General features: G+C 35.5%; 6 protein-coding genes across 14 annotated transcripts; all 6 read right to left on the reverse strand.

The window, feature by feature from the left end:
• Window positions 1-20463: 20463 nt before the first annotated feature.
• LOC132644653 (protein PELPK1-like) lies at window positions 20464-21489 on the reverse strand. Its single transcript, XM_060361251.1, has one exon. It carries the CDS (start codon window positions 21487-21489, stop codon window positions 20464-20466), a length of 1026 nt encoding a protein of 341 aa, XP_060217234.1.
• A 2740-nt stretch (window positions 21490-24229) lies between these two features.
• Window positions 24230-25060, reverse strand: LOC132644654 (protein PELPK1-like). The gene has a single exon (XM_060361253.1). It carries the CDS (start codon window positions 25058-25060, stop codon window positions 24230-24232), a length of 831 nt encoding a protein of 276 aa, XP_060217236.1.
• Window positions 25061-27820: 2760 nt separating this feature from the next.
• On the reverse strand, window positions 27821-28816 carry LOC132644655 (protein PELPK1-like). Its single transcript, XM_060361254.1, has one exon. The coding sequence runs from the start codon at window positions 28814-28816 to the stop codon at window positions 27821-27823; it is 996 nt and encodes a 331-aa protein (XP_060217237.1).
• Window positions 28817-45388: 16572 nt separating this feature from the next.
• Window positions 45389-46579, reverse strand: LOC132598828 (protein PELPK1-like). Its single transcript, XM_060311938.1, has one exon. The coding sequence runs from the start codon at window positions 46517-46519 to the stop codon at window positions 45644-45646; it is 876 nt and encodes a 291-aa protein (XP_060167921.1). The 5' UTR covers window positions 46520-46579; the 3' UTR covers window positions 45389-45643.
• A 3843-nt stretch (window positions 46580-50422) lies between these two features.
• On the reverse strand, window positions 50423-51702 carry LOC132598831 (protein PELPK1-like). The gene has a single exon (XM_060311942.1). The coding sequence runs from the start codon at window positions 51624-51626 to the stop codon at window positions 50703-50705; it is 924 nt and encodes a 307-aa protein (XP_060167925.1). The 5' UTR covers window positions 51627-51702; the 3' UTR covers window positions 50423-50702.
• A 560-nt stretch (window positions 51703-52262) lies between these two features.
• On the reverse strand, window positions 52263-60863 carry LOC132598829 (uncharacterized). Of its 9 annotated transcripts, none has more exons than XR_009566687.1 (6): window positions 57908-60862; window positions 57075-57116; window positions 55405-55459; window positions 54544-54630; window positions 53745-53870; window positions 52263-52750 (listed from the first exon to the last, which is right to left on the reverse strand). XR_009566687.1 is itself a non-coding variant. In XM_060311939.1 (3 exons), the coding sequence occupies exon 1, from the start codon at window positions 60726-60728 to the stop codon at window positions 57912-57914; it is 2817 nt and encodes a 938-aa protein (XP_060167922.1). In that variant the 5' UTR covers window positions 60729-60862; the 3' UTR covers window positions 55466-55737; window positions 57075-57116; window positions 57908-57911. The 9 variants fall into 9 exon arrangements, 3 of the variants coding, with proteins under 3 accessions (XP_060167922.1, XP_060167923.1, XP_060167924.1); XR_009566683.1 differs by having other exon boundaries at window positions 54544-54765; XR_009566688.1 differs by lacking the exon at window positions 57075-57116 and having other exon boundaries at window positions 57908-60863.
• Between the last annotated feature and the right edge of the window lie 11226 nt (window positions 60864-72089).

The following is a 72089-nucleotide window of genomic DNA, read 5'->3' on the forward strand; positions in this document are numbered from 1 at the left end:
GCAAATGCTTCCAGCATTTGACTTGAATTATCTGAGGATCATACTGATGATAATTCACAACATATTTCTTAACTGCTTATTCTCTCCCCCTTATTTTAGTGACATATGTCCCCATTTTCTTTGGAAAAATCCATCTATGTGCATCATGGTATATCCATTAATCATGTACCGCACATCAAATGCTAAAAGATGGAAATATCTAGTTCCTGACCCTGAACCAAATATGAGGGGAGAATTTATCAAAATTTATTGATCTGAAGCATACAAGTGTTGTTGTATGCAATATATCATATCTCAGACCAACATCTGAAACTCTGTTCTCATAAGCAATGGTTTAGCTGTATTATAGAGGCATCCAATGCCAAACCAACTTAGATATAAACCGGCATTATCAAGATGATTGTCTTGATTACATATTCTGAAAATTGTGCTTCCAACTCAATTATTTTGAGCAAGCAACTTTGTAAATGTCAAACTGCCAGTTGACAATAAACATACATGTGACTGTCTTAAATAGATGCATCTATTTAAGACATCACATTGCAGGTGAAGGGGCCCACATTCACCTTTTATATTTTTTAGAATTTTGGGGATTCAGTCCCAACATTAGCTGGTGTAATCAACTTATAACGCGTATACATATTGTTTATACCTTGTTTTATAACACCTGGTGTAATCAACTTATCATATTGTTTTATACCTTGTTTTATAACACCTTTTATAAACTGCTTGTACATATTGTCCGCTTTGGCGCACCTCACGGCTTTAAAACGCGTATACGAAGGGAGGAGGGCCACCAGGCACCATAGCTCTACTTGTATAAACTGTCCGCTTTGGAGACTTCAGGCTCCGCACGGTTTTCAAACGCGTATACAAGTAAAGGCTTCAGGCCCAGCTTATAAGCACGCACACAATCCCGTGTGCGAGCGATGTGGGAACTTCAAGTTCACAACACACCCCCTCATCGCGAGCATCGTGCTGATAACGTGTTATAAACTGCTTGTACATATTGTCCGCTTTGGCGCACCTCACGGCTTTAAAACGCGTATACGAAGGGAGGAGGGCCACCAGGCACCATAGCTCTACTTGTATAAACTGTCCGCTTTGGAGACTTCAGACTTCAGGCTCCGCACGATTATACCACATACACCCTGATTGTTTTAAACCATATAATGATCTTTGTAATCTGATTGAATACATTTCCCGAGACTTTAAACCAAATGCTTCAGGCATTTTACATCCTTCAGGAATTTTCATATAAATTTCATCAAGTAAGCCACATAGGCCGTGACAGCATCCATCAGTATAAATAATGTGACATCTTCTGTTGTTTGGACTGCTGGCCCAAAAAACATTACGTTTACCAAGATGGATCATTTTACTTGGTAATTATTCTACGTCAACATGCTTTAAGAGACGTAGAAATCAAATCCTCACAACCTTATACAATATTGCGCGCTATATTGTATATTGTCGACAAGATATCATGTTGTATCGGTTCGCAATTCGACATAACTTACTGAGATCTCATCACTTCATTATTTTCAGGTACCTGAACCTCCTATAAGGTTTATGAAGTGTTATGTCGTAGCTCTTCAAGAGCACATTGCCTCCTTATTATGATCATTTGCTCCTCCCTTTTTCAAGGATTATTATATTTGGAACCGATTGTTCTACCATGCTCCATGCACGCTGTAGACTTTGTCCTTCAGGGACATTAAGATCATTTTGCAGATGAAATATGAAATAGTTGGGTCAGCAAATGCTTCCAGCATTTGACTTGAATTATCTGAGGATCATACTGATGATAATTCACAACATATTTCTTAGCTGCTTATTCTCTCCCCCTTATTTTAGTGACATATGTCCCCATTTTCTTTGGAAAAATCCATCTATGTGCATCATGGTATATCCATTAATCATGTACCGCACATCAAATGCTAAAAGATGGAAATATCTAGTTCCTGACCCTGAACCAAATATGAGGGGAGAATTTATCAAAATTTATTGATCTGAAGCATACAAGTGTTGTTGTATGCAATATATCATATCTCAGACCAACATCTGAAACTCTGTTCTCATAAGCAATGGTTTAGCTGTATTATAGAGGCATCCAATGCCAAACCAACTTAGATATAAACCGGCATTATCAAGATGATTGTCTTGATTACATATTCTGAAAATTGTGCTTCCAACTCAATTATTTTGAGCAAGCAACTTTGTAAATGTCAAACTGCCAGTTGACAATAAACATACATGTGACTGTCTTAAATAGATGCATCTATTTAAGACATCACATTGCAGGTGAAGGGGCCCACATTCACCTTTTATATTTTTTAGAATTTTGGGGATTCAGTCCCAACATTAGCTGGTGTAATCAACTTATCATGAGAACAAGCAACACAAACAAATTCTTGAAGAATCTTCTAGTTCTTCAATATGTTTTTTAATACTCAATTAGCACATCAGATTTAAATCAGGACGATCAAAATGGTCTTGTCAACTGATAAAATTATCTGTACCCGTAAACTTCAAGTTACTATGACGAGTACTATTTCTTTTAATAAACTTCTGGTTTACTATTGCATGAAATTTTATGTCAAAACTTCTGGTTTATTGTGACATGCGATCTCATCATGCTCGGGTAACGCTTTACACACATGACCCTACCCGTAATAAGTTGGAGATATTCAATCTTCCAATCATCTGTAGTCTCAATATGATGACCATTTTTCTCGCTAGTAAACTTCAGGTTTACTATAATTTATTTTTCGATCGAAATAATTATGATTTGAGATGAATGGTACTATCATATATAAGCTCTTCGAGAGACATCAATTTGTTCACCATAATCATATATTATTTGGACACTGCTAGTGTCATGATACTTGTAAATAAATAATTAGCTCTTCTGGAGCCTTTGATCATTAATTTCTATTACCAAATATTTCTTAAATACTTCTGGTACCATTAAAGCAAATTTCGACACTACTGGTGTCACGAAATAAACATTGAATTCTAAACTTCAATATTTCAAACATCTCCTTCAGGGAGATTCATGATTAACTGAGTATTTTGTATCTAAGCTCAAACACATAATAATCAAATCCTTCATAAAGAAATATATTAATTGTTATTTCCTTCAAGGAAATCAATAACAACTAACCATAATGTATTAATGTGGTTATAGGAGAAAGCATTCTACTCTACTTCCTTTTGCCTTAGAAATATGTTTCGACGTACGACAGGTACATGTAGCAATGTCTGAATTTCATACCACCAGAATATAACATCTACATTCCTTGTATTTTATCCCTCCAGGAGATAAGTTGTGGTATTTGTTCATTCACTTCGGGGAATGAAACCTGATTATTTAAATGTGCTTGAAATACGACGCTCATCAATAGCTCGTTATTTTGCTCAAACACAAGAAAACATTGCTTCAGAGTATTTCTCAGATATTTTGGTAATTCTTTCTGCTTCGGGAGTAAAGTTTCACAGTTTTACTGCTTCGGGAGTAAAGTTTCAAGTTTACCACTTCGGGAATAAAGTTTCAAGTTTTACCACTTCGGGAATAAAACATATAATATTCAGAATATTTCTTCTCAATTATTCTACCTCTTCTGGAGATGGATCATGATATTTTCATAATCAAATGCATGTTTATATTTATAGGCTTTACTACATATTATCACATTCACTTCAGGGAATGGATCTATATTTATAACATTTATCAAAAGTTTTAATTCTTCAGGAATAAAACATAATTATCTGAACGCGCCTTAAGCATATCAAATCGTGATAGCTTATAGCCTCTTTTATGATATTGCTACTTCAGGAGCAAATCGAGGCATACATATAATGTGGAGAATTTTTCTCTAACACATCTTCAATCATAAACACAATAAGCCCGTAAAAATATTACCACTTCTGGTGTTCACGGATATAAACTCATTTAATCAATTCATATTTGCGAACTAACCTTCCAGTAGAATATTGGCATAAGGCCTTCAGCAACTTTGGTTTCAAGATATTTTGGCAAAAAGAGGCCGAAGTGCTATATTCCATAGTAATATTTAAAAAAAGAAAGGCCATGTTTCTTACTACGTTGATGGTGAGCTTCTCCCAAAAATCAGTTTAAAATTTTCATAGTTGTTAAAGTCAACAACAATCAACCATCAAAACAAAGATAGAAAAATACTTGGAACATGTTACCTGAACTGTTTAGACTAAATAAGTACTGCAAGTCCTTTACTTTATCTCCAGGAGGCAACGACTTGTACTCGGTGTAATTCCAAGAATTGCACCTTCGAGACTTTCAAAGTATTTGCTCAAGATGGCTGAGGCTCGTGCTGATAACGTGTTATAAAATAAAACTATGAAGTAAATACACAGAAGAAATATGTAGAGAGAATATGTAGAGAGATATCAGATTATCTTACTTCTGCTCTTTCAACATTGCATTTGTGCATCCTATTTATAAGAGCAACATACAAAGGAGATTTTTTGGGATATTTGGGATATTTGGGATATTTTGGGATATTTCCAAATTAATGGATATCCACTAGTTGGATATTTATAACACTCCCCCTTGGATGTCCATTAATAGATGATGTACCTCGTTAAAACCTTATAAAAAAAAACCTGTGGGAAAAAGTCCTAATGAAGGAAAAAGAGTGCACATATCTAGAACTACGCTTTGAGAGCTGTCTCATTAAAAACCTTACCAAGAAAACCCAATGGGACAAAACTTGGTTAAGGAAAAAAGAGTACAACGCGTATTTCACTCCCCCTGACGAAGACCAAGATTCAGATGTCGGAGTCTTCGCATTCCAATCTTGAATATCATCTTCTCAAGAGTTGAAGTTGGCAAAGATTTAGTGAACAAATCTGCAGGATTGTCACTTGAACGGATTTGTTGCACATCAATATCACCATTCTTCTGGAGATCATGTGTGAAAAATAACTTTGGTGAAATGTGCTTTGTTCTATCTCCTTTTATGAAACCTCCTTTTAATTGAGCTATGCATGCAGCATTATCTTCATATAATACTGTGGGTATTTTTGTATCACACTTCAAGCCACATCTTTCTCTGATGAAATGTATCACTGATCTCAACCACATACATTCTCTACTTGCTTCATGAATAGATGTGTGGTACATGAAGGATTTGATTATTATGGGCCACCAGTATACGCGTTTGAAAACCGTGAGGGGCCAGAAGTTCCCAAAGCGGACAGTTTATACAAGTGAGCTATGGTGCCTGGTGGCCCTCCTCCTTCGTATACACGTTATCAGCACGAGCCTTAGCCATCTTGAGCAAATACTTTGAAAGTCTCGAAGGTGCAATTCTTGGAATTACACTGAGTACAAGTCGTTGCCTCACTGGAGATAAAGTAAAGGACTTGCAGTACTTATTTAGTCTAAACAGTTCAGGTAACATGTTCCAAGTATTTTTCTATCTTTGTTTTGATGGTTGATTGTTGTTGACTTTAACAACTACGAAAATTTTAAACTGATTTTTGGGAGAAGCTCACCATCAGCGTAGTAAGAACTAAGAAACATGGCCTTTCTTTTTTTAAATATTACTATGGAATATAGCACTTCGGCCTCTTTTTGACAAAATATCTTGAAACCAAAGTTGCTGAAGGCCTTATGCCAATATTCTACTGGAAGGTTAGTCCGCAAATATGAAATGATTAAATGAGTTTATATCAGTGAACACCAGAAGTGGTAATATTTTTACGGGCTTATTGTGTTTATGATTGAAGATGTGTTAGAGAAAAATTCTTCACATTATATGTATGCCTCGATTTGCTCCTGAAGTAGCAATATCTTAAAAGAGGCTATAAGCTATCACGATTTGATATGCTTAAGACACGTTCAGATAATTATGTTTTATTCCTGAAGAATGAAAACTTTTGATAAATGTTGCAAATATAGATCCATTCCCTGAAGTGAATGTGATAATATATAGTAAAGCCTATAAATATAAACGTGCATTTGATTGTGAAAATATTATGATCCATCTCCAGAAGAGGTAGAATAATTGAGAAGAAATATTCTGAATATTATATGTTTTTCTCCCGAAGTACTAAACTCATAATTTTGCTCCACGAGTAGCAAACTTTGAATTCTACTCCAGAAGTAGTAAGCCTATGTATTTACTCCTGAAGTAGTAAGGTTTTTAATTCTACTCCTAAAATAGTACAACTCTGGAATCTACTCCCGAAGTAGTAGAATTCAGAAATTTACTCCTGAATTAGTCAACCTTTAAACTTTACTCCCGAAGTGGTAAAACTTGAAACTTTACTCCCGAAGTAGTAAAACTCTGAAACTTTACTCCTTAAGCAGAAAGCATTACCAAAATATCTGAGAAATACTCTGAAGCAATGTCTTCTCGTGTTTGAGCAAAATAACGAGCTATTGATGAGCGTCGTATTTCAAGCACATTTAAATAATCAGGTTTCATTCCCCGAAGTGAATGAACAAATACCACAACTTATCTCCTGGAGGGATAAAATACAAGGAATGTAGATGTTATATTTTTGTGGTATGAAATTCAGACATTGCTACACGTACCTGTCGTACGTTGAAACATATTAAAGTATCATTTTAAGGAAAAGGGAGCAGAGTAGAATGGTTCTGCTATAACCACATTAATACATTATGGTTAGTTGTTATTGATTTCCTCGAAGGAAATAACAATTAATGTATTTTCCCCTGAAGGAATTAATAACTATGTGGTTGCCTCTTTGATACAAAATGTTCAGATGTTAATGATGAATCTCCCTGAAGGAGATGTTTAAAATATTGAAGTTTAGAATTCAATATTTATTTCGTGACACCAGTAGTGTCGAAATTTACTTTCATGGTACCAAAAGTATTTGAGAAATATTTGGTAATAGAAATTAATGATCAAAAGTTCCAGAAGAGCTAATTATTTATTTCCAAGTATCATGACACTAGCAGTGTCCAAATAATATCTGATCATGATAAATAAATTGAAGTCTCTTGAAGATGTTATATATGATAATACCATTCATCGTAGATCGTAATTGGTACGATCGGAACACTATAGTAGACCTGAAGTTTACTAACAATAAAAATGGTTATCATATTGAGACTACAAATGATCGGAATAGTAAATATCTTCAAGTTACTACGGGTAAGAAATACACATGTGAAATTTTACCCGAGCATGATGAGATCACATACCACGATAAACCAGAAGTTTATTGATATATAATTTCATGCAATAGTAAACCAGAAGTTTATTAAAAGAAATAGCACTAGTGATAGTAAACTTGAAGTTTACGGGTACAGATAATTTTATCAGTTGACAAGACCATTTTGATCGTCCTGATTTAAATCTGATGTGCTAATTGAGTATTAAAAACATATTGAAGAACTAGAAGATTCTTCAAGAATTTGTTTGTGTTGCTTGTTCTCATAATAAGTTGATTAAACCAGCTAATGTTGGGACTGAATCCCCAAAATTCTGAAAAAAATATATAAGGTGAATGTGGGCCCCTTCACCTGTAATGTGATGTCTTAAATAGATGCATCTATGAGACAGTCACATGTATGTTTATTGTCAACTGGCAGTTTGACATTTACGAAGTTGCTCGCTCAAAATGATTGAGTTGGAAGCACAATTTTCAGAATATGTAATCAAGACAATCATCTTGATAATGCTGGTTTATATCTAAGTTGGTTTGGCATTAGATGCCTCCATAATACAGCTAAACCATTGCTTATGAGAACAAAGTTTCAGATGTTGGTCTGAGATATGATATATTGCATACAATATCACTTGTATGCTTCAGATCAATAAATTTTGATATATTCTCCCCTCATATTTGGTTCAGGGTCAGGAACTAGATATTTCCATCTTTTAGCATTTGATATGCGGTACATGATTAATGGATATACCATGATGCACACAGACGGATTTTCCCAAAGAAAATGGGGACATATGTCACTAAAATAAGGGGGAGAGAATAAGCAGCTAAGAAATATGTTGTGAATTATCATCAGTATGATCCTCAGATAATTCAAGTCAAATGCTGGAATCATTTGCTGACCCAACTATTTCATATTTCATCTGCAAAATGCTCCTAATGTCCCGGAAGGACAATTCTACAGATGCATGAAGCACGGTAGACGAATCGGTTCCAAATATAATAATATTTGAAAAAGAAAGGAGCAAATGATCATAATAAGGAGGCAGTGTGCTCTTGAAGAGCTACGACATAACACTTCATAAACCTTATGAGAGGTTCAGGTACCTGAAAATGATGAAGTGATGAGATCTCAGTAAGTTATGTCGAATTGCGAACCGATACAAAATGATATCTTGTCGACGATATCTTTGATACAATATGGCGCGCAATATTGTATAAGATTGTGAGGATCTAAGTACTACGTCTCTTAAAGCATGTTGATGTAGAAATAATTACCAAGTAAAATGATGCATCTTGGTAAACGTAATGTTTATTGGACCAGAGTCCAAACATCAGAAAATGTCACATTATTTATACTGATGGATGCTGTCACAGCCTATGTGGCTTACTTGATGAAATTTATATGAAAATTCCTGAAGGATATAAAATGCCTGAAGCATTTGGTTTAAAGTCTCGGGAAATGTATTCAATCAGATTACAAAGATCATTATATGGTTTAAAACAATCAGGGCGTATGTGGTATAATCGCCTAAGTAAGTACTTGATAAATGAAGGATATATAAATGATGCCATTTGTCCATGTGTTTTTATTAAGAAAACAAAATCAGGGTTCATTATACTTGCTGTTTATGTTGATGACATAAACCTCATTGGAACTCCAGAAGAGCTCCAAAAGGCGATTGAATATTTGAAGAAAGAATTTGAGATGAAAAATCTCGGAAAGACAAAACTCTGTCTTGGTCTGCAAATTGAACATTTCGCAAAAGGGATCTTTATCCATCAATCTGCCTATACTGAGAAAGTTTTAAATCGGTTTTACATGGACAATTTGCATCCTTTAAGTACTCCTATGGTTGTTCGCTCACTTGAAGTGAGCAAAGATCCGTTCCGACCTCAGGAAGAAAACGAAGAGCTACTTGGTCCTGAAGTACCATATCTTAGTGCAATAGGTGCACTTATGTATCTTGCTAATGCTACAAGACCTGACATAGCATTTTCTGATAATTTGCTAGCAAGATATAGCTCTTCTCCTACACGGAGGCATTGGAACGGGATTAAGCATATATTGCGATATCTGAAGGGAACTAGCGATATGGGTCTGTTTTATACTAACAAAGGTAGTACAGATCTTGTTGGTTATGCAGATGCAGGTTATTTATCTGATCCACATAAAGCTCGATCTCAAACGGGCTATCTGTTTACATGCGGAGGTACTGCTATATCATGGCGATCGACCAAGCAATCCATTGTTGCTACTTCTTCAAATCATGCTGAGATAATCGCTATTCATGAAGCAAGTAGAGAATGTGTGTGGTTGAGATCAGTGATACATTTCATCAGAGAAAGATGTGGCTTGAAGTGTGATACAAAAATACCCACAGTATTATATGAAGATAATGCTGCATGCATAGCTCAATTAAAAGGAGGTTTCATAAAAGGAGATAGAACAAAGCACATTTCACCAAAGTTATTTTTCACACATGATCTCCAGAAGAATGGTGATATTGATGTGCAACAAATCCGTTCAAGTGACAATCCTGCAGATTTGTTCACTAAATCTTTGCCAACTTCAACCCTTGAGAAGATGATATTCAAGATTGGAATGTGAAGACTCCGACATCTGAATCTTGGTCTTCGTCAGGGGGAGTGAAATACGCGTTGTACTCTTTTTTCCTTAACCAAGTTTTGTCCCATTGGGTTTTCTTGGTAAGGTTTTTAATGAGGCAGCTCTCAAAGCGTATTTCTAGATATGTGCACTCTTTTTCCTTCATTAGGACTTTTTCCCACAGGTTTTTTTTTTAATAAGGTTTTAACGAGGTACATCATCTATTAATGGACATCCAAGGGGGAGTGTTATAAATATCCCAAATAGTGGATATCCATTAAGTTATAAATATCCCAAAATATCCCAAAATATCTCAAAATATCCCATGTCCTGTTGCTCCTATAAATAGGATGCACAGATGCAATGTTGAAAGAGAAGAAGTAAGATAATCTGATATCTCTCTACATATTCTCTCTACATATTTCTTCTGTGTATTTACTTCATAGTTTTATTTTATAACACGTTATCAGCACGAAAATGGGGCATTTTGAGCACAGGTCCAAAAACCTCACGTTTAGCAAGTGAATTCAATTCTGATTGAATTGCTTCTTGCCATTTTGGCCAATCATATCTTCGTCGACATTCTCCGACAGATTGAGGTTCCTGATCCTCACTGCCCTTTATAATATTTAGTGCAACATTATATGCAAAAACACTATTCACCACAATTTTCGAACGATATAGTTCTTCACTCACTGAAGTCTCGGGTTTGCTGATTTCTTTAGTGGCTGAACAACATAATGAATTACTGATGAAAAATCATGAAAGCCGACCCACTGGTACTGCCCCATTCCCTGAAGTGAATGAGGCAAATTTTCGCCATTCTAGGCGTGGAAGAGGTCGTGGCCCCAGTCGTGGTCATGGTCGTGGTCGAGGAAGGAATTTTAATCATGATTCTCGTTATGCACCATATAATACCCTTCACCACCAGCAGTGTAAAAGGAAGGATGAAAAGCATGATGTTGTGCAAAAGAAAAATTCAGAAAATAATTGCTTTCGATGTGGAGGAAAAGGGCACTGGGCACGTACCTGTCGTACGCCAAAGCACCTTGTTGATCTATATCAAGCCTCCCTCAAAAGGGCAGAAAATGATGCCGAAGCAAATTTTATTTCTGAAGATAATGTTGAGCCTATGCATTTAGATGTGGCAGATTTCTTTGAAATCCCTGAAGAAAAAATAGATCATCTGATCGGTGATGGATCTGTATTAACTTAGATATTTCATACATGTCATTTGTATTAGCTAATGTGGTTATGTTTCCATATATAAGTAATAAAGTGTGTGTAATACTTTGTCTAATCAAAATATCTACTTCGATGTTTACTTTGCCTATTTTTTCGTTTTGAAGAATATATGGAAAATCCTCAAATATTATTTGGATCAATGACAAATCATGAAGATATTTGTGTGATTGATAGTGGAACAACGCATGCTATATTCAAAGATGAGAAATACTTTTCTCAATTGCGTAGAAAAAGGGGAAATATTAATACAATTTCTGGCAATTCGAAATTAATTGAAGGCTCCGGAAGAGCTACTATATTTCTACCTAAGGGGACGAAACTTGTTATAGAAGATGCACTATTCTCTTCTAGATCCCCAAGAAACTTGTTGAGTTTCAAAGATATCCGCCGTAATGGGTATCACGTTGAGACATTAAATGAAACAAATGATGAATATCTTATCATTACAAAGAATGTCTCCGGCCAGAAATGTGTTTTGGAGAAATTACCAACTTTGTCTTCTGGCCTGTACTATGCAGAAATTAGTACAATGGAAGCACACTCAATCGTAAACCAGAAGTTTAACGATTCAGGAACTTTTGTGCTTTGGCATGACCGAATGGGTCATCCTGGATCAATAATGATGAGACGAATTATTGAAAATTCAAAAGGGCATCCACTTAAGAACCTGAAGATTCTTGAAAGTAGTGAGTTTTCATGTGTCGCTTGTCATCAGGGCAAATTGATAACCAGGCCATCACCAATGAAAGTTGACATTGAATCCCCTGCTTTTCTAGATCGTATACATGGGGATATATGTGGACCTATTCACCCATCTTGTGGGTCATTCAGATATTTTATGGTTATAATAGATGCGTCTTCGAGATGGTCTCATGTGTGCCTCATATCGTCTCGCAACCTGGCGTTTGCGAAATTATTGGCACAAATAATACGCTTAAGGGCACACTTCCCAGATTATCCTATAAAGGCTATACGTCTTGATAATGCTGGAGAATTTACATCCCAAGCTTTTGATGATTATTGTTTATCAGTTGGGATAAAGGTTGAACATCCTGTAGCACATGTTCATACCCAAAATGGCCTTGCTGAGTCATTTATTAAGCGTGTGCAATTGATAGCAAGACCATTACTTATGAAAACACGGTTGCCTACAACCGTCTGGGGTCATGCTATTTTACATGCAGCATCTCTTGTTCGTCTTAGACCGACTCATTATAATAAATACTCCCCGTCACAATTAGTGTTTGGTCATGAACCAAATATTGCTCATCTCCGAATCTTTGGCTGTGCTGTATATGTGCCTGTAGCACCACCACAACGCACTGCGCCAAAGCGGACAATATCTACAAGCTGTTTATAACACGTTATCAGCACGATGCTCGCGATGAGGGGGTGTGTTGTGAACTTGAAGTTCCCACATCGCTCGCACACGAGATTGTGTGCGTGCTTATAAGCAGGGCCTGAAGCCTTTACTTATATACGCGTTTTAAAGCCGTGAGGTGCGCCAAAGCGGACAATATGTATAAGCTGTTTATAACAATGTGAGATTAGTTCAGCATATTTCTTGAACTTCATCTCTCGGTATTGCTGCTGCAGGAGCATACTCGAGGCAGGAAAAGTGGAGAATGTTTTCTCCAGCATATCATCATCAGTAATATTTTCACCACATAATTTCAATTGAGAAATAATTTTAAACATTGCAGAATTATATGCCTTAACAGATTTAAAGTCTTGGAACCTTAAATGGAGCCAATCAAAACGTGCTTGTGGAAGTATGACCATCTTCAGGTGATCATATCTATCTTTCAGATCATTCCACAGCGTAAGAGGATCTTTAACCGTGAGATATTCCATTTTCAAATTCTCATCAAGATGACGGCGGAGGAATATCATTGCCTTAGCACGATTTTGGTTTGATGCCTCATTTTTATCTTTGATGGTGTCTTCCAGACCCATCGCATTAAGGTGAATCTCGGCATCAAGAATCCAAGACATATATCTATTACCGGATATATCTAAGGCTACAAATTCACATTTAGTAAGATTTGCCATTAGTAAAGGAAAACGAAGAAATCCATACCTTCGAGGTTTTGAAGTATTTGCTCGAGATAACAGAGTCTCGTGCTGATAACGTGTTATAAACTGCTTGTACATATTGTCCGCTTTGGCGCACCTCACGGCTTTAAAACGCGTATACAAGTAAAGGCTTCAGGCCCAGCTTATAAGCACGCGCACAATCCCGTGTGCGAGCGATGTGGGAACTTCAAGTTCACAACAGTGTTTATATCTTGCTAGCAAATTAACAGAAAATGCTATGTCAGGTCTTGTAGCATTAGCAAGATACATAAGTGCACCTATTGCACTAATGAATTACTGATTTGAAAAGAATAACTAATGAATTACTGATTTGATTATTATCTGCCTATACTGAATTGAAATTATGTGGACAGATGCATCTATTTAAGACAGTCACATGTATGTTTATTGTCAACTGGCAGTTTGACATTTACAAAGTTGCTTGCTCAAAATAATTGAGTTGGAAGCACAATTTTCAGAATATGTAATCAAGACAATCATCTTGATAATGCCGGTTTATATCTAAGTTGGTTTGGCATTGGATGCCTCTATAATACAGCTAAACCATTGCTTATGAGAACAGAGTTTCAGATGTTGGTCTGAGATATGATATATTGCATACAACAACACTTGTATGCTTCAGATCAATAAATTTTGATAAATTCTCCCCTCATATTTGGTTCAGGGTCAGGAACTAGATATTTCCATCTTTTAGCATTTGATGTGCGGTACATGATTAATGGATATACCATGATGCACATAGATGGATTTTTCCAAAGAAAATGGGGACATATGTCACTAAAATAAGGGGGAGAGAATAAGCAGCTAAGAAATATGTTGTGAATTATCATCAGTATGATCCTCAGATAATTCAAGTCAAATGCTGGAAGCATTTGCTGACCCAACTATTTCATATTTCATCTGCAAAATGATCTTAATGTCCCTGAAGGACAAAGTCTACAGCGTGCATGGAGCATGGTAGAACAATCGGTTCCAAATATAATAATCCTTGAAAAAGGGAGGAGCAAATGATCATAATAAGGAGGCAATGTGCTCTTGAAGAGCTACGACATAACACTTCATAAACCTTATAGGAGGTTCAGGTACCTGAAAATAATGAAGTGATGAGATCTCAGTAAGTTATGTCGAATTGCGAACCGATACAACATGATATCTTGTCGACAATATACAATATAGCGCGCAATATTGTATAAGGTTGTGAGGATTTGATTTCTACGTCTCTTAAAGCATGTTGACGTAGAATAATTACCAAGTAAAATGATCCATCTTGGTAAACGTAATGTTTTTTGGGCCAGCAGTCCAAACAACAGAAGATGTCACATTATTTATACTGATGGATGCTGTCACGGCCTATGTGGCTTACTTGATGAAATTTATATGAAAATTCCTGAAGGATGTAAAATGCCTGAAGCATTTGGTTTAAAGTCTCGGGAAATGTATTCAATCAGATTACAAAGATCATTATATGGTTTAAAACAATCAGGGTGTATGTGGTATAATCGCCTAAGTGAGTACTTGATAAATGAAGGATATATAAATGATGCCATTTGTCCATGTGTTTTTATTAAGAAAACAAAATCAGGGTTCATTATACTTGTTGTTTATGTTGATGACATAAACCTCATTGGAACTCCAGAAGAGCTCCAAAAGGCGATTGAATATTTGAAGAAAGAATTTGAGATGAAAGATCTCGGAAAGACAAAACTCTGTCTTGGTCTGCAAATTGAACATTTCGCAAAAGGGATCTTTATACATCAATCTACCTATACTGAGAAAGTTTTAAATCGGTTTTACATGGACAATGCGCATCCTTTAAGTACTCCTATGGTTGTTCGCTCACTTGAAGTGAGCAAAGATCCGTTCCGACCTCAGGAAGAAAACGAAGAGCTACTTGGTCCTGAAGTACCATATCTTAGTGCAATAGGTGCACTTATGTATCTTGCTAATGCTACAAGACCTGACATAGCATTTTCTGATAATTTGCTAGCAAGATATAGCTCTTCTCCTACACGGAGGCATTGGAACGGGATTAAGCATATATTGCGATATCTGAAGGGAACTAGCGATATGGGTCTGTTTTATACTAACAAAGGTAGTACAGATCTTGTTGGTTATGCAGATGCAGGTTATTTATCTGATCCACATAAAGCTCGATCTCAAACGGGCTATCTGTTTACATGCGGAGGTACTGCTATATCATGGCGATCGACCAAGCAGTCCATTGTTGCTACTTCTTCAAATCATGCTGAGATAATCACTATTCATGAAGCAAGTAGAGAATGTGTGTGGTTGAGATCAGTGATACATTTCATCAGAGAAAGATGTGGCTTGAAGTGTGATACAAAAATACCCACAGTATTATATGAAGATAATGCTGCATGCATAGCTCAATTAAAAGGAGGTTTCATAAAAGGAGATAGAACAAAGCACATTTCACCAAAGTTATTTTTCACACATGATCTCCAGAAGAATGGTGATATTGATGTGCAACAAATCCGTTCAAGTGACAATCCTGCAGATTTGTTCACTAAATCTTTGCCAACTTCAACTCTTGAGAAGATGATATTCAAGATTGGAATGCGAAGACTCCGACATCTGAATCTTGGTCTTCGTCAGGGGGAGTGAAATACGCCTTGTACTCTTTTTTCCTTAACCAAGTTTTGTCCCATTGGGTTTTCTTGATAAGGTTTTTAATGAGACAGCTCTCAAAGCGTAGTTCTAGATATGTGCACTCTTTTTCCTTCATTAGGACTTTTTCCCACAGGTTTTTTTTTATAAGGTTTTAACGAGGTACATCATCTATTAATGGACATCCAAGGGGGAGTGTTATAAATATCCAACTAGTGGATATCCATTAATTTGGAAATATCCCAAAATATCCCAAATATCCCAAATATCCCAAAATATCTCCTTTGTATGTTGCTCTTATAAATAGGATGCACAGATGCAATGTTGAAAGAGCAGAAGTAATATAAACTGATATCTCTCTACATATTCTCTTTTGATTTCTTTTCTCTCTCCCCCTAATTGTGGAAAATTTGTTTCATCAAATCGACAATCTGCAAATCGGGCAGTGAATAAATCTCCCGTCAATGGCTCAAGATAGCGAATAATGGAGGGTGATTCAAACCCAACATATATTCCTAACCTTCTTTGGGGGCCCATCTTAGTGCGTTGTGGTGGTGCTACAGGCACATATACTGCACAGCCAAAGATTCGGAGATGAGCAATATTTGGTTCATGACCAAACACTAATTGTGACGGGGAGTATTTATTATAATGAGTCGGTCTAAGACGAACAAGAGATGCTGCATGTAAAATAGCATGACCCCAGACGGTTGTAGGCAACCGTGTTTTCATAAGTAATGGTCTTGCTATCAATTGCACACGCTTAATAAATGACTCAGCAAGGCCATTTTGGGTATGAACATGTGCTACAGGATGTTCAACCATTATCCCAACTGATAAACAATAATCATCAAAAGCTTGGGATGTAAATTCTCCAGCATTATCAAGACGTATAGCCTTTATAGGATAATCTGGGAAGTGTGCCCTTAAGCGTATTATTTGTGCCAATAATTTCGCAAACGCCAGGTTGCGAGACGATATGAGGCACACATGAGACCATCTCGAAGACGCATCTATTAGAACCATAAAATATCTGAATGACCCACAAGATGGGTGAATAGGTCCACATATATCCCCATGTATACGATCTAGAAAAGCAGGGGATTCAATGTCAACTTTCATTGGTGATGGCCTGGTTATCAATTTGCCCTGATGACAAGCGACACATGAAAACTCACTACTTTCAAGAATCTTCAGGTTCTTAAGTGGATGCCCTTTTGAATTTTCAATAATTCGTCTCATCATTATTGATCCAGGATGACCCATTCGGTCATGCCAAAGCACAAAAGTTCCTGAATCGTTAAACTTCTGGTTTACGATTGAGTGTGCTTCCATTGTACTAATTTCTGCATAGTACAGGCCAGAAGACAAAGTTGGTAATTTCTCCAAAACACATTTCTGGCCGGAGACATTCTTTGTAATGATAAGATATTCATCATTTGTTTCATTTAATGTCTCAACGTGATACCCATTACGGCGGATATCTTTGAAACTCAACAAGTTTCTTAGGGATCTAGAAGAGAATAGTGCATCTTCTATAACAAGTTTCGTCCCCTTAGGTAGAAATATAGTAGCTCTTCCGGAGCCTTCAATTAATTTCGAATTGCCAGAAATTGTATTAATATTTCCCCTTTTTCTACGCAATTGAGAAAAGTATTTCTCATCTTTGAATATAGCATGCGTTGTTCCACTATCAATCACACAAATATCTTCATGATTTGTCATTGATCCAAATAATATTTGAGGATTTTCCATATCTTCTTCAAAACGAAAGAATAGGCAAAGTAAACATCGAAGTAGATATTTTGATTAGACAAAGTATTTCACACACTTTATTATATATATATGGAAACATAACCACATTAGATAATACAAATGACATGTATGAAATATCTAAGTTAATACAGATCCATCACCGAACAGATGATTTATTTTCCCTTCAGGGAGTTCAAAGAAATCTGCCACATCTAGATGCATGGGCTCAACATTATCTTCAGAAATAAAATTTGCTTCGGCATCCTTTTCTGCCCTTTTGAGGGAGGCTTGATATAGCTCAACAAGGTGCTTTGGCGTACGACAGGTACGTGACCAGTGCCCTCTTCCTCCACATCGGAAGCAATTATTTTCTGAATTTTTCTTTTGCACAACTTCATGCTTTTCATCCTTCCTTTTACACTGCTGGTGCTAAAGGGTATTATATGGTGCAAAACGAGAATCATGATTAAAATTCCTTCCTCGACCACGACCATGACCACGACTGGGGCCACGACCTCTTCCACGCCTAGAATGGCGAAAATTTGCCTCATTCACTTCAGGGAATGGGGCAGTACCAGTGGGTCGGCTTTCATGATTTTTCATCAGTAATTCATTATGTTGTTCAGCCACTAGAAGATGTGAGATTAGATCAGAATATTTTTTGAACTTCATCTCTCGGTATTGCTGCTGCAGGAGCATACTCGAGGCAGGAAAAGTGGAGAATGTTTTCTCCAACATATCAAGATCAGTAATATTTTCACCACATAATTTCAATTGAGAAATAATTTTAAACATAGTAGAATTGTATGCCTTAACAGATTTAAAATCTTGGAACCTTAAATGGAGCCAATCAAAACGTGCTTGTGGAAGTATGACCATCTTCAGGTGATCATATCTATCTTTCAGATCATTCCACAGCGTAAGAGGATCTTTAACCGTGAGATATTCCATTTTTAAATTCTCATCAAGATGATGGCGGAGGAATATCATTGCCTTAGCACGGTTTTGATTTGATGCCTCGTTTTTATCTTTGATGGTGTCTTCCAGACCCATCGCATTAAGGTGAATCTCGGCATCAAGAATCCAAGACATATAGCTATTGCCGGATATATCTAAGGCTACAAATTCACGTCTAGAAAGATTTGTCATTAGTAATGGAAAACAAAGAAATCAATACCTTCGAGGCTTGTAAAGTATTTGCTCGAGATGACAGAGTCTCGTGCTGATAACGTGTTATAAAATAATAACTATAAAGTAAATATACGGAAGAAATATGTAGAGAGAATATGTAGAGAGATATCAGTTTATATTACTTCTGCTCTTTCAACATTGCATCTGTGCATCAGACTTAATGTGACTGGCTAAATTGCATTTGTTAACTTTCTCACCATGTGTGGTCCGAGTAAAGGGAAAAAAAGAAAAGAAAAAGAACTCCTGTTCCTTTATCGAATTCAAATTTTATACATTGGCAAATGAAAGTTTGTTTAGAGTATTAGTTGTATAGTTTAACATATTATCTATGAATTGACGTGTGTTGACACTTCAATACGAGACCAAATTTATCTTAGTTGACAATGACAATTGCAGTTAGTGGATCAAGTAATCTGCTTACATCCATTTTTAATCTGTACGACTTTCCCAAGTGGACGATGACTATACATTAGTAATATCATACGTAATATTCTTACAGCTAGTGTCAGCACTGGTGCAATAACACGTCGTCAAACAAAAATTACGAATGTCTTTTTTTTTTTCTTTTCTTTTTTTTAGTTTGCTATGAAAGTTTGCTAGATATTACGAGTGTCAAACAAAAAAACCATACGTTTAATTTTCTTATATCTAGCTAGAGAATTTATCTTGGATTACTTGTTAATAAAACTATAAAGAAGCAGAGTGATTTAAAGAAATACCCACCTTATACATCAGATAATTCTCCTACAAGTCTTGTACACCTCTAAATTGATAAATCACAAAGTAGTTACGTCTTTTCTGAAATTTATTCCCTTTCTTTATGAGTAAATAAACTAAAATTGGGCAAAGAGAGTCAACTCACATCTAGTAAAACATGAATTGAACTTTAACAGGATATATCACAATATTAATATGATCGTCGGGTTGTTGGTTCTTTCCTACTCCACATAGAATTATGGATTTTATATGAAATGTACAAAACTTTTTTTTTTTTCAAATGAAATGTACTAATCTACTATAGGAATTTTTAGCCATTCGTGGCTAGAGTGATAAAAAAAATTAAAAAAGCTGAGGTAAATAAAATTATATTTGTGTATCTAATTTTTCACCGTTGTGGCCTTTGTTATAAATTAACATTATGGTTGTAAATTCATAATAGACATGTCCCTGGTTGCTTATAAATTACATGCCTCAAAATTCTTTTTAAGAAACAATAATAGATTGATAATTTTAATTTTGATAAAATTAACTATAATATCTTGATCTGATAAGTGATAACTACCAGACATGCAGTTCCACTAATTAAGAAGTTATTTTCTATTACATAACTGAAAAATTGGCTGTTGAAATTGAAAGCTTATTCAGAAAAAGTCGATTAATTCTTTAGTTAGCTAGGAGTAATATACACCAAATTAAAACGTGTGAAGTGCATTTTCAGAGTAGTCAATCCCACTGGCGCTTAAATTTTCTAGTATGTCTATATTTATGAGACTTAAAAAATGGTAACATATCGCTGAAAGCAGAGGTAAAGAATCAACAAATAAAACTGACTGAGCAAAATCTGAAACGGCTAACGACAAAACTTCTATATATCAAAGTAACTCCCGAATGTCACATTGCTTATAGCTTTAATACACCATATAAGAAATACATACAAGTAAGATTTAATAACTCGTTAACCAAGGTACATTCCAGACCAAATACTACAAATGAATTATTCTGCCAACAAAGCACACGAACGACACCGTAGTTACTCAAGGAGTAGCGGGTTGGTGTGGTGGAGAAAACGTAGGTTTTGGCCAACTTGGAAGCTTGGGCTTTGACACATCTGGGACCTCAGGCTTCGGCCAAGATGGAAGCTCGGGCTTTGGCACACTTGGGATTTCAGGCTTTGGCCAACTTGGAAACTCTGGCTTTGGAGCAGCAGGTGTCTCAGGCTTTGGCCAAGATGGAAGCTCAGGCTTTGACGCAGCTGGTACCTCAGGCTTTGGCCAAGATGGAAGCTCGGGCTTTGGCCAACTTGGAAACTCGGGCTTTGGAGCAGCAGGTTTCTCGGGCTTTGGCCAAGATGGAAGCTCGGGCTTCGGCCAACTTGGAAACTCAGGTTTTGGAGCAGCAGGTTTCTCGGGCTTTGGCCAAGATGGAAGCTCGGGCTTCGGCGCAGCTGGGACCTCAGGCTTTGGCCAAGATGGAAGCTCGGGCTTCGGTGCAGCTGGGACCTCAGGCTTTGGCCAAGATGGAAGATGGGGCTTCGGTGCAGCTGGGACCTCAGGCTTTGGCCAACTTGGGAACTCTGGCTTTGGAGCAGCAGGTTTCTCAGGCTTTGGCCAAGAAGGAAGCTCGGGCTTTGGCAGACTTGGAATTTCTGGCTTTGGCGCAGCTGGGACCTCAGGCTTTGGCCAACTTGGAAATCCGGGCTTTGGAGCAGCAGGTTTCTCGGGCTTTGTCCATAATGGAAGCTCGGGCTTTGACACACTTGGGATTTCAGGCTTCGGCGCAGCTGGAACCTCAGGCTTTGGCCAAGATGGAAGTTTGGACTTTGGCCAACTTGAAAACTCGGGCTTCGAAGCTGATGGGCCCTCAGCCTTTGGACCAGCGGGTATCTCTGGCTTTGACACATGTTTTTGCAAGGTTGAAGCTTTCAAAAATTCTGATTTAAGAATTTTAGGGAGAGGCGTCTCTAGAAGGCGGCGTGCAGTTGCAATAGTTATCATGCGGTCTTGCATAAAATAGATAAATGTGAGCAGGAAGAGGGAGGTTAGGTTGTAATGCTGAGCCATTTTTTTCTCAGATCCAAGAAGCTTAGAGAAAAATGTGTTAAAAGCAAATGAAAATTTGATATTCCGTTGGTTTTCCATATGGCCTTATATAAGTTTTACATGCATGCAACAAGGAGGATTTGAAGGGATATGTTAGATGAACTTTTCACCTATTTGCCTGCCAATATTATAGTATCTTGAATTTGTCTTATGGTAGCTATATTGCTCAAATATAGATATTAAAAATATATTTGACATGTCAAAACATGTCTTACTGATCACATCTATTCAGCTAGCACTTGGTAGAAAATGCTTGTGACAGTTATACGAAAATAATGGTGGCATTGCATTTTACTTAAAGCAGCTTAATAAGTCAAAGAAAATATCATAATTTTTTTTTATAAAATCCTATATGATTGTAAAATAAAATCCTCTATCATTGTAACATAAAATATAGTTAATTTAGCCTTCTACTCTATATTCTAGGTTTTTGATGGTACGGAAATAAAATATAATTATAGAGGACATATATATGGGCTTATGCATTTTGGAGAAGCAATGTCAGCAGCGCTTTATTCATAATATACTAAAAGTAGGAACTATCTAAAACTAAATTGAATTACTAAAATATTCATAAAAAAATGAACGACCATTTACCTTTTTTTGAATTCTACTTCTGAATTATTGTTATGCCAAAAAGTAAATTCATCTTCTAATAAATGATAGTAAATTTATAATTTTATACTGCAATTATCCTGGTGAATGGAAAGGTACTGTAACGAACGAACTAAGTAAATGATAAAATTAAATCCAATTACAAAGAAAAAAAATTGCCAAATGCTCTCTTTACCTCATTGAATACGACCATTCATTTGGACGATGCTAAAGATACCTATATATAACATAAATTTCATAGATTGTGATTCTCAACCAAATCAAAAATATTGCAGGGCTTTAATTACATACGGAAATATTGAATTGATTTGTTTCAATTTGCATGTTGTTAAAGAACTTAAAATTGGCAGAAAATGCTTATATCAAAAATGGAATCTTATCAACGCATATTCTATCGGCCTTGAAGAATGAAAAGAGCTCAGAAGGATAATTGTGCTAATTATTATTACGTGCTGCCAGGAAGTGAGATTCAAATTTGGTTCTTGCAAATTCGTATGCATTAGCTGGTACGTATATCTATCGTTGGAAGAAATTTTCTTTAAATGTTCATTTTCTAAAATATTAGAAGATAGGATTCATTTTATTATTTTAACTAAGATCTTAACATTCTAAAGTTTAATCTTTAGTGCATATATGTGTTATCAATATCATTTAAGAATGTCGTTAATGATTTAAATATCTGATGTCAATGTCTTTTTGCATTTTTCTAAAACATAACATCTCTAAGAAATAGTAGATTTTAATTTGATTTTAATAGCAAATTTATGCCTTTTACAAATGGGAAACAGCATGTGAGGCTTCTTACCAAATATGATTATCGCACTATTTGGGGTTCTTCCAAACATCAAACGTGTTTTTGGCAAAGAATACTAGAGGTGTATAGTCGATCAAAAAACGCATGTCTCCTCCTAGAGCTATCAAATCTCCAATTACAGCTACCCCTTACTTTTAGTGAATGCTAAAACTTTTTCTATGCTCTTTTGGCCTTCTCAACATGTACTTTTAAAACATGCTAATTCTTATTCAAGGATATTTCTAAGGGAAAAAAAATATACAAGTTTGAAGTTCTTAAAAATATAAATGTATGCTCAAAGTCAAATTATTTGTTGCTTAGGCTATCCACTAACGAATATTATTGTTTGTTCAAATTTTGTTGACACGAAATAAAAGTCGAATAGATACTTGCTTTATAGTACTATTAATTGATTTTGCCTTTTTTTATCCTCTATGGGAATTTGTATCCCACGGGAAAATGTTGCTCTCTTGATGAGCTCAAATATAAGAACATTTTATCAAGCTAAAGAGCGGAAATGTAGTTTTCATGGTATCTCCTAGAAAGATAGAGGGTGATGCTAAGCCATTTATCTTTTATATGTATAAAGGCTTGATCAAATTTGAATGTGACATTTTCTTTCTGTCTCTTAATATATATAGGTTTTACATGCATGACGCAACCAGCTAAAGGAGTTTAAGATTATAGTTGTAAATTCATAACAGTCATGTCCGTGATTGCTCAAAAATTACATGCCTAAAATTTTTTTAAAGAAAAAACATCAGATTTATAATTTTAGTTTTGATAAATTTAACTACAATATCTTGAATCGATAAGTGATAACTACCGGACATGCAGTTCCACTAATTAAGAAGTTATTTTCTCTGACATAACTGAAAGATTGGCCGCCACATATGAACGTTTATCCATAAAAGGTTAATTAATTCTTTAGTTAGCTAGGAGTAATATACACCAAAACATGTGAAGTGTATTTTCAGGGCACTCAATCCCTCTGGCACTTAAATGGTAACATTTCTTTGAAAGCGGAGAGGTAAAGAATCAACGAATAACAAGACTGAGCAAAATCTGAAACGGCTAACGACAGAACTTATATATATCAAAATAACTCTCGAATGTCACATTGCTTATAGCTTTAATACACCATATAAGAAATACATGAAAGTAAGACTTAATGACCCGTTAAATAAGACTTAATAACTCATTAAACAAGGTGCATTCGAGACCAAATACTACAAATGAATTATTCTGCCAACAAATACGTGTGTCAAGGCACATGAATGACACTGTAGTTACTCAAGGAGTAGCGGGTTTATGTGGTGGAGAAAGCGTGGGTTTTTGCCAACTTGGAAGCTCAGGCTTTGGCGCAGCTGGGACCCCAGGCTTCACCCAAGATGGAAGCTCAGGCTTTGCAGGCTTCGGCTCAGCTGGTACCTTAGGCTTTGGCCAAGATGGAAGCTCAGGCTTCGGTGCAGCTGGGACCTCAGGCTTTGGCCAAGATGGAAGCTCAGGCTTCAGCGCAGCTGGGACTTCAGGCTTTGGCCAAGATGGAAGCTGGGGCTTCGGTGCAGCTGGGACCTCAGGCATGGGCCAACTTGGGAACTCTGGCTTTGGAGCAGCTGGTTTCTCGGTCTTTGGCCAAGATGGAAGCTCGGGCTTCGGCCAACTTGGGAACTCGGTCTTTGGAGCAGCAGGCTTCTCGGGCTTTGGCCATGATGGAAGCTCAGGCTTTGGCACACTTGGGAGTTCAGGCTTTGGCGCAGCTGGGACCTCTGGCTTTGGCCAAGATGGAAGTTCGTGCTTCGGCGCAGCTGGGACCTCAGGATTTGGCCAAGATGGAAGTTTGGGCTTTGGCCAACTTGGAAACTCGGGCATCGAAGCTGCTGGGACCTCAGGCTTTGGGCCAGCAGGTATCTCTGACTTTGTCCAAGTTGGAATTTCGGGTTTTGAAACACTTGAAATTTCATGCTTTTGCAAGGTTAGAGCTTTCAAGAATTCTGGTTTAGGAATTTCAGGGAGAGGCGTCTCTAAAAGGCGACGTGCAGTTGCAGTAGTTATCATGTGGTCATGCATAAAGTAGATAAATGTGAGCAAGAAGAGGGCGGTTAGATTGTAATGCTGAGCCATTTTTTTCTCAAATCCAAGAAGCTTGGTGAAAAATGTGTTAAAAGCAAATGAAATTTTGATATTCCGTTGGTTTTCCATATGGCTTTATATAAGTTTTACATGCATGCAACAAGGAGGATTTGAAGGGATATGTTAGTTGAACTTTTCACCTATTTGTCTTCCAATATTATAGTATCTTGAATTTGTCTTATGGTAGTTATATTGCTCAAATATAGATATTAAAAATATATCTAATAAGGTAATAGTCAAAACTCGTCTTACTGATCACATCTATTCAGTTGGCACTGGGTAGAAAATGCTTGTGACAGTTATACGAAAATAATGGTGGCATTGCATTTTACTTAAAGCAGCTTAATAAGTCAAAGAAAATAGCATTTTTTTTTTATAAAAGCCTATACGATTGTAAAATAAACTCCTCTATAATTGTAAAATAAAATATTGTTAATTTAGCCATCTACTCTATATTCTAGGTTTTCGATGGTAAGGAAATAAAATATAATTATAGAGGACATATACATGGTCTTATGCATTTTTGTGAAGAAATGCCAGCAGCGCTTTATTCATAAGGTACTAAAAGTAGGAACTATCAAAAGCTAAATTGAATTACAAAATATTCATAAAAAAACGAACGACCATTTACCCTTTTTCTGAATTCTACTTCTGAATTATTGTTATGCCAAAAAGTAAATTCATCTCCTAATAAATGATAGTAAATTTATAATTTTATACTGTAATTATCCTGGTGAATGGAAAGGCCATTACTGAAAGATACTGTAACGAACTAAGTAAATGATAAAATTAAATCCAATTACACAGAAAAAAATGGTGTCAAATGCTCTCTTTACCGCATTGAATACGACCATTCATTTGGATGATGCTAAAGATACCTATATATAACATAAATTTCATAGATTGTGATTCTCAACCAAATCAAAAATATTGCAGGGCTTTAATTAAATACGGAAATATTGAATTGATTTGTTTCAATTTTCATGTTGTTAAAGAACTTAAAATTGGCAGAAAATGCTTATATCAAAAATGGAATCTTATCAACGCATATTCTATCGGCCTTGAAGAATGAAAAGAGCTCGGAAGGCTAATGGTGCTAATTATTATTACGTGCTGCCAGGAAGTGAGATTCAAATTTGATTCTTCCAAATTCATATGCATTAGTTGGTACGTATATCTATCGTTGGAAGAAATTTTCTTTAAATGTTCATTTTCTAAAATATTAGAAGATAGGATTCATTTTATTATTTTAAATAAGATCTTAACATTCTAAAGTTTAATCTTTAGTGCATATATGTGTTATCAATATCATTTAAGAATGTCGTAAATGATTTAACTATCTGATGCCAATGTCTTTTTGCATTTTTCTAAAACATAACATCTCTAAGAAATAGTAGATTTTACTTTGACTTTAATAGCAGATTTATGCCTTTCAAAAATGGGAAACAGCTTGTGAGGCTTCTTACCAAATATGATTATCGCACTATTTGGGGTTCTTCCAAACATCAAACTTGTTTTTTGCAAAGAATACTAGAGGTGAATAGTCAATCAAAAACGCATGTCAGCTCCTAAAGCTATCAAATCTCCAATTACAGCTACACCTTACTTTTAGTGGATGCTAAAACTTTTTCTTTGCTCTTTTGGCCTTCTCAACATGTACTTGTACTTTTAAAACATGCTAATTCTTATTCAAGGATATTTCTAAGGGAAAAAAAAATATGCAAGTTTGAAGTTCTTAAAAATATAAATATGCTCAAAGTCAAATTATTTGTTGCTTAGGCTATCCACTAACGAATATTATTGTTTGTTCAAACTTTGTTGACACGAAACAAAAGTTGAATAGATACTTGCTTTCTAGTACTATTAATTGATTTTGCCTTTTTTATCCTCTATGGGAATTTGTATACCAAGGGAAAATGTTTCTCTCTTGAGGAGCTCAAATATAAGAACATTTTATCAAGCTAAAGAGCGGAAATGTAGTTTTTCATGGTATCTGATAGAAAGATAGATGGTGATGCTAAGCCATTTATCTTTTATATGTATAAAGGCTCGATCAAATTTGGATGTGACATTTTCTTTCTGTCTCTTAATATATATAGGTTTTACATGCATGACGCAACAAGCTAAAGGAGTTTAAGATTATAGTTGTAAATTCATAACAGTCATGTCCTTGATTGCTCAAAAATTACATGCCTGAAATTTTTTTAAAGAAAAAACATCAGATTGATAATTTTAGTTTCGATAAATTTAACTACAATATTTTGGATCGATAAGTGATACCTACCGGACATGCAGTTCCACTAATTGAGAAGTTATTTTCTCTGACATAACTGAAAGATTGGTTGCCACATAGGAACGTTTATCCATAAAAGGTTAATTAATTATTTAGTTAGCTAGGAGTAATATACACCAAAACGTGTGAAGTGTATTTTCAGACCACTCAATCCCACTGTCACTTAAATGGTAACGTTTCTCTAAAAGAATAGAGGTAAAGAATCAACGAATAACAAGACTGAGCAAAATCTGAAATGGCTAACGACATAACTTATATATATCAAAGTAACTCCCGAATGTCACATTGCTTATAACTTTAATACACCATATAAGAAATACATGAAAGTAAGACTTAATGAACCGTTAAATAAGACTTAATAACTCATTAAACAAGGTACATTCGAGACCAATTACTACTAATGAATTATTTTGCCAACAAATGCATGTGTCAAGGCACATGAATGACACCGTAGTTACTCAAGGAGTAGCGTGTTTATGTGGTGGAGAAAGCGTGGGTTTTTGCCAACTTGGAAGCTCAAGCTTTGGCGCAGCTGGGACCTCAGGCTTCAGCCAAGATGGAAGCTCGGGCTTTGGCCAACTTGGAAACTCGGGCTTTGGAGTAGCAGGTTTCTCGGGCTTTGGCCAAGATGGAAGCCTGGGCTTTGGCCAACTTGGAAACTCGGGCTTTGGAGCAGCAGGTTTCTCGGGCTTTGGCCAAGATGGAAGCTCAGGCTTCGGTGCAGCTGGGACCTCAGGCTTTGGCCAAGATGGAAGCTTGGGCTTCGGCGCAGCTGGGACTTCAGGCTTTGGCCAAGATGGAAGCCGGGGCTTCAGTGCAGTTGGGACCTCAGGCTTTGGCCAACTTGGGAACTCCGGCTTTGGAGCAGCAGGTTTCTCGGGCTTTGGCCAAGATGGAAGCTCGGGCTTCGGCCAATTTGGGAATTCGGGCTTTGGAGCGACCGGTTTCTCGGGCTTTGGCCATGATGGAAGGTCGGCCTTTGGCACACTTGGGAGTTCAGGCTTCGGCGCAGCTAGGACCTCTGGCTTTGGCCAATATGGAAGTTCGTGCTTCGGCGCAGCTGGGACTTCACGCTTTGGCCAAGATGGAAGTTTGGGCTTTGGCCAACTTGGAAACTCAGGCTTCGAAGCTGATAGGACCTCAGGCTTTGGGCCAGCAGGTATCTCCGACTTTGTCCAAGTTGGAATTTCAAGTTTCAAAACACTTGAAATTTCATGCTTTTGCAAGGTTAGAGCTTTCGAGAATTCTGGTTTAGGAATTTCAGGGAGAGGCGTCTCTAAAAGGCGACGTGCAGTTGCATTAGTTATCATGTGGTCATGCATAAAGTAGATAAATGTGAGCAGGAAGAGTGGGGTTAGGTTGTAATGCTGAGCCATTTTTTTCTCAGATCCAAGAAGCTTAGAGAAAAATGTGTTAAAAGCAAATGAAATTTTGATATTCCGTTGGTTTTCCATATTGCTATATATAAGTTTTACATGCATGCAACAAGGAGAATTTGAAGGGATATGTTAGTTGAACTTTTCACCTATTTGCCTGCCAATATTATAGTATCTTGAAACTGTCTTATGGTAGCTATTGCTCAAATATAGATATTAAAAATATATCTAATAAGGTAATAGTCAAAACTCGTCTTTATCACATCAATTTAGCTGGCACTTGGTAGACAATGATTGTGATGATCAGTTATACGAAAACAATGGCGGCATTTTACTTAAAGCAACTTAACTTTGTTGCGGTTATTAATGGCTCTAAAGAAAGGAAGTTGCAAGAAATGACGAGTGCTAAAGGAAAAGTCATGAACGTAATTTTTTTTAATCCAACTAAACAATTCTCGAGTCTACTAGCTAATACGAGATTACTAAGGAAGCAAAATATTGTTAAACTACTTATTAATCACCTATAAATTGTCAATCACAATGTAATTTATATCCTTTCCTTATTTGTTGCTTTGCTATTTGAATGAAACCTCAGGCCTTAATCAGATATAGTTGAACTTTGACGACATGGTTCGCATACCACTCTGTCACCGTAGTGATGGCATTTCCAGTTCCTTCTTGCAATAATTTGAATTTTAATACTTTAAAGTTGTGAACGGTTTACGAAATAATATTATTATTAGTAAAATGCAACAACATTTTGGGACATCACCGGTTATAATAATTAAAAAAAAAAAAGAGAGAGAGTCGAATATAACTTGGGTCGGATAAACTGCACTTATATTGATTGCATATAGCATTGGGCTTGGTATGGAAGGTGCAATAGTAGCAGATTGTGGTGGAGCAGCAACCAATCTTCATCCTTAATTAGAGATCTCAAGTTCGAATCTTAAAAATAAAGTTATTATCTTTGGTAAGGAGCGCGTTTACCCCAAAGTGGGACAATCCAATGCAAGTCCCATATTACTCGGATACCAAAGTGAATTATAATCATCTAATTATAAGCAAAATATAATTAGATGATTAGATCGTACATTCATATACTAATAAAGAAAATTGTAAACGCTCACACTCAAAAGCTATAACACACTTTGTTTTTTCAGAAGCAAAAACAAAGGGATCTACAGTATATTTATAGCAATGAGTAATCAGAAGACAAGGAAAATCTCATTCACCAGAATTCCTTGTTAGGATTTGAATCCCAAATCCGACCTTTGTAAGCAGGTTCCCAGGAAAGATTGGAGGGTCACAGCTGGACCACTTAAATACCAACCTCCTTAGACAAAACCTACTTACGCCGTGATGTAAGCGAAGAATAAATAGCACACACAGATTTATAGTGGTTCACCCTCAATGTGAGAGCTACGTCCACGTTGCTGCTGCAGATCTTATTAAAGAAGAAATATTACAAGTGTTTACAAATGAACCATAAGCTACCTATTTATAGGAATGAATTTCCTATGATGAGGTAAGCGCTTACATCACGACTATCATAAGGTAAGCGCTTACATCACGACTATGTGAACAAAAGAATTGACTTGTTTGGCCAATTCCACACCTAACAAATCTCCCACTTGAAGACTAATTTTAATTTGTCTTCACACTTTGATCGATGCAGCAGCTCTTTCCTACTTTCATACTTCGTGCAGGCCAACTGAAGTTGAGCATAGCTTCAGTTTGTCTATCGTCACTGCCTTTGTCAGCATGTCTGCTGGATTCTGACTCCCTGCGATCTTCTCAAGCACTAGCGCTCCATCTTCCAAAGCTGATCTAATGAAATGGTACCGGAGTTGTATGTGCTTCGTTCGAGCATGGTAAACCGGGTTCTTTGCCAAATGAATGGCGCTTTGGCTATCACAATATAGCACACTTCCCTCGTGGTCCTGATCCAATTCCCGCAGAAAAGATTGTAGCCACATCATTTCCTTTGTGGCCTCCGTCACAGCAACGTACTCAGCCTCACAACTAGAGAGAGCTACTATCTTTTGCAACTTGGAAACCCAAGAGATTGCAGTACCTCCGAATGTGTAAACATACCCGGATGTGCTCTTTTTGCTATCAATATCACCACCGTTGTCAGCATCAACATACCCTTGCAATCCTGTTTTTGATTTTCGGAAATACAGAGCTGAACTCGAGCTGCCTTTCAGATATCTGAATATCCACTTCACAGCCTCCCAGTGTTGCTTTCCCGGATTGCTCATAAATCGACTGACAACTCCCACTGCATGTGCAATGTCTGGCCTTGTACATATCATTGCATACATAAGACTACCGATTGTAGATACATAAGGTATCTTGTCCATCTGCTTCTTCTCATCCTCGGTTGTCGGCGACTGATCCTTTGACAACCGAAAGTGTCCAGCCAAGGGAGTGCTGACTGGCTTGGCATCATGCATGTTAAACCTTTTGATAACTTTCCTCACATATTCTTCTTGTGAGAGTTTGATGCCCTCCTTGCTTCGGTCGATTCTCATCCCAAGGATTTGCTTTGCAGCTCCCAAATCCTTCATTGCAAACTCTTCCGATAACCCTTTTTTCAACCGATCAATCTCCTGTAGGTTTGCTCCTACGATTAGCATGTCGTCGACATAGAGTAGCAGTATCATGTACGAGTCTTCAAATTTTTTGAAGTAACAGCAGTGATCTGCCTCGCACCTTGAAAAATCAGCTTTCTTCATAAAGCTGTCAAACTTTAAATACCACTGTCTTGGAGCCTGTTTTAGTCCGTACAGACTCTTTTGAAGTTTGCACACCAGATTCTCCTTTCCTTTGATTTTGAATCCCTCCGGCTGTCGCATGTATATTTCCTCGTCTAGATCACCGTGAAGAAATGCAGTTTTCACGTCCATCTGTTGCAGATGTAGATTTTCCTTTGCTACCAGCCCAAGAACAGTTCTGATAGTCACCATCTTGACTACGGGAGAGAAGATCTCCGTATAGTCAATGCCTTCTTTCTGTTGAAATCCCTTTGCAACCAACCTTGTTTTATAACGCTTGCTTCCATTGGGTTCTTCCTTTATCCGATAAACCCATTTGTTTTGCAATGCCTTTTTATCCTTTGGCAACTCGGATAATTCCCATGTATGATTTGCCGATAGTGAATCCATTTCATCCTTCATTGCCAGCTCCCACTTAGTCGATTCATCGACTTGCATTGCTTCTTCATAACATTCCGGCTCCCCTCAATCAGTGAGTAGAATGTAGTTGAGGGATGGAGAGTACCTGTGAAGCGGCTTCCTGATCCTGGATGATCTACGCAGCTCTGTGATTGGCGTCTGTTCATTTGTTTCAGAATCAGCACTTTCATCAGCACCTTCTCGGATTGTTTGTTCCTCTGCCTCGGTTGTACCTGGCTGCGGCTCAGGTGCCGGAAAGTCCCTCAAATCGACTATTTCCGATTCCTTGTCCTGACATTCTAAATTCTTTTGCAGCTTGTCTTTGTACAGTACCTCTTCGTTAAAGACAACATTCCTGCTTCGGATGATCTTCCGATTTTGTTCATCCCAAAATCGGTACCCAAGCTCGGTGTCACCATAGCCAATAAAGTAACACTTCTTTGATTTTGGATCAAGCTTGCTTCTAGCCGTATCATCATTATGAACATATGATAAGCAACCGAACACTTTCAGAAATGAAAGATTTACCTTCTTGCCACTCCAGACTTCTTCTGGAATTCTGAAATCCAAGGGAACTGACGGTCCTCGGTTAATTAAGAAGGCCGCGGTATTGACTGCATCTGCCCAGAATGTCTTGGGCAGTCCAGAGTGTATTCTCATACTCCGAGCACGCTCGTTCAACGTTCGGTTCATTCTTTCGGCTACTCCATTCTGTTGTGGCGTTCCAGGAATAGTCTTCATCATCTTGATCCCATTATCGGCACAGTACCATTTGAAATCACCATCAGTGTATTCTCCGCCGTTGTCGGACCTCAAACACTTCAACTTGAGGTTTGTTTCATTCTCGACCATGGCTTTCCATCTTTTGAATACACTAAACACATCGGATTTATTTTTCATAAAATAAACCCATACCTTCCTGGTTGAATCATCAATGAAGGTCACGTAGTAGTGTGATCCTCCAAGGGAGGGTACAGTGGTAGGTCCCCACACGTCTGTGTGCACCAATTCCAGCTTTTCGACCTTCAACTATCTTCCTGCACTTGAGAAGCTTACTCGCTTTTGTTTTCCGAGAATGCAGCTCTCACACGTATGAAGGTCCACCGTCTTCAGCTCTGGAATTAAGCCATTTGTCACCAACAGCTTCATCCCCTTCTGGCTGATATGCCCAAGCCGACAATGCCACAAATCTGTCTTCTTTGTGTTGTCAACCACAGCAACAATATCACGACAGCTATCCGTCATGTAGAGAGTGTCAATCTTCTTTCCTCGGCCAACTACCATAGCACCTTTCGCCACCTTCCAAGACCCATTACCAAAGTTGAGATCATATCCCTCATCATCAAGCTGACCTACTGAAATCAGGTTTCGCATCAGCTTTGGAACATGTCTAACTTTTTTAATCTTCCACGAGGATCCATTTGACATCTTCAAACTAATGTCTCCCGTGCCAACAACGTCTAGCGGCTCTCTATCGGCTAAATAAACTTTGCCGAGATTCCCAGCCACGTAGTTTGTCATTATATCATGATGTGGGGTGGTATGAAAGGACGCTCCTGAGTCAAGCACCCAAGAGTCTATCGGGCTGTCAACCGATAGCAACAACGCATCGCCAATGTCTTCCGTATCAGCGTTGATTCCGGCCCCCTTGTTGTCCTCCTTCTTTGGCGCCCTGCAGTTTTTCTTGAAGTGACCTGGTTTTCCACAGTTCCAACACTCAAATGTTCGTCCTGGTCTGGATTGACCCCTGCCATTTCTTGACTTCGATCTGCCCCTATTTCGGTTGTAGTTTCTGTCAAAATTTCTGCTTCTGTTTTCAACATTAAAAGCAGAACTCGTCGATGCCTCTCCAGAATCTGTCCTGCGCACCTCCTCAGCAAGGATACGATCCCTAACATCGTTGAACTTTAGTTTGTCACTACCGACAAAATTACTAACCGCTGCTCTCATTGGCTCCCAGCTATTTGGTAGGGATGCCAACAAAATTAGAGCTTGCACTTCATCATCGAAATCAATTTTTACCGATGACAATTGATTTACATTGGTATTGAATTCATTTACGTGTGCAGCAACATGAGCATTTTCCATCATCTTTAGATGAAATAGTTTCTTCATGAGAAATACCTTATTATTTGCCGAAGGTTTCTCATACATGTCAGACAATACCTTCATCATATCTGCGGTGGTCTTCTCCTTTGCCACGTTGTGAGCAACGTTCTTCGACAGCGTCAGCCGAATGACTCCCAGAACTTGTCTGTCGAGGAGATTCCAATCTGCTTGCTTTATCTCCTCTGGTTTCGGACTCAGAGGTTCATGAAGCTTTCTGCCATATAAATAATCTTCAATTTGCATTCTCCAGAACGCAAAGTCTGTACCATCGAATTTACCGATGCCGTGCGTCGTACCATCTTCGCCTCCCATCGTTTCTAAATCACAACACAACCTGTTGCTCTGATACCAGTTGTTAGGATTTGAATCCCAAATCCGACCTTTGTAAGCAGGTTCCCAGGAAAGATTGGAGGGTCACAGCTGGACCACTTAAATACCAACCTCCTTAGACAGAACCTACTTACGCCGTGATGTAAGCGAAGAATAAATAGCACACACAGATTTATAGTGGTTCACCCTCAATGTGAGAGCTACGTCCACGTTGCTGTTGCAGATCTTATTAAAGAAGAAATATTACAAGTGTTTACAAATGAACCATAAGCTACCTATTTATAGGAATGAATTTCCTATGATGAGGTAAGCGCTTACATCACGACTATCATGAGGTAAGCGCTTACATCACGACTATGTGAACAAAAGAATTGACTTGTTTGGCCAATTCCACACCTAACATTCCTAGTTCTTAAAGAGTGTTTTTTAGTTGGATCAAGTCAAGCAAAAAACATTCATCTTTATTTTATAATTTCTTCTGTTCTTCCATTTTTGGCTAGTTCATATATTCAAAAATATCAGTCAGTTAACAAACACAACTTTTGGTTGAGATCGACCTACCCCATTGTTCTTATTAGGACAATTTTAATCATCAGTTTTAGTTCTGAAATACGCTCAAATGTGAGGTGTGTTTGTGGAATATATTATTCTACAACACTTATATATGCTAATTCATCCTTTATTCTACTCTTGAAATGTGATAGGAAGAAAGCGGTTACTATAAATTAGGAGAGAAAAACGGAGAGGGAAAGAGTGGACAGACAACGATTAAACAAAAATCAGAAATGGCCAATGATAGGAACTAAATCAAAGTACCATATACATATCATAGCTTTATTACACTGTATATAAAGTACATAAAACAATCAAATAGTATAATGATACGTCAAACATGGTACATCCAATTCAAATACTATTAAAGAATTACAGTTTCTAGTCCTAGCAGAAAGTATCCACTGCCATCTCCATGTCATGGCCCATGCCAGGAACTTCATGGAAATCTCAAAACATCAGTTGGGTACTCTGATGGAGAGACAGTAACATAAAATTTACGGAGTAGCGGGTTTGTGTGGTGGAGAAAGTGAAGGAAAAGTTGGTCAACACAGTTCCGAAATTTCAGGCTTTGGCATAGCTGGGACTTCTGGCTTTAGAAGCTCTGCGATTTTTAGCTTTGGTAGTTCTGGGATTTCTAGCTTTTGCGTAGTGGGGATCTCAGGATTTGGAACATCTGGTTAGGGCTGTTGACACCCAATTTTGTCCCTCCTTTATTTTAATTTACTCGGGCTTCTAAATTTACTGACGAGCTAAATACTTTATTTTCACTATTTTTTTTTCTCTTTTATTATTATTGCTACTACTATTAATATCGCTACTGTTATTTTCAACACTACGAGCATTACTTTACCACAAATTTTAAATGATTCGTCATCATTTTATTTTATTTTAGGTTTGGACTCGTTAAATTAATTACAGAACAACACTTTGTTAAATCCTTACTTTTTACATATTAGTCTTCAGATAGTATATATTGTGCTAGTTGTTAAATTAGAAGCCCAAAATTAATTACATAGAGGAGGAGAACAACGAGGGGAAGAAAGAAGAAAGGGAATCAACGAAAAAGAAACAGAAAGAAAGGAGGGGATCAAAAATCAGACGGATTTTTGGGGAGAAGGAGACGGAACCCGCAATCAATTAAAAAAAAAGGGGGGGATTGAACTCAATTTGAAACTTTTATGTGTTTGGAGTTCTGTTTTAGCCGCTTACATTCCTCAGGAAAAAAAAAAAGCATTGATATCCTTGAGCCTTAACACTTTCGGGTAGCGATTCAAGATAGCAACTCATTTTGTTCCCTTTCTCCCCTGCTACCAATTTGAATTCAAGCATAAACGAGTTCGAGTTCGTCGCGTTCGAGTGTAGATTCGAAGCCTCGACATCACGTTCACTGCACATAAAAAAGGTAAACTCGATACATTTATTATTTATAGTCTGAAATTTCTGTCTCGGTTGGACTTTAGCTTATTCTTGTATATTTTCAGTACTTATGTATTTTCTCTGTCGTCGCGTTGTTTGTTTGATGTTTGGGAGCTGTTAGGATAGGATATTAATCGTTAATCGAATTTGAAAGATGTTTGTTGTAGTTCGGATGCTGAAGACTGAATTTCCAGGATTTGGGACATATTTAAAATCGAATATACATAGGATATACATTGGGTTATCAAGATAAGAATAATATATACATTCGATATACATCTGATATACACACTATAGTATGCATATCTCAAGTATGTTACGCATACGACTAGAACAAGCTAGCACCGTCTCTCTTTTACCCTGTTTGTTCAAATAATATACCCTGTCACGAATATAATCTGCTTAGATTTAGGTACTATAAGAATGATTATACAACATGTCGATATTGATTGTCGAGTTCTGTTTGTTTCCAAATCTGAATTATGTAGTTAGTTTCATTAACAAGTCAGGTATTAAAACCTTATTCCCTGCCCAGTTGGTCTCCTGTAAGCAAACAATCCAAATATGTAATGTTTGGTTCTTCCTCGGCTTCGCCTTAAGTTGTTGAAGTTTGTTTCTTTTTAACCATGCTCATGTATCTGTGCTCGGGAAATTAACTCAAAGTGAATGGGCAGCTAAATAATTGTTGTTCGGTTTATTGTCTTTTCTTTCTTCTTGATTTTCATTAAAGACAATTTCCTAAACCAGTAATTTTACTTACAGAACTGTCTTCCTAATCCTCACATGCATATATGTTAATGTTTTACATCCCTGTCTTCATTTCCCTGTCTCGTCCCCTTTAAAAGAATAACATGTTGCGACGAATACGTTTTCTAATTATGTAATATCAAAAAATGTGATTTCATAGATGATCAAGATTGATATAAATTGGCTTTTGGCATGGCTGTTAATATACTCTAGCTTTTGTGCATTTTATTTCGAGAACTTGATTTGGAATTTTAAAGGTTGTTTCCGTATGACATAGCTTGTTGCACATTTTTGTTTGGCTGGTTAAATGGAGGTTCCCCTGCTTCGAACTGATTACTGCTTGAAGGTGTCTTTTTTTGGTTTATGAAGTATTAATCATTTGTATTTCCAACATAAAATGTCACTTTATACTCAAGTCTTTATTTTGGTGAATATGCTATGTTTCTCCTTTAAGTTACGGACTGCAGTCGGTGTCATTTAATCTTGGTTGGTGTCACGAGCCAGTCCTGTTTTGGATCTGTATACAACAATATACATGATTTTCTTTAGCTTAAATATCTTAGTGTGATTTTCCCTTTGTTTGTTCCTATTCAGTCCGACTGTTTCTTTGGAGTGTCAAAGCGGGTAGGTTTCGAAATATTCAGGTTCATATCCATTCGAATGCGTATCAGTCGGTATATTTAGTGTACAAAGGGTATACCCCTTGTCAGTCAAATGATCAGTTGAACCACAAAATTTTGGATTCTATCTTATACTGCTTGGTAATTGGGCTGCTGAATAATATGTTTGCCCAGCCCTCAATCGATTACTAATTTGTATAATCTGTTGGGCTTGTCCTCTCTTGAGGCACATTTAGCTTTGTTTGCTTTATGTCTTGGCCCTTTCCCTTCTTTGTGGATATCTAAACCAAATATAAGCCTACTATATTTATAACTTCTTTCCTTATCATTGTTGAGAAGTCGTTAATATATTAGATACAGGCAGTCCCCCCTTTTGTTTTAGTTAAAGGCCATTGGCCTGTCTTGAATTTACATTCTCCATGCTTAACTTTATTCATCGATAATCTACTAACCCTTGTCTTTTCATTTTTATGCATGACTATGGCATATGAGTCCCTCGGACTCGTCTCCTTCCACATTTGGCGTTGGGCTAAAAGCCCAACATGAAATTCTCTCTCCGAAGCCCAGCTGCAAGCAGACCATAATAATTCTGGAAAGTGGGCCGAGCCCAATTTATATTACATCTATTTTATTGTGCGTATTTAGTATGTGTTATATGACTAACATTTTGTCTGCTAATTTAGATAAATTCTAGTACATTAAGGGTTGTAGTTTAATAATGGGTAGTTAATTCCATAAATTTATTTTTCACCTCTAGTTATGTTCTAAACTATTAATGGTATCTAAAACATTTATTCGAGTAATTGATTTTCAAATAGCATGACTATATATCTCAAGTCAAAGGAATCATACTTTATTTTACTATCTTAAAATTCTCAAACGTCACTAATATATAAATATTAATCCGAGTATTCTCTATAAGCATTAGTTTTAAGACGTATTCAACTATGCATATCTTTAGCCGAATTGGTTAAATAAGTTAGTAAGAAATAAAATTCACCTCCTTTGCCTCCTATTAAGAATATAAGTCTAGGCATTTTTTTTTTTACATCACCATATTCACATAATATCATCTTTACCTAAATATCATATTGTCAAATCATATTTTAAAAGGTTATTATTCATAGGTAGATTATATTATTTTCGCAAACCATGTTTTTTTGAATAACATTATTATATTTTCATTTGAGGTTTTAGCAATATCTTTAAGTCTCGTTTAACATTTAGAATCTTCTTCTACGCAAATTGTCGTGTTTTCTACAAGTATTATTTTAAACAAAATTATTATACTTTCGTTTAAAACTTTAACAACATTTATAAGTCGTATTACAAAATAGCATTAAAGATACACTTTTCATACAAATTATTACTTTTCCACAAATCCCATTTTTTAAACAACATTTTTTATATCTATCTGTAACTTTAACTATATTTACCAAGTTATTTTTTTTTATAATACTATATTTACACTTAGCCTAATTAATCATAAGTCCGGTCGGTTAACCATTGTTAATGGGTCTTAAAGGGTGCCTAATACCTTCCCTTTAGACTAATTGAACCCTTATCCAGAATCTTAAGTTTCGCAGACCTTAAACACAGCTAACTTTAGATGATCACTTTAATTAACTTTAGGTGTCCTAGTTCACTGTAAATAATTAGGTGGCGACTCCTTAACAACATAAACAAAAACAGGAATCTCCAATATGTCGTACTCCCTAATTAACTCTCCGGGGTTAAAATGGGGTGTGACAAGGGCTGTTCACGGTTTTGGTTAAAACCAAAACCAAACCGAAAATTTAACCAAACCGAATAAAAAAAACCGACATTTGGTTTGGTTTGGTTTGATTTGGTTTTAAATTTTAAAAACCGATAATATTTGGTTTGGTTATGGTTCTATCAAAAAATAACCGAATAAATAACCGAACCAAACCGATAATTATATACATAAATTTTATAATTATTTATATGTATAATATTAGTTTTTCATAAATAATTATAAATATTTTATACCTTTTAATCATTAATTTGACTTTTTATCTACTTATTTCACATGATTGTTTAAGGCCCATGTTTTTAAGAATATGTCCAAGCCCATGTCTTTAAGTCTTTTAACTCTTTAAGTGTTAAGTATAAACTTACTAACCGAAGCTCACATTAGAGTCTAATGTCATTAACTTAAATTTTTTGCCTTTCTTTGTCAGCCATTTGGTTTTAGGTTGTTTCTTCTTCTTTTTTTTCGAATTTATACCTTTCTTTTTTCTTGTCTGAATGGGTCCTAAACTTCTAATATTTTTCATATGAAAAGAACAAAGGTTGTAGATTTGGAGGTTTCTATAGAAGATATTTCAGTAACATCAGCATTTGCTGCAACTCAAGCACATGGTAATGCCCTAATACTTCTTCCATGGGTAATCCTCCTAAAAAGCAGAAAAGAACAACTCTTTGTAATCGAGACCCTAGCCTTGGGGATAATGATAGAAAAACATCTAAAGTTTGGGATCATTACACAAAGTTTTATAATAAAATGGGAGAATTGAGGGCAAAATGCAAGTACTGCCCCAAAGTTTAGGATCATTACACAAAGTTTTTTTTAATTTCATATATTTTTATTTTTATTTTAGGTAGTCTTTATGCTTAATTAATATGTATGTTTGTAACAACAACTAAAATCTCCTATGCTCTACTTTATTTCCAAGTATGTGTATTAAGATGACAAAAATGGTGTAGCCACTACTAAGTTAGTTTTTAGCTCTATATATAATAGTATGGCAAATTTGGGTAACTTGAGTACTACACTATCACTAATAGTGAAAATGTTTCTATGATGTATGTTCCACCTTAAACTATAAATAAAAGTTATCGTTTGAACAAAAAAAAAGACATGTCTTTTTCAACTTTTTAATGTTTTATTGATAAGTCTTATGGCTGCTAGTCATAAACCGAAAAATCGAACCAAACCGACAATAACCAAACCGGTGGTTATTATTTTATTTGGTTTGGTTATGGTTTTAGACATTTAAAAACCGACTAAATTGGTTTGGTTATGGTTTTAATCAATAACCGACTGAAACCAAACCATGAACACCTCTACATCTGGTACTTCTAGCTTTGGAAGCTCTAGGACTTTTATCTTTGGTAGTTCTGGGATTTCCAGCTTTGGCATAATCTCAGGCTTTGACATAGTTGGTACTTCTGGCTTTGGAAGCTCTGGGACTTTTGGCTTTGATAGTTCTGGGATTTCTGGCTTTGGCATAACGGGGATCTTAGGCTTTGGCACTATTGGAATTTATGGTTTTGGAAGTTCAGGGACTTTTGGCTTTGGTAGTTCTGCGATTTCGGGCTTTGGTAAAGTTGGAACTTCAGACTTTTTCATAACTGGATGAACCTCAGTCTTTGGCATTGCGGGAATTTGTGAATTTTCCAAGGGAGGAAACTCTGGTTTTGGCATAGTTGGGATCTCAGGCTTTGGCAAAGTCGGTAATTCAAGCTTGAGTGCAGTTGGAACTTCAGGATTTTTCATGGTTGGAGGAACCATGGTCTTTGGCACTGCTGGGATTTCTGGATTTTTCAAGGAAGGAAACGCGGTTTTTGGCAGTGGTGGAATATTGCTTTGGCATAGCTGGAAGCTCGGATTTTGGCACAACTGGGATCTCAAGCTTTGGCAAAGTCGGTAATTCAGGTTTTGGGGCAATTGATAGCTCAGGATTTGGCACAGTTGGTACTTCAGCTTTTGACATAATAGGAACCTCGGGCTTCAGAATGGTAGGAATCTCACGCTTTGGTATGGTTGGAAGTTCAAGCTTCGGCACATTTGGGATTTTAGGCTTTGGCAAGGCTGGAACTTTCGGAAATTCTGGTTTAGGAATCTCAGAGAGGCACGTCTCTAGCCGGCGACATGCAGTTGCATCGATTATGTGGCCATTCATGAAGCATAAGTTGAGAAATGCAACTAATAAGGGAGAGGACAAATGGTAATGCTTAGCCATTTTTCTGCAGATCATAAAGATTAATGAAGAATGTGAATAAAGTCGATATGATTCGGATGTGGTATTAGCTTTAAGAGTGTGTTTGGTATGGAGGAAAATATTTTCTGAAAAGTGTTTTCCAATTTTCTCATATTTGGTTGGTCAAAATGTCTTGGGAAACATTTTCTCTAGGAAAACAAGTTCCTTGAAAATGAGGGAAATGATTTCCTTAATAAAAGTAAGGAAAACAAGTTCCACAAGTAACATTACAAGTTCATTGTCTCCTTCCCACCCACCCAACACCCCCAACCCCTACCCCTCGACCTTCCCACACCCCGCCACCCCCGAACCCCTACTCCTCACCCCATACACTACCCCCTTACACCCCTACTACCCCCACCTCACCCCACCCCACCACTTAGCCACTCCCTCCTACCCCTACCCCTACCCCCACCACTTAGCCACCCCCTCCTACCCCTACCCCCACCCCCACCACCCCTCACTACCTCCCTCCCCACCCCTATAACCACCTACCTCTCACCTCTCTGCCACCACCTCCTATCTCTCAACTTTGCAAAACTAGGCACTTTGTGAAAGTAGTAACTTTACAAAATTAACTGCTTTTCAAAAATATTACTTGCGAAAAGTAGCTACTTTTCAAAAATAGTCACTTTTAGAAAATAGCCACTTTGTGAAAGTAGATACTTTTTAAACATAGTCACTTTTTGAAAGTAGCCAATTTTCATAAATAGTCATTTTGTGAAAGTAGTTACTTTTAAAAACTAACTACTTTGCAAAAGTATCCATTTTTCAAAATAGCCTCTTTGTGAAAGTATTAAAATAACCATTTTTGCAATGTGCCCTTTCTAAGATAGTGGCCACTTTTGTAAAGTAGCCATTTTTTAAAAGTACATAGAAATGGCTACTTTTGTAAAGTAGCCATTTTTTAAAAAATGAAAAAAATTGCTATTTTTGCAAATTTACATTTTCAGTCGTTTTGCAAGAAATAATTTTTGCAAAAATATCTATGTTTATGTCATTTTCCAAAATGGTCAATTTACAAAAAATAGCCATTTTTGTCACTTTTAAAAAAAAAAACTAGTTTACAAACATAGTCACTTTTTTGGGTTGTCTTTCAAAGTGCATAGTAGTCATTTTTTTGGTTGTCTTCGAAAAAGGTCACTTACAAAGGTATGCACATATTTGATTATCTTATAAAAATAACCACTTTGTGAAAGTAGCATCTTTTCCAAAATGCGGGGTGGGATAGTAGGGAAGGTTGGAATTAGGGGGGGGGGGGGGGTGTGTGATTGATATTTCCGTCAAACCAAACACTAGAAAATGTTTTCAGAAAAATATTTTCCACATCCAACCAAACACAAGAAAATAAGTAGGAAAATCACTTGTTTTCCAAAAAATCATTTTCTAGGAAAATATTTTCCATGAAAACATCTTCCATCATACCAAACACACCCTAAGTCTGTTGCTATTTATTTATAGGATTTAAAAATGAATACAACAAGGACTTCAGGATTTTTGTTTGTTACGTAAGGATCTGTTTAGTTGAACGCCCTATCCATCTAGTTTCTAATTTGGTAACCTCAAAATCAATCTGGATGACCTAATTACATAATAGTAAAACCCTGACACAAACATATAGGTTATACAGGCAGCCTGATAAGAATCCTTTGCTTAGCTGATTTCATTTCCTTAAAAAAGAGAAAAAGTCATGGATTCACATTACTGCAAATGTCAAAACAGAAAGGTTAATTTGGAGCTTTAGGACCAACGTTTTATTAGTTAACATCACAATTAGAGTATGCAACATGAGGAAATGGGTAACGGTATTATTGAATAATTACCTCATTATTCGCATATTACTACCCATTATTGTCATCTTAAACTATATGCGAATGATGAGGTAATTATTCTATTCACTTACTCTCTTCGTCTCAATTTTTGTGGTACTGTTTGGATTTTGAGAATTTTTTTTTTTTTAATTTTGACCGTGAATTCGAATATAGTATTTTAAATTATTTTTGAAATAAAATTTATATATTTGGATTCTTACACAAAAAGTAATATAAGTTACAGTAATTGACAATTCAAAATATTTAAGAATATGAAAATATGGCGGTCAAAGAAAAACTCATTTGACTATGTGCCACATAAATTGGGACGCATGGAGTATTTGTTTCGTCCTCTTATCTTTTTTACATATAGAAGCAGAGGTAGGCAAAGGAGTGACACTTCAAGTCTAGCGAATCAAAAACAGACAATTGAACTTGCCTGAGTTTATAGAGCATAAACTAATGATAATCGATTTAACATGGAATACATTATTCTCTGCTACTCCACATAAAAATGGTGGCCTGTAAGTGAAACACTTTTGACAATTTATACAAAGTTTTCAAGAAATGGGAAAAAAATAGTCAAAAGCTGAATGAATAGAAATATAGAATATCAAATCCAGGTAAAAGAACAGTTGCATTATACAATGAGGTGAGTGATGTTGTAAAAGAATGACTTGTGTATATCTCCCACATTTATATCCGGAGATTTTTCGTAGCCATGAATGTCCTTAAAATTGTTCGTGAAAATACAATTCTAGTTGAAAAACAAAAACAAAAATTAACATTTTTTTTTTCAGGCTGAGGCGTTGATATCCCATTCTTTTTAAAGAGATTCAAGCTTATTGTTGAGAAAATTCACTGGTTCAGCAATAATACTCTTGACTTGTTCCTTTCAGGATACAACCGGACTAATTGTTGAATCCAAAGGTCCACCACAAAAACACCTTTAAAAAAATAAAACTCTTCTTCTTCACAAAATAACCTCACTTTTTCATGCACTCCACCATATTTTTCACTCATCATTAAGGTAGAATGGCACATATTTACAGGTGCGAGAAACCTCCAATAAAATAAATTAGGAGTTAGTAAGGTAATAAAATTGATAATCATGTGAGAACATGGGCTGGTCACTGGTGGATAATTTAGTGTTTTAAGTAGTGGGCGATAAAGTGGTAGAAACATGGGAGAATGGTTAAATGAAATTTTAATGACCAATTTAGATCATTGAATAATAGAAACCATGATATATTATTATTTTAATATTAAACTGCCTTATACACCAACACTAGAAATAAGTCGCCTTTGGTAGGGACTACCATAGCTATGGTTGAAGCAAAATATTATTAGATTGTAACATTCATATATTAACAAATTGCCAAAGCTCACACTTTAAAGATTTATCATATTTTGGTTTTTTCAACAGCGGAAACAAAGAGATTTGCAGTATATTTATTTAAAGCCAAGAGTGAACTGGAAGACAAGGAAAATCTCGTTCATTAAATTCCTAGTTCTAATATACAGAGTATTCTTTTTTTTTTTTTTCTGGTCTTTGGGACTTGGGTGGAAAAGAAATCGAAACAAAAAACATTCATCTTTTTACAATTTCTTCTGTTTATTATGCATTTTTAGCTAGCTCATATGTTAAAACTTTTGGAAGGCAACAATAGTTAAATCATTAGTTTGGTTCTAAAATACACTAAAACGTGAGAGGTGTTTGTGGAATAGATTATTCAACCGGCACTTAAATATGCTAATTCATCATTTATTCCACACTCTTAAAATGTGATGGAAGAAACTGGTTACTAAAAATTAGGAAAGGAAAATGGAGAGGAAAAGAGAGGACACACAACGATTGAGCAAAAACAGAGATGGCCAATGATAGGAACTAAACCAAAGTAAATAGATCATAGCTTTATTACACTGAATAGAAAGTACATAAAACACTCATATAATATAATGATACGACAAACATGGTACATCCAACTCAAATATTATGAAAGAATTACGATTTCTACTCCCAGCAGAAAGTATCCAATACGATCTCCATGTCATGGCCCATGCCGCAAACTTCATGAAAAACTCAAAACATCAGTTGGGTACTTTGATGGAGAGATAGTAACTTCTAATTTACTCAAGGAGTAGCGGGTTTATGTGGTGGAGAAAGTGAAGGAAAAGTTGGTTTAGGCAGTTTTGGGATTTCAGGCTTTGGCATGGCTGGGACTTTTGGCTTTGGTTGTGCTGGGATTTCTGGCTTTGGCATAGCCGGGATCTCAGGCTTTGGCACAGCCGGGACTTCTAGCTTTGGAAGCTCTGGGACTTTTTGCTTTGGTAATTCTGGCTTTGGCATAGCCGGGATCTCAGGCTTTGGCACAACTGGGACTTCTAGCTTTGGAAGCTCTGGGACTTCTGGCTTTGGAAGTTCTGGGATTTCTGGCTTTGGCACAGCTGGGACTTCTGGCTTTGGAAGCTCTGGGACTTTTGACTTTGGTAGTTCTGGGATTTCGGGCTTTGGCATAGTCGGGATCTCAGGCTTTGGCACAGCTGGAACTTCAGTCTTTTTCATAGTTGGAGGAACCTCAGTTTTTGGCACTGCTGGAATTTCTGGCTTTTTCAAGGGAGGAAGCTCGGGTTTTGGCATTGTTGGAATCTCAGGTTTTGGCATAGCAGGAAGCTCGGGTTTTGGCACAGCTGGAATTTCAGGCTTTGGCACAATCGGTAATTCGGGCTTTGGGGCAACTGGTAGCTCGGGCTTTGGCACAGCTGGTACTTCAGGTTTTGGCATAATAGGAATCTCAGGCTTTGGAACGGTAGGGATCTCAGGCTTTGGTAAGGTTGGAAGCTCAGGCTTCGGCAAGGCCGGAGCTTTTGGCAGTTCAGGTTTAGGAATCTCAGGGAGAGGCATCTCTAGAAGACGACGTGCAGTTGCACCAGTTATGTGGCCATTCATGAAGCATAAATTGAGAAATGCAAGTAGTAAGAGGAAGGATAGGTTGTAATGGTGAGCCATTTTTGTGGGGATCGTAGAAGCTTAAAGCTTAAAGAAGAATGTGTATAGAGTCGATTTTACTTGGATGTGCTATTGGCTTTAATTCATTGCTATATATATAGGTTTTAAAAGTGCATGCAACATAGACTTCAGGCTTTTGCTTGTTACGTAAGGACCTGTGTAGTTGAACTGCTCATCCACTTAGCTTTTAATCTGGTACCTCAAAAGTCAATCTGGATGACCTAATTACATAATAGTCTAAACCTATCACAAACATATAGGTTATGCTGGCATCCTGATAGTGGATTCGCATTTCACTTGCAAATGTCAAAACGGAGAGGTTTTGTTTAGAGTTTTTTACGAGCTGTAGGAGTAATGTTTTGCTGGCCAACGTCACCATTCGATGATGCAACATGAGGAAATGGTGACAAGAAATCGAAAAATTACCTCATTATTCTCACATTACCCATTATTGTCATTTCCAATATATCTATTAGAATTGTAATGAGAATTTTTCACTTTTTTCGCAATTTTTTTTTCATTTTATTTGAAAATCAGCTTTTGACCACGAAATTCCAAATACAACTCAAGTTGTATTTGGAACTTAAAAACACCTAAAACAATGTTTTCATTTTTTTTTCACTTTCAGTACATTCAAACAACGAAATATTCTTTGCAAAAACTATAACCAAGCACAATTACAACTTCAAAATTTCAAAAAAAAAAGTGAAAATATTTGGTTTTCACGGCCAAACGCCTACTAAATGACTTCCTTTCTCTTATTTATCTGTCTTTGTTATTTTCTTTCTTTATATATAAACTAGTGTCATTTGGCCCGTTCTAAGTCCGAGCTCAAACCGACGTTAAAAATTTAATTTGTAGATATTTTTTTAAAAAATCTGCTGTTATTTCTTTGTTTTTTTTTTTTTTTTGACATCATATTGATACTTTTGAAACACTTCTAAATTACAAAAGTACAAAAATGTACCTGAAAGTTGAAGCAAAGTAATTTTCTTAGTTTATATATTAGATTTTTTAAAAAAATCAAATATTTGAAAGATCTTCTAATTTCTATTTTACTTAAATTTTTTGAGATTAAAATCTCTGATGATCCAAATTGAGTTTTTCATATGTAAAATTAATTTCATTTGTTTCTTTGAATTGAACCCATATTGACTAACTTAATTTTTTTGACCAAAAATATTACAGTATTCAATTAATGTCAAAAATATTTGATGCGCAAATATTGTTGCATAATGAAATCAATAAATTTAACTTAAAAATAAAATAAATGATTAAACGCCTTGATATTAAAAGAATTTTTTGTAGCTATTCTTTCAAATTAAATCACACAAAAAATACTGAAAAGTCAATAGAATTAAATTGTTTTGACTTTAAGCTTTCTTCTACCTTCCAAAAGATGCATGTAAAAAAATAACATTTTTTCCCTTTTCCTAATTTAATGAACCATTTTATGAAATCTATTTTGTAATAACTTTTTCATGTTGAACTTAACGATTTTGTCTTAAACTATATAAAATATTGATAATCCAATATTTGCAAAATACTTTAATATTTTTAAAAAATAAAAAATATTTTTTTGGCAATTGTCTAGTATTATTGCCGTTTAAAGACCAAATTGTATTTTCTTTAACTACATTATTTTTTTCAAACATTTTCAGAAAATATATAAAAATAGTATTTAAATAAATTTTATGTTAAAAGTGTGCGCACGTAAAATTTAATTAATTAACTACCGTATTTCGGAATTCATTTTTCAATTGATACAGAGGGACTATAATTTACATTTTAATTTTAAGTATTTAACAATGATATATGCTATTTATATTTATTCTCTGAATTTAAACTTAATCCAAACTTAAGTGAAATCTATGTAAATTACTTATGTTCACCATCATGTACGGCGTAAGATTGTAGGAGAAAATTAGAAAGAAATTACTAAACAGACGAATAAAAAAATTAAAATAGCAAATGATAATGGTAAATAACATCAATAAATAATAAATCGTATTATAAGAATAATATTTTTAATTCAATAATCAAGTCTATATTATGATAGAATTTGAATGATATGATAATTCTATATGTGTCTACCTAATTCTTAAGGAAAAACATAATTTGAAACAAGTTTAATAATATTTCTAACTAAAAGACTCAAATATGTATGAGTATGCTTTGTGGGGGCCACTATGACTTTTTTGTTAACGTCATCATTTTTAGTGGCATGAAAAAGTCCTTAAAATTCTCAAAATTTATCAAAATGTGTGAAGATTCACAAAGCCATTAAAACTTCAATTAGGGGTAAAAAGAGTAAAACAAATTCATGCAAAGACTACAAAAAATGGATATTCTCCCTAGTAGTAAAACAGAGGTAGGCAAAAGAGTGACACTTCAAGTCTAGCGAATCAAAAACAGGCAATTCAACTTGCCTGAGTTTACAGAGCATAAACTAATAATAATGGCTCTAACTTGGAATACATTACTAATTGCCCGAGTTTACAGAGCATAAACTGATAATAATGGCTTTAACTTGGAATACATTATCCTTCTGCTACCACAGAAAAATTATGGTGGAATATTGCAAGTGAAAATATTTCATTATAAATAAAAATAAATGACACCACTTCCCATACTTCGACGGTTACTCAGTCTTTCATTTTTCAAATTTTTGAGCTTCACATTAACTTTTGTGTACGAAAGGGACGATAAATAACTATAAACACCTACTTCGATTCAATTATTTCACCACATGTCAAATCCTAATTCTGAAAACTATTCGCTACAATTACTTGGGACTCTATGTACTGCTTTCTTGGCGATGCAGTTGATTTAGATTGATTTGTGAAATCGAATGAATGATGAGTTTTTGAGTAGTTGTTTGGCGCTTTGTACCTTTTCTAATGAGACTGTTATGATTAAAAAATAATAATACTATTATGAATGCACTTAAAAATGAAACTCATCGAAGAGAGTTGTAGTAATTAACTTATATTTTTCACTATGATGTCGCTACAATTGTTTATTCCTTTAAATGTCGACGCCGTTTATGAAATTTTGTGCACACCACTGATTGCATATAGCTTTGATGTTGAGGGAGTCTATATGATCATTGTAGCCACGATGAACCATCAGCCCCACTCTCAGCTTGTCTTTTAATCCATGGGAATGTTAGTAACTTCACCAACGAGCAGTTGATTGTTTCCCGGAAATAGAAATATGTATGCTTCAGTAATCAAAGAAATGAAAAAGGAAGAATGATATTTCAAAGTCCACAAAGAAATGAAAAAAGGAAGAAAGATATTTCAAAGTCCACACTCGGCAACTCAGGATTTGGGACGTAAAGCTGGTAGTTCGGGCTTTGGTAAGCTTTGACATAATAAGAATCTCAGGCTTTGGAATGGCTGGAGTTTCAGGCTTTGGTATGGTTAATACTTCAGGCATTGGCGTAATATAGGATTTCAGGCTTTGATATGGTTGAAAGCTCACGCTTCGGTATAGTTAGAATCTCAGGCTTTGGCGAGGCTGGAACATTTGAAATTCTGATTTAGGAATCTGAGGGAGTGGCTTCTCTAGAAAGCAGCTTGTGTAGTTGCACCAGCTAACTAGACATGCATGAAGCATAAGTTGTTCTTATCTTTCCTGTAGAGCAGGCGAAATAGTGGTAACTGAATCCAATTAATGTGCATTAGGATGAAGGGAACAAAAAGCAACAATAACTAAATAATCGGTTCGGTTCTACACTAAAATGTGAGGTCCACTCTATTCTGCGGCACTTAAATATGTTAATTCATCCTTTATTCCATAATCTTGAAATGTGATGGAAGAAGGTGGTTAGGAAAGAAAAAAGGAGAGGGAAAGAGTGGACAAATAAGGATTGAGCAAAAAGAGAGATTGCCAATATAATGACAGGAACTAAACCAAAATAACATAGATCATAGCTTTATTACAGTGTATAGAGAGTACATAAAACACTCATATAGTATAATCACACGTAAATGGTACATCCAATTCAAATACTATAATAAAAGAATTACTATTTCTACTCCTAGCAGAAAGTATCCAATATGTGTGCCAAACTATCTCCATGTCAGGATGGCCCATGCCGCAAACTTCATAGACTGAGATGGAAATCTCAAAACATCAGTTGGTACTTTCTAATAGAAGACCGTAGCATATAATTCACTCAAGGAGTAGCTGGTTTGTATGGTGGAGAAAGTGAAGGAAGAGTTGGTTTAGGCAGTTCCGGAATTTCAGGCTTTGGCATAGCTGGGACTTTTAGCTTTGGAAGCTCCGGGACTTTTGGCTTTGGTAGTTCTGGGATTTCAGGCTTTGGCATAGCTGGGATTTCTTGCTTTGGAAGCTCTGGGACTTTGGGCTTTGGTAGTTCTGGGATTTCAGGCTTTGGCATAGTTGGGACTTCAGGCTTTGGCATAGCTGGGACTTCAGGCTTTGGAAGTTCCGGGACTTTTGGCTTTGGTAGTTCTGGGATTTCAGGTTTTGGCATAGCTGGGACTTCTGGCTTTGGAATTTCTGGGATTTCAGGCTTCGGCATAGTTGGGATTTGAGGTGTAGCTGGTACTTCAGTTTTTGGCACAGTTGGGACTTTTAGTTTTGGAAGCTCCGGGACTTTTGGCTTTGGTAGTTCTGGAATTTCAGGCTTTGGCACAGCTGGGACTTTTGGCTTTGGTAGTTCTGAGATTTCAGGCTTTGGCATAGTTGGGACTTCAGGCGTTGGTGTAGCTGGTACTTTAGGCTTTGGCATAGTTGGAACTTTTAGCTTTGGTAGCTCCGGGACTTTTGGCTTTGGTTGTTCTGGGATTTCAGGCTTTGGCATATCTGGGACTTCTGGTTTTGGAATCTGTGGGACTTTTGGCTTTGGAATCTCTGGGACTTTTGGCTTTGGTAGTTCTGGGATTTCAGGCTTAGGCACACTGGGGATTTCAGGTTTTGGATAGGCTGGGATTTTTGGGAGTTCTGGTTTAGGTATCTCAGGGAGGGGTGCCTCTAGAAGGTGGCGTGCAGCTGCACCAGGTATGCTGCCATGAATGAAGAATAAATTGAGAAATGCAAGTAGTAAGAGGGAGGATAAGTGGTAATGTTGAGCCATTTTTCTCTGGATCTTAGAAGACTAAGAAGAATGTATAAAGAGTTCAATGTAATTCGGATGTAGCATTGTATTTAACTTCGTTGCTATATATAGGTTTTAAAAACGCATGCAACAAGGATTTCAGGATTTTGCTTGTTACATAAGGACCTGATTAGTTGAACTTCCCATCCATTTAGCTTCTAATCTGGTAACCTCAAAAGTCAATCTGGATGACCTAATTACATAATAGTCTAAACAGCTGTCACAAACATATAGTTATGCTTGGCAGCCTGATAAGAATTCTTTGCTTAGAGGATTTCTGCATTTTCCTTGAGAAAAAGTCCGCACATTTTACAGCAAATGTCAACAGAGGTTACTTTAAAGAGTTTCTTTCGAACTTTAGGAGTAATATTTTACTATAGGTGACAAGAAGTGGGTATAACCGAATAATTACCTCATTATTAACATATTACCCATTATTGTCATCTCTAAACTAGCTCTTACAATTGTAATTCCAAAGGACACCCTTCCTCTTACTTGTTTAGTCTTTGTTACTTTCTTTAGATATAAAAACAGAGATAGGCAAAAGAGTGGTACTTCAAGTCTAGCGAATCAAACAGAGACAACTGAACTTGCCCAAGTTCACAGCGCATAAACTAACGATAACGGCTTTAACTAGGAATACATTATTCTCTGCTACTCCACATAAAATGGTGGAATGCAAGGAAAACACTTTTGACAGTTTATACAATTTTCCAAGTAATGGAACTAGAAAAAAAGTCAATAGCTGAAAGAATATATTAAATCCAGATCCTGCGGATCTCACACTAGACAGTTTTATCACATTTAGTGGTTCAGCAAAGGGAACAACGATATTTGTATTACAAGTAATAATTGATGCAAAAAACATAAATAGAGTACCAGCAGAGATTCAGCTTCAAAGTTCCCGGTCTTTAATAGAGACTAGATTATCCACTCTAGAGTTCCACAATCATACGTGCACTTTCCCAATGCTACTGTTTATATAATAATCCTTGTAGCTAGATTATCCACTCTAGAGTTCCACAATCATACGTGCCATCTTTCAGCCTCTCTTTTAATCCATGGGAATATTAGCAACTTCACCAACAAGCAATCGATTGTTCCTGGAAATAGAAATATGTATATTACTTCATTAATCAAAGAAATGAATAAGGGATTTGAGATATAATTAATTAAATAAAAATGCACCCTCTTCAACGGTCTCCTATTATCAAAACAAAAAAAACAATCATAGTATTTGGCTCCTGAAAAGGAATCAAGCCCAACGTGCGAGGTCATGTTGAAGACATAATTAAATACATGAAAGCGTATAATTTCTTGGGCCGCTCCACCCATTGCCTTAAAAGTTTTGGGTTGTAGACTCATATTTCTTTATATGGTAATAAGATTCAAACTTTTGGTAAATCAGTCTTCCCAGCTGTTTCTCTCTATCTACTCCTATGCTTTGGACAGGTATCCTTCTACCATCAGCCTGTCATGCCACTCTTAGGCTTCTCTCTTCCCTCTCTCTCTCCTTCATATCCACTCTTCGGCCTTCACAGAAGAAGAAAAATAAAGGTGCAAGTAGCAACCAAAAGAAAATATTTATCCACATGTAAACCATAGAACCAGGTAACATATGCGGGATTGTGTTAAAATATACTTGTCACTCGTTAGTTGTGCAAGGATTTACATAAATATTTATGATGTCCTAGAACACTTCACCCACTGCCTTGAAGTGTTGCGTTGAATACTCATATATTTTTTCAACTAGAAGTCTAGAATTCTCATGTGCCTATTCCGACCAGTTATTTCAACTACCAAACCACATTTTAGGCTTCTTATTAAAGCATGCAACACAAAACATTCAACTATGTTTACTACAAGACGTGCATTTTTTCCATGACACTTCTACCAACGCATTTTTCCTTTAAACCATATTGGACGTAAGTAGAGTATAAACACACAAGCCTGTATAGTTTAATGGTGCCAACGGATAAGAACTGTTTTTCTCTTCCCCTAGAGATTTTGGTGGTTATCCCTCATGTGTATTCACTATAACCAGCCCTCGAGGATTTGGATCCAGCATAACTGAAACATAAATAAAGGAGATTATACCTTTTCACAGAGCTTGCATTGCCGGCTAAAACTGGGGCTGGAGAAAATCTAGTCAAAATGTAAGAACTCATCAAACCAAAACAAAGTTCATTTCTGACTTTGCACACAATCATTGAGGAGAGTCACCTGAAAACACATAAATAGAAGAGAAAATCTAGTCAACCTTCAATTTGCATCATCTACCGTACTCATTAAGTCGTAAATGCCTACACAGCTCCTGCGACGAATGACAAGTGTGTTTTCAACTTGCATAGAAAAGAATTCAAAGTCGAAAAATCCTTTAACCATCATTTTTAGCTTGAAAAAATGAACCAAGCACTACAATTCCCTCCCCGACCACCAGCTCCAAAACAAGAGCTCAGACAAACAAACGAGGAAAACAAAGAGAAGAACGTAGATAATAAGAAATTTCAAATAAGATCCTCATGCAACCTCATTGTTAATGAATAAAAGTATCATTATAGTCACAAATTTCTGTCAAACATAATTAATGAGATCCAAATTTCACATAGTAGTTATAACTGTAAATCCATGTCACAAGTTCTTATTATGATTTTGGATATCAACGAGTTCCAATCCATATCATTTAAAGATCTCCAAATAATCTTGCTGCAACATCATGTTAAATATTAATTGACAGATTACATGTTGCACCAAATTCCATTCTCCTAAACATTAAAGACTATAAGATCTGCACATTGTTACTGTATAAAGGTAACAGGACCGTAGAATCTATTAAAAGAAAAAGGAAGTTCAAGAAAGTAGCATCTCAGAAGATTAATGGGCAAGTTTTACTTACATTAAGAGAATTAACACCAAACCGAAGAGCTGCATTTGCCACCAGTGGACCATTCGGCACCAAAAGAAAGGAACCACAATTTATGTACTGAAATGCAAAGTATATATCCTTGGGATTATAAAAAAATGATTATGAACTAGGGACAAAGGCAATTTTTAGAAACAGCTACGGGTTCTTCATGAGGAGGCACCAGATTTGCCACATTGCGAATTGCAGAGGGATCTACAATATCAAAGGCCGATTAAACAAAAGGAAAGACTGTAAAACTTTATAAGACTTAATTCAATTCTTAACTATTTTCAGTCTCATATATCTTTCTTTGGAAAAACAAGTGAAAACAAGTAACAAATGAATAAGTTCAACTTTTTTAAAAGACTGTTGGCCAAAAGTTTGATGAGATTACATTAATTTCTATAACTTAAATCAGACAAATAGAGTTTATAGGAGATTACCCTAAGCGATCAATAAAAATTAAATTCCATAAATAAATACTACAGTAAGAAAGAGATTGAGCAACAACCACAAAACTGCAACACATTGCACTAGAAACATTACACCCCAACGAATGACTAATCTGTTTTTTTTTTTTTTTTTTTTTTTTTTTGATAATGTTAACATAGATGACTAAGCTGTTCTACATTCTTCTTTCCAATTAGTCACATTATTACTAACTTTTAATATATGCAATTTTTTGAAAACTTTCTATGGTTGACCAACACATGCAAGAGTTATACGAGCATCAATGAAACTTCCCTACATATTGTAGGTTGAACTTCAGCACTAAGCCATAAAATTAAGGTGATTACTGGCTGAGAATTTATGATTCAAGAAAACGTCTAATAGCTGCAGAATAAAAGTTACCTTTGTAGCTTGGGCATCAGCAAGATTTTGAAAATGTTCCAAATTTTGCCTAGTCCTAAAATAACACCCAAAAAAAAAAAAAAAAAGGAAGAAGAAATCACAAAAGTGGAATATGTTGCATCAAACTGTTCAACATGTTGAACAAAATATGCAGCTTATTGTGTTGCTTATAAGTATTTGTCCTTTTTAAAATTCTGAACTCTCTTCTTCAATGTAGAGAACTGATCAGAGCCACTTCGAACTAGAGCAGAGATCATCTGTTTCTCATCAAAAATTTCCTTGGTCGGGGACATTGGCTCTACAAAGACTCTCAATTGCAAATGTGGATTAGACCTGCAGCTCAAATTAAATTTCAAGTCCTGAATTTTATGATTACTCATACTAAAAGGAAAGTTAGAAGTTATTATTAGTATATGATTACCTTAACTAAATATATTCACTTCCTAAGGTCCTTCATTAACAAGCAACTATAAGTTACACGAAAGAATTCATTGAGTGTGAATGGGTATAAAAATATATAAACTCTTTTTCAAAAAATTTGCTGCAATTTTCAGCCTCTTAGAAACATTTGAGTAGGATCCTCATTCAACATTAATGAATGAAAGAAATAAAGGAAATTATGTGCCTCACAATAGCAATCAAGTTTAACGTCTAACAGATTTACCAATATTAAGTACGTTGCAAAAATATAGTTGAAGTTGGTTAATTTATAAAGCTGCAATGGAGCAGCAGCTCCTATTAGAAGTGCCCCAAGAAGAAATAAATACTGAGGGTCTTGAAACATGTTTACTTGCCTAAAATGAAAGACTAGAAAATTTTGAGAATAAAAGAAGTGCAAACCTTTACAGATCAGAAGCAACTTGCAGTCTTTGTGTTTTTAGGTTATTATAAAGCCAGTCAATTTTCAGTAATCACAAAAAACATGACACTTATCAATGGGAACTAAATTTAAAATAACATGAACAAACTGGCCTCAAGTTGAATATATCCGAAAAATGTAACCGATTCTTTTTTTTCTTTTATAGTGAAGGGTAAACTAACAAGAGCTGTCACAATCTAATGCCAGATAAAAACGAATACTGGCATCTAATACAAATTCAGGCAAACAATACCCACTCATCATGAAGAGACATTCCTGAAAGAGGACAACTATTCACAAAGTTCCCTAGCTTATGCAAAAACACGTGGGAGCAAATTAATTTTTGAAAGATGCCATCTCAAAAAAATTTTGCCGAGGGCCTGTGCACCCCCGGGATTAGTAGGGGCTCAAAGAGACCCGGACACCCGGTGCTTAATCAAAAAAAAAAAAAAAGATTCCAAAGCTTTAAAAGAACGGAATTCAAACGTAACATCAACATTTCCTTGCATCAGTATGAGCACATACAGACAAAGGTTCATGTATCAAAAAGTAACAAAAAAGGAAACCTGATCAACTTACTGAAGCTACAGTGTTAGTTATACAATAAAAATCACAGAAATACAAAAACATCCAAGGAATTTCAAGATCATCCTTTTCCTTGCAAGCTACAAAGAATGTTATTGGTGAACACTGCACAAATTATCTCAATGTAAATAAGGAAATTCGGAATTCATAAAAGACCAATTCTATGCTGTAAATGAAGCAACATATAGTGTAAGATGATTATAGCTTTTGAGTTGATCAGCTTTACCTAGTAAGAAATCCCCCATCAATGCGTAGGAGTTTTACCGAGCTAGGAAAGAAATAAAATTTGTTATGACACTGAAATATATCACAAGTAATGAAACAGATGCAGAATTTTGTAAAAGACTTACGGCCTACTGCTTAAACAGACACTCAAACAGTCGGACAATATACAACTTAAACATTTTGTTGATGAACCTTTTAAAAGATCTCAAACCATGACTAGTAATCATGTATAAAGACAAAAGGAGCAAAAACTTATAACATCGTATGCGGTAGACAAAAGGCTCTTTTATTTTAGATCATAAATTTTATTCTAACAGATTTAAATGGTTACGTCATTTTTAACAAGGGCAAAAAATCAAAAGTATGAATCTATGCGCCGTAGTGCACTGAATATATGCAACGGTTTAGATCCTGGACTTTTAGCTCCCAAAGCAACAAGGAGACTTCAAAGCTATCAATTGCCTGACATAAATAGATAAAGACTTAGTTTCATGTAAACAGAGTTTAAGATAAAGTTTAAACTTGTGCTGCAAAACTGGGTGAAAAAGCAGGCAAACAAGGCCCCTCTGACAACCAATTTGATCTTTTAAAAGATAGAAACGTAGGACGTGGAGGATAAATGGTTTAAGCTATACAAAAAGAAAACCAAGATTACTAATGCAGTATGGAGATTGGAGCAAAAAGCTGATTATTGCAGCTACTTCAGCACAAACTAGCAGTACATTAGCATTACAATGGAAACATCAAGGCAAATGCCTGAGTAGCTTTTCATCCCTTACTAAAACATACAAAAGACAAAAGGAAGCTACAACTAGAACAAAAGAAGTGCCTTACTTCGCTAGGCAGCCTTAACCTTATCATCACCCACAGCATTGAGAATAGGAAGACTGCTTAGGAATTCATCAAGACCCTCAAAAAACTCAATCCCTTCAATGTTTCCATCCTCCCCTGTTCCAGCTCCATTCCCTTGGCCCATCCCAGGTGCAGGAGGCTCTTCAACCTCATTACTGAATTCCACATTCAAATCTAACTTCCCAACATCTTTAGCAACCCTCCCAGCTTGCCTTCTTGTGTTACTAGCAATACCTCTCTTGCTTGACTGAGCTGTCGCAACATTGGGCATTTCTACATCCCCTTGAGTCGCTGAAACATCTTGCACATCATCACCAGCATTCCCTACAACATTCTTTCCCTTGTCGGATTGCTGTATCTTGGCTTTTTTTCTCCTAAGCCTTTTACTCTCTCTAAGCCTTTTACTCTTTCGTTTCCCAATCTTTGCCTTCTTCGTCTTCTTATCACCCTTCCAATCATCATCTGACTCCTCGCTCGACTCTGATAATCCCAGAAACACATCCTCCTCATAATCATCAATATAAACCCTCGGAGCGGATGGCTTTCTTGCACCCCCATGCTTATTAATGGGTGCAAACGGAGTCCAGCTCGAAATATTACCTTTGTATTTCTTAAAAATATCCACGGAAAATCCTAAAGGCATAAATCCCCAACAACAGATATAAGCTTCTTGTCCCTCTATAATTGGGGGAGGGGAGGCAATCTTTACAGCCTGAAATGCCCTCTTGCACTTTTGACACCTCAAAGTACAATCCACATATTCTAAAGGATACTCATACATCAGATAACAATAAGGACATGCAGTCCAGAAACTAGGAACAGCATGACTCGGCGCATCTGCACCCCTCTTTTTTCCCCTGATACTGTTCACATTGTTGTTACTAATACTAGCAGAATGATTTTGATTGTTCCCAAGCAAACCCTCATTGTTCACATTGTTGTGACTAGTAGTAACAGAGTGATTTTGACTATTCCCAAACAAACCCTCGTTGTTCACATTGTTACCAGTACTAGCAGAGTGATTTTGATTGTTCCCAAAAAACTCATTGTTCACATTTCTAGTGGTGCTAGCAGGATGATTTTGATTGTTCCCAAACAAACCCTCACTGTTCACATTGTTGCTACTAGTATTAGCAGAACGATTCTGATTGTTCCCAAACAAACCCTCATTGTTCACATTTTTACTAGCACTAACAGGCTGATTTTGAGTGTTGTTCCCAAACAAACCCTCATTGTTCGCATTTTTACTAGCACTAGCAGGGTAATTTTGATTATTTCCAAACAAACCCTCATTGCTCACATTTCTACCGGTACTAGCAGACTGATTTTGATTGTTCCCAAACAAACTCTCAGTGCTCACAATTTTACTAGCACTAGCAGACTGATTTTGGTTCCCAAACAAACCCTCATTGCTCACATTTCTACCGGTACTAGCAGACTGATTTTGATTGTTCCCAAACAAACTCTCAGTGCTCACAATTTTACTAGCACTAGCGGACTGATTTTGGTTCCCAAACAAACTCTCAGTGCTCACAATTTTACTAGCACTAGCGGACTGATTTTGGTTCCCAAACAAACCCTCATTGCTCACATTTCTACCGGTACTAGCCGACTGATTCTGATTGTTACCAAACAAACCCTCATTGCTCACATTTCTACCGGTACTAGCAGACTGATTCTGATTGTTACCAAACAAAACCTCATTACTCACATTTTTACCAGCACTAACAGACTGATTTTGAGTGTTCCCAAACAAACCCTCACTGTTCACAATTTTACTAGCACTAGAAGAGTAATTCTGATTGTTCCCAAAGTTGACATTTTTACCACTATTAACAGAGTGATCTTGATTGTTCCCAAACAACCCCTCATTGTTGTTCACACCTTTACTAGCACTAACAGTGTAAATTTGACTATTCCCAAACAACCCCTCATTTCTTTGCTTATTACCTTGCTGCTCTACAGAAGCTACTTGTTGTTGATCTCTTCTCGACTCTACAAAAGCTACCTGTTGACCTCTTGTTGACTCTGCAAACGCTACTTGTTGCCCTCTAGTGGTACTTGACCCGAAAGTAAACGGGTTTTGTTGTTCCCTGTTTGGACTTAACATAGTAGAACTTACTGGCTGTGTTTGGTTTCTTCCAAGAAATGAAGTAATTGGCTGTTGGGGTTGTGGTTGTGGTTCTTGAAGAAAAGTTACTGTTTGCCTCTCTCTTGAACTTGAACTTGGTACAGAACTCACTTGTGGTGGTTGTTGTTGTTGTTGTTGATGACTCTGAAAAATCATAGAACTTTGTTGCATGAAACCAATAGGGTTACTATTACTACTTGGAGAAGATACAACAACAACCGGGTTAAGGTTAAGAAAAAACCCAATTTCTTTATCATAAACACTTCTCCTAAAAGCATTTGAAAGTACAGACCAAGCATCAACAACAAGATGAAAAGCATGCTCAGAGAAAGGGAAATTATTCTTCTGAGGGTTTAACAACAAAGCTAAACGCCTGTACTGATTAGCAATAAGCTCAGAATCATGGGTTTGGTTTAAAGGGATTTGAAGGATAGAGTAGTAATCAAGATGTTGATTATTGATCCGTTTATCACCAGCAATTAGGGTATCAACAATAGCAATAATTTGTTCAGCTGGTAAAAGGGTCGGGTCAGATTCACGGGCACGGGTCGCAAATGATTTTGACCCGACTAGGTCACGGTTAGTTAATAGCTTTTCAGCTATTGATAACCACCGCATAGCTTCTGCACGTGAGGTGTTTCCGGTGCTGTTCATAAAAAATGGATGCTCCATTTTGAGAGTTGTTTTTTGGGAAGAAACAAGATTGAAGTGAAGAAGAAAGAGAGAGAGAGAGAGAAAGGAAGTGGACTAGTTGTAGTATAGTAGTACTACTACTACATTAACTAGGATGAACAAAGGACATGAGTTGGATGTATAATTGACATAAAGGGCACGTGTTTGAAGACTTTTAAGGGGGTAAAAATGGGCAATTGGGAGAGAGATTTATGTGGTAAAACGTGGATTTGGTTGTTGTGTAGCTATATTCCTTGTGAGTTTTTTTCAGTAAGATTTTTAGGGATATCTGTTGTCATTCATGCAAGTAAAAAGATTTATTGTTTTGTAGTAACTACTTACCACTTTTCGGTGCAAACTTCGCACTTGGCAATCATGCACTAGATATTCTTTTCAATAGGATTTCAATAGGTAAAGTATAACCTTGATTTTTGATAAAAATAAACAGATCGTCATTTTTTATTTTATTTTTTATGTAGAGCAGCTTCGGGAAGACCTATGTATCATTACGCTAAAGAAGTAGTACTAAAAAAGAAATAATTTATGATTTTGTGCGTCTTCTTCTTAAAGCATTTTATGATTATCAGCGGAATATTATCGCGCTGGGATATGAGGTTAGTTCCTTCATTTAAACTTTTTGTATAACTATATTTCATATGTAGTTCCTCCTTTTATATATTCTTCTATATATAAATCATTCTACCATACAACCTCATATGCAAGTAAAAATTAAATTACACAAAGCTAGAAAATTGATCTTGATTTTTGGTAAAAATGAACAGTCAGTTATTCTTTTATATAGAGAAACTTTGGAAAGATGTATGTATCAGTACATTTAATTTGTATCTATGTTTGGTATTTTTTTTCTTCTCTCAATTTTGGTGGAACCAAAATCAAATGATGAGATATCTTTGCGTTTATTCTGCAGCGGTTTTGATTGAGACATGACGTAATCCAATAAATCCAAAGGTGTTTTACAAATTCAAAAATATCATCAATTGTTTGCCTGTCTTTCTGACTACTGATCATGTTCTCTTTATTACTGTGTAGTATATGGCTTTCTAAATTCTTTTTTCTCCAGCTACTTCTTCTTTGAAAGGGTAAAATACCCAAAAAGAATTACAAGCTTTAGGATTATCCCTCTTGATTTTATTAAGACATTTGGAGCTTAAAAAGGTGAAAGCAACTTTACCCTTCTCCCCCTAAGCATTCGGGTAAAAAGATTCTCCATTTCACCCTTAGATTTGTATATATCCTAATTTATGTTAATTTTATGTTAATGTACTGTTGTATAATTAATTATTCTACGAAGTTTTTCCTGCCCATTACTTTTAGAAATATTAGTTTCATCTTAAACAATCATGTATCACAATAATTGGTATGTAAAATTTAGTTTGAATTGAATAGATCACTCAGACAAGAGAAGAGAGCTTAGAAATTATTTTACAGTAAAGCTCATTTCTATTAACAATTTATTAATCTTTGTTTAATTCTTCTCATCATATATATGCTGTCTAATAGCTTTAGATGCAAATATTTTTTTATCACATTCGTCTTATCTTAATTTCCTCTTATTATGAAGTGTTTTGGTCATTCACTAAAATAATGTTGAGTTTTGATATATGGTCTTTCACATATATCAATTTAAATTGGTACTTTTACATTTAATCTAGAATATGTACACATGTTTTCACAAATTATTTCCCTGAAAATAATTTTATACATAATGTTATAATATTAATATTTAATTATATTTTGATCTTTTTTTCTATGATCGCACAAAGTGCGGTCAAGTACACTAGTCTGTAATAAATGGAACTATACGAGTAGTTGCTTAAAATTTAAGTAGACAACTTGCAATAACAAATTAGGAGGTAAGGTGGGTAAGAAAGGTAAATTAGGATGGTAAAACGTGGATTTGTCTGTTATGTAGCTATCCGTTGTGATTCTTTTCAATGCGATTTTGGGCATATCTGTTATGATTCGTGGAAGTAAGAAATATACTTACCAATTTCCTGTGCAAAATTCGCACTTGGCATTCATGCACTAGATGTATTACCGTTATAAGCAAAGTGAGTTAAATTAAGTCATCAGTCTTGGACATAATTGTTTAAGAGCCCGTTTGGATTGGCTTACAGCTTAAAGTTGTTTGCAGCTTATAAGCTGAAAAAAATAAGTTGGGGTAGTCCAACTTATTTTTTTTGGCTTATAAGCTGTTTTCAGCTTATAAGCTGCTTTAGATAAACTAAGTCAAATGGGTTCAATTATTTTTTTGAGCTTATTTTAAGCATAAAATGACTTTAAGTTGGCCAGCCAAACACTCAAAAAAGCTGAAAACAACTTATAAGCCAACTTATAAGCCAATCCAAACGGGCTCTAACTTCACTGCACTGTTTAAGTGTACAGAAAAAAATTATGCTGCCAATCACTTAAAAGACAACAGTATGATTATAAGGGTAGAGTTAGAATTTTAGTTATGAATTCGATAAAATTCAATATCTTTAGTCAAAATCATGTATTTATGGTAAGAATTCTAGTTAATATGTATACTTACTTTATACAAAATTTAATAAAATGTCTTTTTAGAACTTAAAACTCATAAATTCAAAATTTAGAATCTGCATTTGCATATCTATGATATGTAGTAAATGAAACTAGTACTTAAATTTGAGTAGACAACCTGTATAATAAATTAAATAATTGATATTGGGAAATTTTAACAGTGTATATAAATTAAAGTCATTGCACTATAAACAGTTCAACTGTGAGAGATTCACACTTGGCAGCTAACGAATTGAAGGGAAGGACAGTTTAATATTAGGAAATAATTAAGGAGAGAGACAGTGTGCTCAGGAAGAGAATTATTTTCCTCTCTTATTTTCCTTCAAGGAGGAGAAAAATGTTTGACTTTCCGTTTTTTCTTTTTCCTATTTGTCCTAATGTGGGGTTAATAAAGAAAGAGTTGTACGGCTGGCATTTTTTCCAACTCGAGAAAACAAACTAAAAGCGGAGCATCCAAAAATTGGCGGATTGTATGGAATTTGAACGAATCAAAATGCATTAAATTAATAAACGAGCGGTTAATTAAAATGTCCAAGTTATTTGGACTGAAATAGGTTAAACAATGGGGCATAACTCAATTCGTCACTCTTATTAAGTTTAAATTTCTTTGTTTTTTATTAGAATTTGTTCATGTACTTAATAAAACTTTCTTTTTCTTTATTATGGTTGTATAGCCTGTCAAACAAAAAAATATCATTTTAAAAATATTTTCTATATGATTTCTCATGAATCAATTTGACTGCATTTCAACCCAACTTTTAAGATGGGCTAAATTAGTGTGGTGGGTGGGTGGGCGGCCGGGGGGGGGGGGGGGGGTGTTCAATAACAGCCCATGAGCGGTTTGGGCAGATCATGCTTTTATTTGCCACCCTTAATATCAGTTTTGGCCAATCATTCTTGCTACAACTCTCTACGACTAGTCGAGTCATGCGGGAAGGCATTGTAGAGCTAGATAGTTCAAAGAGGGTTCAATTGCATTTTCTTCCGTCAGAAAATTATACTGTGAAAATTAAAAAAGTTGTACATATATAAGGTTGAATCCATTTGATGCAAGGAAATCTTTAGATCCTAATTAAATCAAGATATTTCCTCTGTTTTAATGAAATTCAATGAATCTTCGAAACATGAAAGAGAAAAGGTTGGCAATAATGTCCTCAATCAAACATCTGTTGCAAACTTGCAATTGTAAAATATTATGCCTCAACGATACTACTGAGTGATTGACTAGAAAGGCATGGCTGAATAATTTGAAGTAAATTTTACTTGGCATAGCTTACTATGTTACATATTTATGGAACATAACTATATTTTTTAATAATTAAGTTTAGTAGCTGTCACACCCCTTTTTTTTTCTGAAAAATAAAAATAAATTTGATTTGTTTTTATTTAAAAAGGGTTTTTCCAATTAAAGTGATATTTTGAGAAGAGATTATTTATTTATTACAGAGTCGCCACTTGGAATTGAGTTTTGGTGTTCCAAGTCACCTTATTGAATCCCTAATCAAAAGGAAATGACTCTTTATTTTTGGTCTGCGAAAACAAAAGCCCGGGTAAGGAATTATGTTGATCGGGGAGAAGGTATTAAGCATTCCCCAAGTCCCGTGGTTCTAGCACAGTCGCTTTTACCGACTAATGTTAGGCTTAAACCAATCTTGGATAAAATCATGCTTGCCTTAATTCTAGTTTACCCGATTAATTCGCTTTGAACATGGTGACTTATGTTTTCGGCCATGCCTCACTCCCTCATACATATTCTTTCCACTATTTTTATTTTTATTTTTATTTTATGTGACAACGTGATTGAAATAAATTTGTATCCCATCTCGTTCTTTCTCACATTAAAAGAAATTAATTGAACCTTAAATATTTATCTAAGCCTAAAATTTCCGGACAAAGTAAATAAATTTATAAGAATCATCGAAGATAACCTTTTCTTTAAAACACATTGGAATAAACAAAGGAAAGATAAGCTAATAACATATATACATATGGTAACGGAATAGCAACCCAAACATCGTACATATAAGACAATTAAGTGTCTGAATCCCTCATTATCTGAAACCACTTTTAGCCATCAAATGCTAATTAAGGAAAATGGTCAGTTCAAATATTCATAGCACTTTAGATACAAAAGATCTTTTAAGCACGGTAATTAAATAAAATCTTGGATAAATATAGAACACTTTAACTTATCAAAGACAACTTCATAAGCATACTGTTTTTTTCTTAATTATTAGTCAAAAATCAAAACAAACGTGCTAAATATTTAAATCCATTCACGGCCCAAACTAATTTAGCTAAAAGTTCCGGTCATTTTTCCTACTAAAAAAAATATATAAACTGAAGAGTTAATATGCAAAAAGTGAGAATTTAAACAACAACAACAACAACAACAAAAAAAAAAAAATGGCGACGTCAACAAGGATTAAAAATTTATCAAGAACAAAAGTTAGTCTTTTCATAAAACTAATGGATTCTCTCTCCGCTTTCAGCTTATGTTGTTATACTCATTCTATCAGAATGATCAATTTCTTTGTTTGCTTTAGGACGGTGATTTAGCAAGCAACTAACAGTGGGGTAGTATTAATTTTTCTCTCAATAAACTAAAACCCATGTTATATCTAAACAACTTCATATTATAACATCAAGTGAATCATAGCCTCATATAGACGTAAACTATCACATGAAGGAATATTAAAAATACAACGAAAATTAACATGTTATAGGCAACACCTAGAATTTTTAACCTACTCGCCTTACTAAAACAATGATGATTATCTGTCCCTTTTCCACTATTTTACAACGGGTTTTGAAATGAATTCGCAACCAACCTCACTCCCTTACCAATGTTTTTACCACTCTTTTCTTTTCAAATTTGCAACGGGTCTTGAATTTATATCCCAACTCCTCATAATTAATTTAGTTAAGCCTTAATATTGATCTTGGCCCGAAGATGCCTTTAAAGTTAACTAACACCCGAATCATTAAAGACCCACTCATGGGTGTTTAAAACACAATGGTTTCCCGCATTCATAACCATTTTACACTATCGACAGTTATTTTATTCATGTAATTAGGTTAATAACATTAATCTTTACTGAGAGCCTAACTAAAACCAAAAAGAAACATATGGCTTAAACTTCAAGCAATGATAGGAAAATGTATTGTATTAAAAAATGAAAGAATGTTCATGAAAAAAAAAACAATTGACTAGTTAGATCCAAATATTTTTAAAACATAAATCATGAGGCCAAACTTGGATACTGCTTTAGGTCCAATAAATATAAAGTTTGGCATCTCAATTTTTTTTTTAAAAAAAAAAGGTTTATTCATTTCGTTCATCCTGCAAAAGAACTCGACCAAACTTGAGTTTAACAACTTACAAATTTTACTGGTTTAACCATTTCTTTCAATGTTAAATGCGAGCCTAAATGTGAACTAAATTAAACAACAAAAAAATGATAATATAAGTATTCATGTCATGATATTCTAGTTTTCCTATTATCTTAGCACATGAAACTTTAAACAAGGAAGCCAACATTTAAAATCCATTTAGAATGATGATCAAAATCTTTTGCAACTTAAAAAACGGACTGAACGCGCCAAAGCGAAAGAAAATACTTACCCCCAGTTTTAGAAAAGAAACTAAATAAAATCATGGAATTTGCATACCAACTTTCAAACTCATTTCCTTAAATATTCAAAGCTTTGTTACGTGGTTATATGCAAACTAACATATAAAAATCTATGAGACCAGAGTAAATACCATAACAGATTTTACAACAATCAAGTTCTCAAGGAAGGAGGCAGAAAACCAAAATAACTTAAACAAAGTTAGAAATAGAAAGAAAGAAGAAAGACCACTAAAACTAATCCATCATGTTCATAATATCACCAAAACCTCAATAGACATGCACGATCTTCAACAAAAGCATCATCGGATTTTAAACGGAGCCAAAACGGATCTCCTTCATGTATCATATATTGAAAAAAAGAACACCAAATAACTACTAGAAAGATTCGGGTGTTACCTTTGTGTAAATATCTCGCTGAAAAATACTAATATGAAGCTACAATATTCTACCGATTTTCCAGTTAATAATGACTAACTTCAAGTCCGCGAACTCGAAACCGCGAAATGGAAACCTCGAACTCCAACTTAATTTTCAAACAAAAACCTTTTCGAATACTGGTATTCTTTATCTCTCGGTATTTTTTGCTCTCTTTGCTTACTGTTTTTTTTTTACTGCTTCTGATCTTTTTTTTTTTATATATATTTTTCCGTTCTTGTGTGTTGTGTTGCCTTATTTATAGTGTATGTGTGTGGGTGTTCTGCATAATTAAAGGGACGTGTGGGAGTGGAAGGTTAGAGGATAATGTTTGGGGAGAGTTTATGGTGAGAGATAAGGCGTGAACGTGAGGGTGTAGGAGTCTAATAGGGTTTGTAAGGAAAAGGAGATTTAAGGGAGAGGAATTTTAGGGAATTGGCTTAGGCTAAGAGATTTTAGGGGAAAGGGAGTTTTAATGTGGGTGTGCATGTGTGTGTCGCGTAGTAGGGAAATGGGGAAGGGGCTTTGCAGGTTATTTTTAGTTTTTTTTTTTTTTCCTTTTTTTTTTTTTTTTTTTTTTGCTTTTCCATACTTATTTTGGTCTAGAATTAACAAGTTTTAACAAATATATATATAAAAAAAATGTTAAATAGCTAATATAGTAGCTAATAACTATACTAAAATCACTAGCTTATTTATTAAAATTTATATTAGAAGAATACATTTTTTTATATATTTAAACACTAAAAGTGGTCAAAAATTAGGTGTTTACAGTAGCTATAATATTATTTTTTTACAACTTATAACTATCCACTTTTCTACCAATTAACTTACCACTCCCCACACCCCTATTTTTTAGCTGCACACTTTCTCTCTCCCCCTTTTCCTAAATATACACGTTTCTAACTCCCCATCTCCCCTAATTTCATGCTCTTCAAATCAGTTTCTGATTTCTTTTACTTCCTTTTTTTACTCTGTATTAACTGCTCATTAATTTCAACCTTTTACCCCAAAAATTCAACTCTATTTCCTAAAATATGTAAGATTCTCTGTTATTTTTGTGTTCTCCCTCATCATCTTTGTTTCTTTTTGGGCTTTACTAAGCCACAAATTTTCATCTTTCCCTGTATTCAATGGAAGTCTATTTTCATACCTTTGAAAGAGAAGTTCACCATTTTTTGTGCAATACAAGAGCTTGTTAGCTAGTACAAAATTTTTGCAAATAGTTGGCAAGTTGCAAAGGGTCATTAATCGTTCCCACCCATCTTGTTTCATAATCCATACGTGCAATTCTTTACTCCTGATTTTCCCTCCATATAAACTAAGGCAACCTTTCACAGTAGTCAAAACAAAGAACTCGTCCTCACCTACAAAATCTAAATTTGATTTTGGATGTTTTTTCACTTCATCTAGAGTCACGTCAAAGTATAAGATTGTAGTAGTTGTACATACGAACCCGTCGATTTTCTCATTCAGAGACCAAAATAAACAATCTTGAGTGCTAATCCCCTCCGTCGCCGGCCACCGGAATTTTTGAATACAGATCTGAAGTTTTTGTTATTGGACAAGAGTAAAAATATTCATGTTCTCCAAGAGGTATTTTTTTCTTATTAATGATTCACTTCACCAGATATGTATTTTACTTGCATTCTAAGTATTTTTTTATCGTATTTTTCGATGAACTTCAGTTAATTCCCGTTTTTTCAATTCACCAGATCTATATTTTGCATACATTTTAAGTATATTTTTGTCGTATTTTTTATTATTTCAGTTAGTTTGTGTTTTGAACTTCAGTTAATTCCTGTTTTTTCAATTCACCAGATCTATATTTTGCGTACATTTTAAGTATATTTTTGTTGTATTTTTTATTATTTCAATTAGTTTGTGTTTTTAATTATGTATGATATATTTTTTCTACCTAATTTGTTACTTGTAAATTTATATGATTTTGAATTTGTGTTTACTTTTTATCAAAGTATATTTTGTAATATATATTCAGTGTATTTGAAGTGTATTTTTACAACACAGTCACACACTGTTGTAGTGACAACCACAGTGCATTTGACATTGATATATTTGCATTATATTTATAGTATATTTTCAGTATATCTTGAATGTGTTGTTATTTATTGTGGTTAATTTGTTATTTTGTTATTTTTTCATGTTTTGTTAATGTAAAGTTTCAGTATATCTTGACGCATTCCAGCTGACATTGATGCAAAGTTTCTCCGTATGAGATACGAAGCAAATCGACAAGGCAACCCTGAATGCATTTATTGATAACGAGCAACCACCAATACCTTACCGTTGATTATGATGCTGTGATTTTAGTAGATGTTCAGGAGTAGATTTGTAGACAAAACAGTTTATGTTTTAAGTTGTTTTTTTTTTTTTTCCTCCAACTTTTTTTTGATGTATAACATCATTGTTGCGACATTATTTTTATGAAGATTTTAGAAGATGTTTTATGCATTTTGGTAATGATCCCGCTTGTTGTATAGTCTAATCGTAGATTTGAACTATGTTTTTATTACATTTATATTTTTCTTGTATAGTTACTGCTAAAAAATTACAAAGTGCATTTCAATATCAAGTTTGTATTTTCTACATGTTTTCACTATATTTTTATTGATGAACCAGGTAGAGTTCTATGCATTTTCTCTATATATTCATGGTACACTTGAATTCATTATTGAACCATAAAATCCATTTTTCTGTACGATATACTTCAAAAATTAAAGAACAATTTTAATACTTCTAAAATACATACAAAATACAAGTGAAATATATTCATTACGATTCAAATCTTACGGATCAATTAGAATACATTCAAAAATACAATCATAATACAGATAAAATACAGTGAATCAAAAGCCACCCTTAGGGATTAAAGTTTTTTTATGGAGTCAAGTTTTCCCATCTTATTAAAGTTACTAAATAATATTCAATATCAGCTTATTGCACTCAATAACTAATATTTTTTATTTTTAATAATGTAATTTCATTGAATATTTTTAATAACGAACACAAAACCGATGGTCATAGCATCATGAGACAATCTCAACTTGTCACTATGCAATTAAGTTGATGAACAAATCAAGCTTTGCATGATTTATGAAACATTAAAAAGAGTTTTTTTTTTTTTGTTATATTTTGGGAAAAAATATGAAGAGAGTTTTTGAATTCAAATTTTATGTGAATGATTAGATGTGGAATGAGATATGTGATTAGATATGGAAGAGAATGAGATTTGCGTGATTTATGGAATGAAAAACAGATTTCTGTTTAGTTTGAAAAAGATTTTTTCCCCTTAAATAGAGGCATTATTTGCTCAACAGTTCTGTGTATTTAGTCTATATTTTGGCTATATTTATGCGACACGTCCAGGACCTAAATATAGGAAAAACCAGCTACGAATTGTAAATAATGAACTTGTAGTTATAGCTTGTTAGAAGCAGCTAAAAGGTAGCTATTTGTGAAAATTTTACTAATTTGAAGGGGCAATTCGCAGAATTGCCCTTCTTTTGGGGTGGTCTTTAAATTTTTCCCCTCATATTTGAAATATTTAAATTTTGCCCTTCAGCTAAACCACATGGGTTCCAGGTTTGAACCCCACACAGTCAAAAAATTTTTAAAAAATCGCAAGGCAGAGTTTAAATTTCACTATGCCCCCATCGGCATACACTTGTGAAGGAATTATCAAAGTTATGCCGGACCCGACATACTTATGCCTTATGGGCAGACTTGGCATAAGTATGCCGGGTCCGACATAACTTTGGTATTCCTTCACAAGTTTATGCCGGGTGCGGCATAAAAGTTTGCCCATTAAAAGTATGCCCCCACCAGCATAAACTTGTTAAGGAATTATCAAACTTATGTCGGACCCGACATACTTATGCCTTATGGGCAGACTTGGCATAAGTATGCCGGGTACGGCATAACTTTGATAATTCCTTCACAAGTTTATGCCGGTGGAGGCATACTTTTAATCGGCGAACTTTTATAGTATGCCACATAAGGCGAAATTTTTCCTTAAGGCATAACTAAAAGTTTGCCTTATAAGGCAAAGTCTATACCTTAAGAAAAAGTTTTGCCTTATGGGGCATACTTTTGGTTATGCCTTAATTAAAAGTCTGCCCCATAAGGCATAGTTCCTTAAGGAAAAGTTATGCCCCCTCCGGCATAACTTTAGTTTTTCCTTAAGGACTTTATGCCGGATCCGGCATACACTCCCCCCAGCCCTGCCTTGCGAATTTTTTATTTTATTTTATGCCTGAGCGGGGGTTCGAACCCAGAACCTCAGATATCCAAGCGAAGGATAAAATTTAAAGACCACAAATATGAGGGGCAAAATTTAAAGACCACCCCAAAAGAAGGGCAATCCGTGCAAAAAAATGAATTTGAAGTACCATGATAAATTCGGCCCACTTTAGATGATGCAAGGTCCAATTCAGATGGATCCAAGCCCCATTGCTGCTCATGACATTTATCAAGCACATGTGTACTGAAAATTGTGAAGAACGGTACCAATATTAACTGGTCACTTTGACCTTGTAACAACTCCCCTCCGTTAATTGTGAGTGTGACTAAAATAAATTTAGCACTTTTCTTTATCTGCTTTAACATATCAAGAATTTCTTTTCTTCATGTTTTAAATTAAGATTACTTACTTACTCCTTAAATCATTCCACAAGACTTATGACTATACATCAACTAATATAGGTATTATGATAAAATAAATACTTCATTT

The sequence above is a fragment of the Lycium barbarum genome, chromosome 6 (genome assembly GCF_019175385.1).
Source record: "Lycium barbarum isolate Lr01 chromosome 6, ASM1917538v2, whole genome shotgun sequence".
Lineage (NCBI taxonomy): Eukaryota > Viridiplantae > Streptophyta > Magnoliopsida > Solanales > Solanaceae > Lycium > Lycium barbarum.

Excerpts from the sequence above, each read along its gene's own strand:
- LOC132644654 (XM_060361253.1), bottom strand. The coding sequence starts at position 25,060 with ATGGCTCAGCATTACAATCTAACCGCCCTCTTCTTGCTCACATTTATC.
- LOC132598831 (XM_060311942.1), bottom strand. The coding sequence starts at position 51,626 with ATGGCTCAACATTACCACTTATCCTCCCTCTTACTACTTGCATTTCTC.
- LOC132644653 (XM_060361251.1), bottom strand. The coding sequence starts at position 21,489 with ATGGCTCAGCATTACAACCTAACCTCCCTCTTCCTGCTCACATTTATC.
- LOC132598828 (XM_060311938.1), bottom strand. The coding sequence starts at position 46,519 with ATGGCTCACCATTACAACCTATCCTTCCTCTTACTACTTGCATTTCTC.
- LOC132644655 (XM_060361254.1), bottom strand. The coding sequence starts at position 28,816 with ATGGAAAACCAACGGAATATCAAAATTTCATTTGCTTTTAACACATTT.
- LOC132598829 (XM_060311940.1), bottom strand. The coding sequence starts at position 60,728 with ATGGAGCATCCATTTTTTATGAACAGCACCGGAAACACCTCACGTGCA.